General features: G+C 56.4%; 5 protein-coding genes and 1 long non-coding RNA gene across 24 annotated transcripts; 2 read left to right on the top strand and 4 right to left on the bottom strand.

The window, feature by feature from the left end:
• Positions 1-3,781: 3,781 nt before the first annotated feature.
• On the top strand, positions 3,782-13,110 carry RUNDC3A (RUN domain containing 3A). 5 transcript variants are annotated; one of them, XM_057537077.1, is made up of 11 exons: positions 3,782-4,115; positions 7,740-7,855; positions 8,245-8,381; positions 8,568-8,653; positions 9,480-9,569; positions 9,683-9,763; positions 9,942-10,107; positions 10,220-10,377; positions 11,146-11,283; positions 11,398-11,504; positions 12,528-13,110. In XM_057537077.1, exons 1-11 carry the CDS (start codon positions 4,009-4,011, stop codon positions 12,668-12,670), a joined length of 1,329 nt encoding a protein of 442 aa, XP_057393060.1. In that variant the 5' UTR covers positions 3,782-4,008; the 3' UTR covers positions 12,671-13,110. The 5 variants fall into 5 exon arrangements, with proteins under 5 accessions (XP_057393060.1, XP_057393061.1, XP_057393059.1 ...); XM_057537078.1 differs by having other exon boundaries at positions 3,783-4,115; positions 8,248-8,381; XM_057537076.1 differs by having other exon boundaries at positions 3,783-4,115; positions 8,233-8,381.
• A 655-nt stretch (positions 13,111-13,765) lies between these two features.
• SLC25A39 (solute carrier family 25 member 39) lies at positions 13,766-19,112 on the bottom strand. 13 transcript variants are annotated; one of them, XM_057536563.1, is made up of 13 exons: positions 17,998-18,134; positions 17,606-17,708; positions 17,021-17,120; positions 16,829-16,888; positions 16,645-16,731; positions 16,291-16,424; positions 15,885-15,952; positions 15,617-15,741; positions 15,265-15,438; positions 14,827-14,936; positions 14,532-14,613; positions 14,373-14,453; positions 13,766-14,283 (listed from the first exon to the last, which is right to left on the bottom strand). In XM_057536563.1, exons 3-13 carry the CDS (start codon positions 17,103-17,105, stop codon positions 14,168-14,170), a joined length of 1,122 nt encoding a protein of 373 aa, XP_057392546.1. In that variant the 5' UTR covers positions 17,106-17,120; positions 17,606-17,708; positions 17,998-18,134; the 3' UTR covers positions 13,766-14,167. The 13 variants fall into 13 exon arrangements, with proteins under 13 accessions (XP_057392546.1, XP_007180256.2, XP_007180259.2 ...); XM_007180194.3 differs by lacking the exons at positions 17,606-17,708; positions 17,998-18,134 and adding an exon at positions 18,961-19,112; XM_007180197.3 differs by lacking the exons at positions 17,606-17,708; positions 17,998-18,134 and adding an exon at positions 18,961-19,112 and having other exon boundaries at positions 16,291-16,400.
• Positions 19,113-21,880: 2,768 nt separating this feature from the next.
• On the bottom strand, positions 21,881-32,100 carry LOC130705962 (uncharacterized). Its single transcript, XR_009006367.1, has 3 exons — positions 31,991-32,100; positions 30,492-30,583; positions 21,881-23,219 (listed from the first exon to the last, which is right to left on the bottom strand). It is a non-coding gene; the product is annotated as an uncharacterized LOC130705962 (long non-coding RNA).
• A 151-nt stretch (positions 32,101-32,251) lies between these two features.
• On the top strand, positions 32,252-39,102 carry GRN (granulin precursor). Of its 2 annotated transcripts, none has more exons than XM_007180193.2 (13): positions 32,252-32,372; positions 35,034-35,178; positions 35,303-35,428; positions 35,546-35,630; positions 36,088-36,200; positions 36,298-36,433; positions 36,555-36,649; positions 36,891-37,014; positions 37,295-37,392; positions 37,485-37,730; positions 37,969-38,202; positions 38,304-38,534; positions 38,623-39,102. In XM_007180193.2, exons 2-13 carry the CDS (start codon positions 35,041-35,043, stop codon positions 38,758-38,760), a joined length of 1,764 nt encoding a protein of 587 aa, XP_007180255.2. In that variant the 5' UTR covers positions 32,252-32,372; positions 35,034-35,040; the 3' UTR covers positions 38,761-39,102. The 2 variants fall into 2 exon arrangements, with proteins under 2 accessions (XP_007180255.2, XP_028021777.2); XM_028165976.2 differs by having other exon boundaries at positions 32,266-32,372; positions 35,023-35,178.
• A 139-nt stretch (positions 39,103-39,241) lies between these two features.
• Positions 39,242-49,205, bottom strand: FAM171A2 (family with sequence similarity 171 member A2). Of its 2 annotated transcripts, none has more exons than XM_057537023.1 (8): positions 48,938-49,205; positions 45,359-45,586; positions 45,019-45,132; positions 42,537-42,695; positions 42,278-42,457; positions 42,061-42,177; positions 41,813-41,939; positions 39,242-41,212 (listed from the first exon to the last, which is right to left on the bottom strand). In XM_057537023.1, the coding sequence occupies exons 1-8, from the start codon at positions 49,053-49,055 to the stop codon at positions 39,739-39,741; spliced, it is 2,517 nt and encodes an 838-aa protein (XP_057393006.1). In that variant the 5' UTR covers positions 49,056-49,205; the 3' UTR covers positions 39,242-39,738. The 2 variants fall into 2 exon arrangements, with proteins under 2 accessions (XP_057393006.1, XP_057393007.1); XM_057537024.1 differs by having other exon boundaries at positions 39,243-41,212; positions 45,040-45,132.
• A 2,953-nt stretch (positions 49,206-52,158) lies between these two features.
• ITGA2B (integrin subunit alpha 2b) lies at positions 52,159-65,217 on the bottom strand. The gene is made up of 30 exons (XM_007180192.2): positions 65,030-65,217; positions 63,370-63,491; positions 63,183-63,280; positions 62,910-63,075; positions 62,576-62,625; positions 62,454-62,499; positions 62,232-62,360; positions 61,823-61,870; positions 61,629-61,672; positions 61,441-61,494; positions 61,246-61,298; positions 60,822-61,033; positions 58,353-58,535; positions 58,053-58,098; positions 57,849-57,953; positions 57,706-57,761; positions 57,461-57,612; positions 57,183-57,308; positions 56,760-56,827; positions 56,457-56,604; positions 55,831-55,923; positions 55,481-55,560; positions 55,088-55,168; positions 54,868-54,964; positions 54,616-54,768; positions 54,398-54,514; positions 53,794-53,907; positions 53,475-53,576; positions 53,140-53,256; positions 52,159-52,399 (listed from the first exon to the last, which is right to left on the bottom strand). Exons 1-30 carry the CDS (start codon positions 65,215-65,217, stop codon positions 52,343-52,345), a joined length of 3,105 nt encoding a protein of 1,034 aa, XP_007180254.2. The 3' UTR covers positions 52,159-52,342.
• Between the last annotated feature and the right edge of the window lie 727 nt (positions 65,218-65,944).

The following is a 65,944-nucleotide window of genomic DNA, read 5'->3' as shown; positions in this document are numbered from 1 at the left end:
GTATCAGCACCCGCACTTACCCCAGCAATGGAATCCTTGTTGCCATTTGGATGGTGAGTCAACCAATTCCAGAATCCCATTTGGGAGATCTGCTTCCTAGGACCACTTCAGATACCAACTGGGTTTTTTGGGGGGAGGGGCGGTCCCACTAGGAATAAAACCTCAGTTGAGGATTTGAAGGATTTGACATTTGAGGGTTTTTTTGTTTGTTTGGCCACGCCACGCAGCTTGTGGGATCTTTGTTCCCCAACCAGGATGGAACCCGTGCCCCCTGCAGTGGAAGCTCGGAGTCCTAACCACTGGACCGCCAGGAAATTCCCCATATCTGAAAAATGATGCAAGGAACTACCTGCAAGTGAATGGGAAGGTGACACAGAGAAGGGAAGGAGGCTAATAAAGGCTGTGCTATCAACCCAATTAAGAGTGTGGACAACTGGAACTTAGTCCTGCTGGGGACTCAGGGAGCCAGTAATAATGTGAGCCTCAGGACTATCCCACCTGACAGCTGAGAGAACTGGGGTATTTTTCCACCAATCCTCATCAGTTATTGCCTGAGGTTTGCTGAGGATGGGAGTGCCCAGCGTTTGAGTAGTGCAGGCTCCAGTGGCCAGACAGAGCCCTCAGGTAGAGTTGCAGTTTTTCTGGCAGTTGGAAGTTCCTTCAGTGTACCCAAGCGCATAGGGAATGTGGGAGGGATACTGACAGCATCTGCTACCCCAAGGGAGGAATCCGTTCACTAGATACAACAATGTTTCCGCTAAACTGATAGCAATCCAATTCTGAGGATTTAGATTCTTCAAGAATGAAGTGGTCACCTGACATGGTTAAAAAAACAACAACAGCCAACTCGGGTGCTGGCTAAGGGCAAAGTGAAAATGAAATGAGTGTTGGAAGAGGAGATTATAAATGTCAATTTCGACCAGTTACAAAAATAAGAATTGTAGATGCTATGGGTATTTGCTTGCTTGCTCGCTCGCTTTATATTATATACTCTGTATAGTATTATTTCCCCCTTCCTTCTTTTGCCTTAGTATCTTATAGAAGGGTTGTTGTTGGTAGTGAGCTTTATTATTTAGTCTTTAGGTTCCTCTAGAGGAAATGCGGCTGAACTCAGAAAGGTATTAACATCACCCAGAGATGGGTACTGTTTCTGCAGAGACTTTGCAATTCAACGTTGCAGGGGAGGGCGCTATAGCACCTTCACTTGTATCAAAGACAACTGCATCTTAATAGGCAAAGGCAGGAAGTTGCTATTGTTCAAATATGTATAGAAAAGATGTGTGTAGATGCTGAGCAGCAAAAGGTCCCCCCTTTTTCTGTGCCAGTTACTTATTTCTTGCTTTTCTGCTCCAAATCCATTCTTCATGTCTCTCTGCTCTCCGATGCTGAGGGGTCGGGAGGACTCTACAAACTTGTTTCCCAGACTCCACTACTAACTGGCTTTCTGTTAGTTCTACTAATAGAAAGCACTAGAGGGAGATGGAAGGCAGGGAAAGGAGAAGGGACGATATTCTCTTTGGGGGTTTTGTTTAGGGTCACCCTATCTTTGGCAGTTGGCTCCAGCCTTCAGCTTTTTTCTGCATTCTGAGAACCAGCTTTGTAGATGGCTCCTCTTTGTAGATGGCACCAATGGCAGCCCACTGGTGGCTCTGGCTGAGTCTGAGCCCCACCCGTGGGCTCCCACCTCTTCCCTTGAGTTCCCTTAGCCCTTGCTACTTTCTTTAGTTACAAGTTTCACTACTTCCATGTTGTCTCCATGTTCTCTTTCTCTTTTTGCTCTTTTGGTCTTCCCACTCCTGTGTAACCAAATCCCCTCTATTTCAAATACATCGTGTGGTTTCTATTTTTCTAACTAGGCCCTATCTGGTGCACAAAATACCCTCAATGGTAGAATAGATAAATTGTGATAGAGACATACATTGGAATAGTATACTGCGAAAATGACTCTCCCTAACATGATGTTGAAAGAAGCAAATTGCAGCTGAATTCATATAGTATGACTCCATGTCTACAAAGTTTAAACACCATTAAACTATATTTTTTATTGATGGATGTGTATGTGGTAAAACTATAAAGAAAAGCAAGAAAATGATTATCGCAAAAGTCTGGATAGTGGTTATCTCTTGCGGGGATGGATGAAGATGAGATCTGGGAGAAGCATACGGCAGGTCCTGGGGTGTTGATAATGTCCTATTTCTTGATCACTGAGGTTATGACATAGGTGTTTGCTTTGTAAATATTCTTCAAGCTGAACATATCTGTTGTAGGTGCTCTTTTGTGCATCTGATATATCTTGCAATTGAAAAACAAAAGAACGAACATCATGATCACCCCTGGCAATGGGTCTGGAGGCAGGAGGACAATAAGAGGGGCTTCTAGACGTGAGGCAAGAGGGAAAAGTCAGAGAGGAGGGACTGAAAAGACTAAGTCTGAGGTCCCAGAAGCCAAGAATTGAGGCTGACGCTGAGTGAGCAGGAGATCTGTGCTGGGAGTCAGGACCTTCTTCCCAGCCCCCAGGGAGGCAAACCAAGGTTGGAAATTTCTACAGGTCTTTCATCTCCTTCTCCTCTGTTTGTGCTAATGGAGGGTCCCTGCCTGCTGGTCATATTCAGATGTGGGTGCACATCTGAATCAATGTGTAGACATCGACCTGCCACTAGCGAGCAGAGTAAACCCAGTGAGTGGGCAGAGTTGGTGAATGGACATTCTTGAGGCCAGATGGAGAAAATGGGTGGACCCCTTGTAATTGACACAGAAAAGCTTTCTGAGGGAGCTGGGGATTTCAGTGGTTGAAAGAGAACAGGCTAAACAGAGGGATGGAGCAGGTGGGAGCAGTGATGTGAGGGAGCAAGGGGTGGCAGGGAAGCCGGACTATGCCCCCATTTCCCCACCTTTCCCTAAGAGATGCGACCAGCACTGTAAATCGACTATACTTAAAAAAAAAAAAAAAAAAAAAAGATGCAACCAGCTTTTCTGGCCTTGCAGGGAGGGTTGATGGCACCCTGCAGCAATTCTGGCAGCCAAGGGGTTAACCCCTCATGTCAGCTGCCTCTGGGGTGGTGTGAGGAGGTAGGACTCTGAGAAGAAGCAGTTACCTTGGCACCACTGTAGGCATCAGCTCTACTGCTGGGAACCGCCACAGAGCCCAGGCCCTTAGCTGCCAGTCTACTCTCCACTCATCGTCCCGAGTGGTCCCAGGCGCTGGGCTCCTACGGCTTATTCTGGATTCCCCTCCCCCACCCTAGTAACTGTGGACTCCGCCGGCTGGTGCAGACAAGTCAAGCCAGGGCGCAGACAGACAGATATGCAGTCTCTGACTGCTCCTTGGTCTCCCGGGTCGGCAGCGTAGGGCCACCTGCGCTCTCTGGACGCAGACCTAGCCTGGCCTCGCTGGGAATGCCGAGACTGAATGGGTGGGGGGGCGGGGCCGGGATGAGGGTAGAGGAGGTGAGGAGAAATGAGAAATCTGAGATAGACACCACTGATCACAAGTCAGAAACAAGGGAGTAGAGGCGTTGGAGCTCAGAGACGCTAGGCGTGGGTCCCGGGCTCTGAGCATGGGGGTGGAGAACAAGCCAGAAGCCCCCTTTCTTCCTTCCAATCGCTGCCTCTCCCTGGGACCCTCTCCGCCCTCCCTGAGGCCCCGGCCCTCTCCCCTCCCCCCAAAATCCTACGTCCTCTGCGGATTGGTCCCCGGCCTGCCGGGGGCGGGGCCCGAGGACCCTGACGTCACCTGCCAAGGGGGGCGGGCGGCTAGGGAAGGGGGGGGTGACTGGCCCCGGCTCAGCACCTCGGAGAGCTCCCTCCCCTGCCTTGTTTTGCTCCGGAATCGCCGCCGGGGGAGGGAGCCAGGGGCCCCGGCAACAGGCGCAGCGGCTGGAGGATGGCCGTGGAGGGGTCGAGGGGTCCCGGCGGACAGAGGGCCCAGCCGTGATCCGGCGGGGGGGCCGGGGCGCCGGGCGGGTTGGGGGGGCCAGCTAGAGGCGGCAGCAGTGGCTACACATCTGGATGGAAGCGAGCTTTGTCCAGACCACCATGGCTCTGGGGTTGTCCTCCAAGAAAGCGTCTTCCCGCAATGTGGCTGTGGAGCGTAGGAACTTGATCACCGTGTGCAGGTGGGCACCGCTGGCGGGCGGGGGTGGGGTGGTCAGGAAGAGGCGGCGGGGCGGGCTGCGGAGACCTGGACTGAGCGTGCCCGCGGGAGGAAGCACCGCAGCCGCGGAGAAAAGGGAGGGAGCACAAGGTTAAGAGGAGCGCGTCCGCTATCCTCAGGCCCAGGCCTGGAGGGGGTTTGGAGGTCTGGTCCCTACCCTTCTAGGCCAAGCCAGGCCTATGCCCAGCCTGGGGCCTGGGGGTGAGGGGTGTTTAATTGGCACTGCAGCTTCCTGTGAGAACCAGGAAGTGACATTGTGTGTGAGGGGGAGGGGTGGGGATGGCTGGCTCCCTTGCTGGGGGCGGGAGCTGGGTGGGCAGAGGAGAACTGATGGGATAGGGGGATGAACGCCCTCCAAGCGTACCCTCACTCCCACTCCTGTCAGCCTGGCCTCTCTGGGGTGGGGCTTTTCTGGGAGATTTTCCAATGCTCAAATCCTGGATCAGGGATGGTGCCCTCCTCCATCTCTGGGCAGTTGCAGCCTATGGCAGGGTCAACTGGGCATGTAGGCAAAGTCCCTGAATCCGTCCAGTGAAGGCACGGCACTGCCCCTGCCGTGGGAAGGACTGAGGGCCTGAGCACAGAAGCCTGGGTCTCCTGGGTTCAAGGGGAGGAGATTGGGAGGGCAGAGCCATTGGTTCCTGAGGGTGGGGCTGTCGCAGTGTTGGGAAGACCTGCCCACTTTCCTGGGGCCAGGAAGTGAAGCTTCCCACTTCCCAGCCCTGCAGTGATTCACCCCCCGCTGCCCTGCCGTGAAGCCAGGAATGGCCAGTCTCTCAGCCCCCACCTGCATTCATCTCTCCGTCTAGGATCCCCCTGCCAGCTGCCTTCTCCACCTGCAACCTCCCCTCTTCCCCATGCCGCCTCTGAGGGCAGGGTGCTCCCACTGCAGGGCTCAGCTGTCTTCCCTTGCCAGTCCCACCTGCCTGCACACTGGCCTTGGTCCTGCTCCTTCCCCCAGGAATCAGTGCCCACCTGATGCCCTGGCTTCCGTATCCTACAGCTCCTTCCAGGTTCCTGGGCACACACCCAACAGTACTGCGTCTGTCTCACACCATTATATCCCTAGTGCCTAGCATGGTGCTGTGCACATCTGACCTCTGTAAAAATGCCTGGAATGTTATACAAGGAATGAGTGCAGCAATGGCCCAGCCCAAATGCGGTCCCCTGCTTCCACGCTCACCCCCCAAACCCTGCCAGTGTGGTGTAAAACACAGATGGTCCTAGGTTCAAGCTCTTCATCAGTTATGAGCCGTACAACCCTTGAGGAAGTCTCGTAACCACTCTGGGCCCTGGCTGCCTCATCATCCCCATTGTAGATGTAATAGTCACACCAAGGAGTGTGCCTAGCCCTGTGCCTGGCACACGAAAATCGCCCCGTCCCAATGCCATCCTTCCAGTCCCTCTCCTCTTGCTTGATCGCCTAGGTTCCTCTTCCTTCTCTTGCCTGCCAGGACAGCTGGGCCTGTTGAGTGTGTGGGAAAGGGGGGAACTCCCCTTGGCCTAGGCTGCAGAAGCAGAGGTTCTGGTGGATTGAAAGTGCGCTTGGAGCTGGGATGTGAGGGATAGAGTTTTGGGGAGGATTGGGAGCATGACAAAGGCTCAGAAACCCCTCGGGCCCCTGCCGCCTCTTCATTGTCACGTGGTTCGCCTCCAGCTCCCAGAACAGTTCCCTTTAGCAGGCCGAGGGCTCCCATGGGCCCTGGCCGCCCTGTCTCCATGGTAACCTGCAGCAGCCCTGCACCTCTAAGCAGGGAACACACCATGGGGCTCCCTGGGGGGCAATGACCAGCTGCAGCACCCCTGAGGACAGATGGCAGATGGCTGCCATGCTGAAACCAGCCGCAGGCCCCCACTGAGGTCTGACCCAAATGACCAGAAGAAATCACGGGGGCGGGGCTGCATAACGAAGCCCAGATTAATGCCCTAAACACAGGCTCCTTCTGGCTATCCCATTAATGGCCCAGCTCCTCACCACCCCTACCCCATGGCCTGTACTCACCTTCTCTCAGTCTTTCCTGGGATCTGAACCAAAATTTGATGAGACAGGTACCATTGTTCTTGTTTGCACCTGGAGAAAATGGGCCTTGGAGAGATTAAATGACTTGTCCAAGGCCACCAGGTATCACACGGACACAAGATTTGGGTCCACCCAGGCTGCCTCACCCTAGGGCAACTCCAGCACTGACCTGGCTCTCATCTCAGGCCAGACCAACTCTAAGCCCATAGGGAAGGAGGAAGGTCCATGGGCTTGGTTGTGCCATTGCCCTGAGAGCCTCAGAGGCCAGGGCTTGAGGGCTGGAGCACAGAGGGCAGAGGAGGTAGGGGTTGGTCGGGGCCTCGGTGATCCTGACATCCATCAGGAGGCCACAGATGTAGCAGAAAGAGCAAGGCCTTTGGAACCAGACATACCTGTTGACTCCTCACAAGCTGTGTGACTTTGAACAGATCAGTCAATCTCTTGGACCCTCAGTTACCTTATCTGTCAAATGGGGCTAATAGTGATAATAAGAGGACCCAGGGCTGTTGTAGGGATGGATGAGATAACACACGCAGAGTATAGTGCTGGGCGCATCACAGGGCTTGATGAGCTTAGGGTAAAAAGGACAGTTCCAAGCAGCCCCCATATCCCTGGATACCTCACCCCTGCTATGCCACCCATAGGGGGGCCACGATGGGATGTTGGGAGCCATGTCTTCCTCCCTGTCCCAGCCCACTGCAGTGATGGCCGGTGGAGATTGCAGTCGTAGGGACTGCAGAGGGAGCTGAGTCTCCGGGCAGGATTGGAGGGAGGGACGGGGGCTGCTGTGCTCCAGCCTCTCAGCCCCATTGGCTTCCCTTGGCTTCCTTCCTCTCTGAGAAGCCAGGTGTCCGGGCCCCCAAACCCCCTTCCAGAGATCTGCTGCCAATGCCCCCTCCCATCCACTGAGTGTGTCAGACCCACACCCTGCACCTCCCCCGGCCCAGTTCTGCACCGCCTGGTTCTGGGCAGCTGGTGTGTGGGTGGCCAAGCTAGAAGGAGAAGGGGGAAGGGGGGCATCCGTGTGCTGGGAGCCCACCTGGCCACCCATGCATGCCCACGCTCCATGTGCTTGGTGCCAACTCACATGCCCTGGTACAGGTGACCCACACCCCACCCCAGAAGGGACTGGAGATTGTTCCAGCAATAGCAGAAGGGAGCTTGAGGCAGGGGCACAAAGCAGCTCCTAACTCCTATCCGACCCCTACCCTTTGGAATGCAACTCCAAAGGGTGGGCAAGGAGGAAGGGGCTCTGCGCTAGCCCGCTGGCTCTAGGTGCCTCATCTTTCTACCGATCGTTTCATCCCCTCTCATACCTTGTTCCTGAAGCTTTCTTTCTCTGCCTCTCACCTCTCCTGTCACCCACTTTGTCAATCAGTCTCCCACCTGCAACCCTACTCTCCCATGTCACAGCCCCTCTATGGGTCACTGTCTCCTGCCCTCTTTCCCTCTGCTTCCCCACCGCGTCCGTGCTCTTGGTGGCCTCTTCTCTGCCTTCCTTCTACCCCCATCACCTTGTCTTCTCACCTGACACCCTACTGCCCCTTCTCCCTCCCCCTCACCCAGGTTCTCTGTGAAAACGCTGCTGGAGAAGTACACGGCAGAGCCCATCGATGACTCAGCTGAGGAGTTCGTGAATTTTGCAGCCATCTTAGAGCAGATCCTCAGCCACCGCTTCAAAGGTGGGCCCAGGTTCCTGTCCCCCCACTGCCCAGCCCTCCCAACTCCCAGCCTTTGGCTTCCAGCTACCCCCCCTCTGATCTACTCTGTGGCTTTCTGAACTCCATCATTGACCCTGGCCCCAATTCTGGACCATGCGCAGAAGCTCAGGCACAGAGCTGGGAAGAGGGGAGGGGATCTTCTGGGCACAAGACAGTGGGTGTCCACAAGCCCCAGCCATGGGCGTGCCCTGTATATACATGCATGTGTGTGCATGTGAGTTTGGGGTAGGCACTACGCACGTGCATGGCTGCTTATACTTATGCATGTGTGTGCCCCATTACATGGACCCTCTCCAAACTCCCTGGTCTTGCTGAGCCCCCTCCCTGCCCTGGCTCAGCCTGTGCCCCAGCAGGTCCGGTGAGCTGGTTCAGCTCAGATGGGCAGCGGGGCTTCTGGGACTACATCCGCCTGGCCTGCAGCAAAGTGCCCAACAACTGCGTAAGCAGCATCGAGAACATGGAGAACATCAGCACTGCCCGAGCCAAGGTAAGTGGCCTGCAGTGAGCAGGGCCAGGGCAGCTGCTCCCTGCTCTGGATACAGGAGGGCTGCCTGTTCCTTGGTCCTAGCCCCTGCCCATGGGCACTGGGGAGAAAGGCCACAGGAGATCCAGAGCCAGTGGTGCACACTTGAGTCCCTTCGGGGCAGCAAGTAAAGGTGAGCGTGCTTTCCAGGGCCGGGCGTGGATCCGGGTGGCACTGATGGAGAAGCGCATGTCGGAATACATCACCACAGCCCTACGGGACACCCGGACCACCAGGTTAGACCCCCTCAGTCAGTGTGGACCACAAGTCCCAGTGTGTACATTCATTGCCTAAACACACTTGATCCTTCAGTTCCTGCTGTAACCTTCAGTACCTGGACTACAATTCCCAGTATGCACTGCTAGCTTCCGGCTCCCAGACTGTCCACCAGTCAGCTGGGCCTGCAGTCCCAGAACACACCTTTAGCACCACCACCATCTCTTCCAAGTCAAATTCATTATCTCCCATGACCCCCAGCACCGGTCTCATGCACAGCTCTGCTCTTAGACACAGCTCTGGACAAGCCTCAACTATGTATCATTTTACTTGTTGGCCTTCCATGGCCTACAACACAGAGCCCTACCTGCTCCCTAAACAATAGCAGCAGTCTGTACTTGCTACCCGTGGACTCCAGAGCCCCAGGGGTCAGAGCTTCAATCCCTGCACTGTGGGTTTTTAACTGCATTGTATCTCTAGCCTGTCCTCACATTTCAGGGTTCACATCAACATGTTTTTGAGCATCTACTGTATGCCAAGCACTGATTTAGGACTTGTTTCCTGATTTTTAAGGATCTGGGTGACCCAGTACTTGGTGGGGAAGGGGGAGTTCTGAGGATGGAGGTCTAGTCTCAGGGCACACACGTTCTAATAGGTGGGAGACACAGGCGCTATCCCCAGTGGGCCCCAGTCTGAGGGGGAGACAAGATCCACAGCTGAGGGGTGAGCAGGAAAAAGATACCTCCTTCCTCTAGGAAAGGTTGGTAATAAGCCAACAAGAGACGCCCTGAGGGGCGGGGCTCCCTGGGAGGATGCTACACCGCAGTCCCTCACCCCTCCCCGCAGACGTTTCTATGACTCGGGAGCCATCATGCTGCGGGAGGAAGCCACGGTCCTCACCGGGATGCTGATCGGGCTGAGCGCCATAGACTTCAGGTGGGGCCTGGGTGGCCGTGGCCATGGTGGGGGGTTGAGGTTGTTTCTCTGCGAAGGTCCGCACTCCCATCCCCTCATACCTGCCCCCAACCCTGTGGCTGCTCTGCCCCCAGCTTCTGCCTAAAGGGCGAAGTGCTGGACGGGAAGACCCCCGTAGTCATCGATTACACGCCCTACCTAAAGTTCACCCAGAGGTGAGCAGCCCGATTGCGGCGAGGGGTGCTGGGTGCGGACAGACGACGGCCCTGAGGGGCGGGGATGGCGGGAGACGGGCGGGCTGGGCGGCATCCTGGTTCCCCTGCCCAAGGGGGTGTGGCTGGGGCCGCGCGGGCGGGCAGGGCCGGCCGGTGCCCACTGCGCCCTCCTTCCAAGCTACGACTACCTGACGGACGAGGAGGAGCGGCACAGCGCCGAGAGCAGCACGAGCGAGGACAACTCGCCCGAGCACCCGTACCTGCCGCTCGTCACCGACGAGGACAGTTGGTACAGCAAGTGGCACAAGATGGAGCAGAAGTTCCGCATTGTCTACGCGCAGAAGGTGCGCGGTGCGCGGCGGGGGCGGAGCGGGGGTTGCTTAGAGCCCGGCAGAGGGCGGGCGGCCGCGGGGACCCTCTCCTCTCGCCGCCCGGGCTGAGCCGGCGCCCCCGCAGGGCTACCTGGAGGAGCTGGTGCGTCTGCGCGAGTCGCAGCTGAAGGACCTGGAGGCGGAGAACCGGCGGCTGCAGCTGCAGCTGGAGGAGGCGGCGGCGCAGAACCAGCGGGAGAAGCGGGAGCTGGAAGGCGTGATCCTGGAGCTGCAGGAGCAGCTGTGAGTGCCGCCGCGACCCTGACCCCGGTCCTCGGCCACCCCGACCACATCACCCCAGGGAACCCCCGCCATCGCCCCCATTGACTCTAACGCCACCTTTCCTGATACCAAGCACCAGCATCAAACCCCTGAGTCCGTCATCGCCACCCCGAGATCCACCCCCCTCCCCGCCGCCGCGACCTAACATCATTCTCGACATAAGGGCCCCCACCAACCGGCTCCCCACTTCACCCTCAACTACCTGACATAAGCTAGAATGGCCATTGAACAGTACTCCTGGGACCCCAACATTACAATTAAGGACCTCTAATTAATGTGACTCAACGACCTTCAACATGACTGCATTATTCCCTCTGTTCACCACTCCTCCCACCGTGACCCCTGACCTCACCCCTCCCCATCCCTCTAACGGTTCCCCTTGAAACATTTTCATCACCCTGTGACCTCCCAGCATGATTGTGGCACCCCATGACTCTTCATGGTTCCCACACTACTCTGCAGCCACCCGCCCATCACCCTGACTGACGCCCTGCAACATCTCATTATTCCCCTAACCCCCAGCACGAGTGCACTAATTCCTGTCACCGCCGTGGCCCCCCCAGTACCCTCCACTGACTCCCAGGATCTGCCCCACTGATCCTCAGCATTCATACCCATTTTTGCTACCCAGGTTTCAATCCTAACCCCTCCCCGCACCTCTTGCTGAGCCCCTCTTCCCCACTTCTGCTCCCTCTTCCAGCCAGGCCTGACTCCCCCTCCCCATCCCAGGACAGGTCTGATCCCCGGTGACCATGCTCCCCTGGCCCAGGGTTCCAAGGACCTCACCACACGCCTGGTCAACCAATGGCCGTCACTGGGAACACTCAATGGGTCTGAGGGCGCCAACAACCCTAAGCTCTACCGGAGGTAAGCCCCAGGCAGGCTTGGCTTGGCCTCAGTGCCGCTCCCTCCTCTACCAGGGAAGAGGGGCACTGGGGCCGTGGGCCTCTGCCCACACACCAGCTCTCTGCTTTGCCACAGACACAGTTTCATGAGCACGGAGCCGCTGTCGGCTGAAGCCAGTCTGAGCTCGGACTCCCAGCGCCTGGGAGAGGGCAAGCGGGACGAGGAGCCCTGGGGCCCCATTGGTGAGCCCCCCAATCCAGCACCCATCCCGGAAGGGCTGAGGCCAGGCCTTGGGGCTTGTAGTCAGGCCCTGGCCACTTCCCTCATTCATTCAACTCTTCCCGAGAGCCTAGCACAGCAACTGAGAGCTTGGTTTGGGGCATCAGGCAAATCCCAGCTGCGCCTCCTCTGATTGTGCGAGCTTGGTCACTGATTCCACCTTGCTGAGTCCTTCTCATCTGTAAAATGGGGATGTTGTTTAAAATGATCACCAGTGTTGGCATATGGTGAGGGCTCCATGGCTTTTGGCATCATGACATCCTCAAGAGCCCCGCAAATCCTCAGGGAGTTCTTCGCCTAACTAATTTGCTCTTATCTCATGCGCTCTGTGAACCAGTCGCCTGACCATTGTTTCCCCCTTTTCTTTGGCTGCCAGGAAGCTCAGAGCCAAATTAGTGGCTCCCTTCAAGAGAATGTCCAGGACTTCAACGCATGCATTTTGTGTTGCCCTCCCCCTCTGGCTTCACCTTGGTTTCCCACCCTAGTTTTCCCGGTGCCTGGACTACCTGTCTTTTCTTTCTAAAAACCACACTGTACTGGATGGCCCTAGATCTTCTTTGACACAAGGCAGGCTATGGATGTGGAACCCCACCACACTGTGTTTGTGATTGTACGTGTGTCTGTCTCCCCACCAGACTGTGAGCTCCGTGAGGGCAGGGACTGTGTCTCGTCCGTTCTCTGTATCCCCCGTGCTTGGAACGGAACAAGTGCTCACCGTGTGTTTAATAAATGGAGAAAGAGAGAGGATGAACCCTCGGGGGGAGACAGAGACATAAACTGACGATTACAATACAGTGTCCCCAGCTCCCTGCATGGAAAGGGGCAGGTTCTTACCAGGGTTTAACTGAAAAAGGCAAGCGCTCCAGAAATGAGGAAGGTCTCCGGATGGGTGACCTGAGGGCTGTCCCTTCACCGCCTGCACCTGTGCACACCCAACTCGCACACGCAGACCGGTTGGCCCCGCCTCACCCGCCCTCTCTCCCCAGGGAAGGACCCCACGCCCTCCATGCTGGGCCTCTGCGGCTCCCTGGCTTCCATCCCCAGCTGCAAGTCCCTGGCGAGCTTCAAATCCAACGAGTGCCTGGTGAGCGACAGTCCCGAGGGCAGCCCGGCACTGAGCCCCAGCTGAGGAGCGGCATGGGCGGTGCCAGCCCCACCTGCCGCCTTTCCTCACGGTCCCCCAATCCAGGCCACCCTCCAGAGAATGCTGCCCACTCAGCCAGGAGTCTCTCGGGAGACACCCTTTGCTTCTAGCCCGGTTCAGCTTCTTGCCCGTGGAGGCAGGAGCTGCCAAGGGAGGCAGCTTGGGCCAAGAGGCAGGGGCACCGGGGCCACAGGGAGCCCTCAGGAAGCTTATTCTTCTGGCGACCCCGCTGCCTGGCTAGCTCCCTACCGGACTCTCCTTTGCTCATCTCCCCGCCCTCCTCAGAAGCTGGTGGCCCAGCCTGGCACTGCCGCCTCCCATGCCTCTCCTGTCTGTCCCCGTGTACGCCCCAGAGTCACTCCTTCCTCAGCCCCCAGACTGGGGGGGGGGGCGGGGGTCAGCTATGAGGGTAGCAGGCAAATAAAAACCAGAGGACTGAGGGCAGCCTTGTCTGTGGGGGGACTGGGACAGGGCCCTGTTCTGAGGTTGGCAGAATGCGGCGGGGCTAGTGCTGGGCCCGTAACCAAGGTGATGCTAGACCAGATAAAATCAGGTGTGCCCCCTGGGAGCAGACTGTTCAGAGTAATTCAAGAGGTGGGTGGCTTCTGTATGAAGTGTTCTAAATATTAGGTCAGCCCAGGGAAGGACCAAAACATGTAAGGACCCCTTCAACCTGATACTCTTTGGTAACTCATTTACCCCAGGCAAAGAAGATGCTGGACATCCTGGGTGGCAGGATGGAGAAAGCAAGGCCTGGCAGGTCCCCGTTTCCCTTCCATCATCCTGAGCAATGCAGCTTCGGCCTAGAGATCCAGACCCTTCCATTAGCCCAAAGCCTGGCAGTGAAGCCACCCTCCCTCCTGGGTTGTCGCTTAAGTGTACCCTTGGGGAGAGGTCTCACCACTCTCTCAACTCTGGGTCCTTATCCCCACCTGCTCTCACTACACTGTGGGAGGGGTCCTCTACATGGGTGCCACCTGGGCAGCCAAAGCCAACATCAAGGTCCCTTCCAGGCCTCTTCTGTGCAAATCACTCACCAAATCCTGCTTCCCACCCACCCCAGAGACCCCCACAATCAGAGGCAATGGAAAGAAGTTTATCATCTTTAGACTCAAGGAATTAACAAGGGTGGGTGCAGACTATGCCGGGCACAAGGTTTTGCGGCTCCTGGGGGCAGGCCCAGCTACAGCAACCCACAGGGAAAGAAGTGAGGGAGAAGTTAGCAAATTTGGTCTTGAACTTGAAGGGAGGGCGTGATGATTCCTGGGGCTGGGGAATGGGGAGCAGCAGGAAGAAAGTGGTCTGAGAGAGGAGGGGTCGGCGTGGGCCCAGAGGGGCAGCCCCCTACCCCTGGGGCTCAGAGTGGGGAGGAAAGAGAAATGAGGCCCCTCCCCGCAGTGCTGAGGAAAAGGCACTTGGCTCAGTCTCCTCCTGCCCCACTCCCACCACGGATGAGGTCGGGTCCTCGTCCCCTCATTCCTTTCAAGGGCCCAGAAACTGTTCCTGGTTGAGCCTCTGGAAGAAGTTTTTGCCGAACTCATAAGTGCTGATCATGATGGCGCAGGACGGGGCGGCCTTGATGATCCTTGGGAGGAAGCCTGCGGTGGGAGGGGGAGGCTGGGGTCAGAGGTCAGGTCCCAGGGAGCCCCACCTCCACCAGGGCGTGGACACACACACAGACGCTCACCTGCAAAGAGGCCCCTGGTGCCCGACTCGGCCCGGATTCTCCGCAGCAGCAGCCAAGTGGAGTCCGCGTGCGGGGGCGTCACTGCAAACCAAGGCGAGGCCCTGTAAGACCCCGCTGGGACCCCGCCTGCCCTGCCCCGCACCAGCCGGGGCCCCTCACCTCTCACAGCCTCCACCGCTCCTAGCGCGACCTGGCGCTGAGTCTTCACCACATCGAAGGGTAGAGTCAGGATGGCCGCCACCTGGGGGGTGGGGAGAGGGCTGGTCTCCATTCCCAGGACCCCCATTCCTTGCATGCGGCCAGGGTCTGCCAGCCCCAGTTAGAGCTTCAGAAGGGGAGGGGGAGCGCACTCCTTGACAGGCAAGCAAGGACTCTTTTCCGGAGCGTCTGCAACGACCCTCAGGTCACCCCAAGGACACCTCTACTGGCCACATTCTCAGCCTGGTCAACTCACCGTCCCTGAGATGCCGCCAGCCACAAAGCTGATGCCCACGGAGGTCTGGTCCTTTGGCCTGAGCCCACTCAGCCAGCTCTTCACCAACTCATAGTTGAACCAGTATAGAGCTTGGGGGCACAGGGGTTCACTCATTAGAGACGGGAAGGGCAGTGGGATAGGCCACGAACCTCCCACCTTTCACAGACCTACATCACAACCACTCCCTCCCAGCTACGAAGTCTGCCTGCCACGTGCCAGTTCCCATAAAAGGCCCTCTGCAAGAAGTATCTTGTGAAAACCTGGGTGAATATCCCGCCTGCTGGGGCCCACTTCACAGATGAGATGTTCTTGGCTCAGAGAGTTTACGTGACTTTAAAGTCAGTAGTAGCAAAGCTGGGACTTGCCCGTAGACCCCTTGGGCTCCCTTACCCCAATCCCTGCACCCCTGGTGCCTACCTGAGAAGGGCACATCCCGAAGGGCAGTGGGACCCCAGCCCAGCCACAGTGAGCGCCAGCCGCCTTGAGCCACAGCTGCTCGGACGCAGGTGCCCAGCTCCCGGTATGACAAATGCCGAGCCTGCAGCTTTGTCCGCACCAGCTCCAGGGGACTGATCACGCTCACGGTGCCCACTGCAGGGACCAGGGAGGAGGGGTCAGTTTACAGGTCCCAGAGGCAGCCTGCCCAGAGTCTGGGGGCCTTGAACGTCCCCCCCACCCCTAGGCTGGCAGAGGTTGGAGCTGGGAGTCCAGACTGGGCTCCGGCACAGGTGGGGTCAAAGGGAGGTGGAAAGCCCAGGGCTGTGCTCACGGCGGGCCAGTGCACCAGCCACCATGGGTGCGTAGAGATCAGAGGTCAGGGCTTGACCACACAGGAAGGCCTTGAGTTGGTCGTAGGCGGTGAAGTAGATGGCAGTGGCCGGCACAGTCATCACCCTAGGGGTGTGAACAGGTTAGCCAAGACTCCCCAGAGTTCCCAAACCTCCCAAGCTTCCCCTGCCCCACCCAGCCAGCCAACAGGGGAGTAAGGGGTCAGTGGGGTATCGGGCGAAAGCAATACGCAGAACTGGGGTACTCACAGGGTGGCTGGGAGGCCGCTCCACAGGGTCCTCGTGCCCTCATGTCTCACAATCTTCACAAAGGCATCCTGGCCAAGCAGACACCAGCCCAGGAGGAGGGAGGATGAACATGAACAAGGCTTGTGGCGGGGCTGGCCCAGGCTGGGCCCTAGCCTGATGCCCTCGCTCCTACCCAGTAGCCCCTCAGGCCTCTACACATGGTATTCCCTATTTGGCTCCAAACAGACTCCTATTCACCCTTCAAAATCTTGTGATGGCCCCACCTCCTCAGGAAAGCCCTTCCTAAACTGAACTGGCCACCCCTATGTGCTTTGCGCTACCCGTTCTTTCTTAGGTCTGCTGCCTGACCAATCTGAATCCCTCAGGAATGCCAACAGACCCAGCTAAGGGCACAGCTGCTCCTCACCACGGTGCCAGTGAAGCGACTGGGGTCCTGAAACCAGGTGGCACAGCGGGCACCATTTGGGCACAGGTACAGGGGCTCTAGGACACCATTGCAGTACAGGAGGCATTTCCCTGTGGATTGGAGAGAGGAGGGCACTGGGGAAGGGGAGGGGCATTAGCATGACAGAGCCCTGGAATCTCACAGGGAGGTGGTGAGCTCCCATCCCTGGAGGGCCAGCAGAGCCTGGGGTCCCTGGGTGGACGTTCTTGTGTAGGACAGAGGGCTAGCTAATATGATCTAGAAGCGTGTGCTAGTCCGTGGCTGTGAGGCCGTGTGCCCTGGAGAGACTGGGACATCCCTCCCCAGGACACTTACAGGTTCCCCGTGGCATGGGGCACTCACATCTGGCGTAGGAGAGGCTCCAGAGTCTGGAGGAAGACATCAGCTCTAAAATACAAGGCACTACCTCAAGTCACAAATGTTCCCCACCTGCCCCAGGGACCTCATCTCTGGGGATCCCTGGCACCACTCCCTATTGGCTCCAGGGTCAGACACTCACCACTGGCCACCGAGGGGCGCTGAGACTGCAAGCGTACCTTCACCACGTCCAGGGGGGTCACTGGGGGAGGAGGGCAGGTCTGAAAGCTCCTTTCAGGACCCCGCCCCGACCCCTCATCCAGAGCCAAGTCATTTCTAATCTCTGGTCTGCCCCAGTCCCCAGCTGCCCCCACCCCACCATCCCAAGTCTTACTGAAGAGGGAGGTGACCACGGCCCCAGTGCCAGATGCCACCATCTGTTGGAGGAGGCTAATGCCTCCAGGGTCCTGGTCAGCCATCTTGTAGCTTCAGTTCTGAAAAACAAACGTCAGTCAATTGGAGCACAAAACCGGAGTCAGGGGTAGGGAGAGAAAGAATGCAGGGGCTCTTGGGGACACTAGCTGGACCCTCACCCCACTCACTCACTATGAGTTTCGCATAACCACTTTTTATAGCAGTTATTGTCAACTCCACCTTGCCAAAGGGGAAAGAGACTCAGAGAGATGAAGTGACCTGCCCAAGGTCACCGTGGGAGTAGTTAGGAAGGAAACTGGGAGAGTCATCCATCAGTTAATGGGCTGTAATGACCCACCGCCATTCCTCACCCTCGCCACACGGAGTTACTGTGCACCTCTTCAGTGCAGGTGCCCGGGTTGGCCTGGGGGCCCAAAGATCAAAACGCCTGAGCCGCCCCCCTACGCCCCCAACTCCAGCAACCAGCCCCAAGGCGGGCGCATGCGAGCCTCGAGTCACCGGACGTGGAGAGGTGGAGCCCGGCAGGGAGGGAAAGGTAACAAACCTGAGGGCGGCGATGGGTCCGTCCACTTTCTGGGACTGCAGGCGGGGGTGCCCGGCCCTCCCCCGCACCTGTCCTCCCGAGGCCGGAGGGCCCAGCCCCGAACCTGGATGGGAAGGACAATCCCTCTGCTCCCTCTCCCTCAAAATCTCTTTCTCGGGGGGGCCGGTCGAGAGTACGGGAAGTAGGGATGGGGAGACAAGATCGCTCTTCGCCCCTCGGCGACACTCTCTGTCCTGGTCCCGCGCGCAAGGGGCGCCCGGTGGGGCCGACTAGGTCGGCCAGCGACTCCCGGCCCCCAGCCAGGCCCGGCTCAGGCTCCCCGGGACCCCCAGAGACCCGACTCCCGCCTCCGCCCCCCGCCGGACCCACGGCCCAGGTCCAGCCCCGCCCACCTGGCTCTAGGCCGGTGCTCGCGCGGCGCGGCGCCCGGGGCCGAGCGGGCCCATATCGGCTCCGCGGCCGGGGCCGGCTCCGCGCGCGCTCGCTAGGCACCAAGGCCGACTCGGAAACTGGACGAGCCCGTCCCGCCCCTGGACGGCGCCGCGAGGCCCCGCCCCCCCCACGGGCCGACCGGCTGCCTGCCCGGAGTGAGGCCGGCCCGCCCACTCGCGGCCTCCTCCGGGTCCCGCGCTAACCAGGCCCCGCGCCAAGGTCGCAAGTCTCCACGCCGCGCTTGACCTGGCGGCAGCACCGTCTTTGACAGCGTATTGTCGCCAACACCACCCCACCAGCATCCCGGCCAAGCGCTGCTCCCGCAAACTTTCTAGACGAACGTGGGTAAAGCACTCTCCCCATTTTCCTTATTTGTTTGGCGGCGGGGGTTTGAATCAGTTCTTCCAAGGCCACGGGGGGCGATGAAATAGTGCTGGCAAACATTAACCCATCGGGCTGTTTGCTGAGGTTTTACAACTTCACGGTGACTGTATCAAACAGGGTCGTCCCTATTTAACAGACAATCCATCGAGACTGCAACTGCAAATCCACTTGACAAAACTGAGGGGTACCCTGCGGGTGTGGGTAGTGAAGTTGACGAGTAAGTAACCCGGGCCAGGCAGGCTGGACAGAGAGGAAAGGCTGGCCCGGGAGCCGGGAGACGTGGGTTCAACCGGGTTTAACCTGGGCTTCGTCCCACCTCCCTGTGACCCTGGGCAAGTTACAACACCGCTCTGGGTCTCGGATTCCTCCTTCGCACAGGAATAGGATTGAGTAGGGGAGAAGGGGACTGACATTTCTGTGTTGGTTACTCTCACGAAACCTATTTTTTCTACGTCTCAGAACTTCTAGAAGTAGATCATTATTAACCCCGTTTTACAGAAGGCGAAACTGAAGCTTAAAGTTAAGAACTGGACAATTACCTCCCCCGCACCACATTGCCTCCCCGGGTGACAGGTGGGCGTTAATCCTGGACGTCTCTGATACCTCTTCTCAGGAGCCGCATTTCTGTCCCGGGCCAGCCCCGCACCCGAGACGCCATCAGCTGCCTCGCTTTTAAAACTTGAGAAAAAGGAACAGCGGCTGCGAGCCTGCGCCTTTAAGAAGGGTAGGCCGTGACTTTGACGTCACCAGCTCTTCCGCCCCTCACCCCCAGAATGGTCGCCTCCGGGCCTGGAGTCGCCCAGCCAGCCGGTGCACGCCGGGTTAGCACGTGGGTTCCAAGGGGCCAACCGTATGCTTTCCCTGAGAAAAGATTTTGCGGCTCTCCACCGCTAGGAAGCCCGAAATGGGGGGCGGGGAGTGACCCGTGAAGTGCTGCTGATCTAAAGGGCCCTGAGAGAAGGCGCCCTTTACATGCCCTTCCCATACCAAGTGAATTATGAAATGACACAAAATAATTTTATAAACTGACAGGGCGAGAACCCAGCCCCTATTAGGGTCCTTTACTCCCTCAAAGTTATGACTTACACAGTTTCACAGCCATCAGCCAAGAGATAACTCCCCCCCCCATTTTACAGAGGAGGAAACTGAGGTCCTTGTGTGTAATGACTCCTGGTGTGGAGTAGAATCCAGACTTGTCCTACGCACTCTCCCATTTTTCACATGAGAAAATGGGGACCCCAGAGGTCAAGTTGCACCAAGATCACACAAATGAAAGAGCTATAATTCAAACCCCCTCCTACCTGAGTCCAGAGGATCTCCCATCCCATCCAATTCTCAACCAGGGCTCTCTGCTCCCTGCAAATGTTTACTCAGGCCTCAGGCCCCAAGAACTCTTAAGATACAGCGTGGTGGGGCTGCACCACTTACCTGCCTCCAGATCAGAGCACTGGGAGGGCGGGACCTGGTTCCAATATGGGCTGCCTGCTGCAGCAGCTGTGGGACCTCCTAGCAAGTATCTAGAGTCCTTTAAGCCTTCGTTTCACCCATTTATAAATGAGCTGATGCGGATCAAAATACCCCTGCCTCATGGGAATTTGAGGATGTAATGAGTTAATAGCTCTAAAGTGCTTAGAGCCCTGTCTGGCACTTGGCAAGCAGTCGGTGACCATTACTATTATTATTGATTGCCCCCCCGCCCCACTCCAGGACCTGTGGCACAGAAAGTTCTGGAAAGGGTCTTTAGAGCAACCAGGATTCTGGTCCCACCTCTGCCTCTAAATGCAGGCACAGATAGTCATAACTCCTTACACGCCTTCTTCCCCAGAGCAAAGTAGCACAGCCAGGAATCAAACATGGTGACCTCTGAGCCTCAGTTTCCTTCACAGTAGATTGAGGGGCTTGCACTCCATTTCTGGTTTTCTTCTTGCAATAGGATGCCTTTGGGATTTGTCACTACACCTCAGTTTCCTCAGCTGAAAATAAGGATGAGTTACCCATCCTGCTAATTTACAGACTCTTAGCTAAAGTCATGTCTGTGAAAAGCTGAGTCGACAAACAGTTCTGTAGTCCCACCCAGAGCTGAGTAGATCTCACTCCCTGCCATCCCCTACATGTAAATGCTTCGAGGCTGAGAAAACCTTGGTATAACCAAAGGCCAGCATGCTGGCAACAGTCTGGGCAGAAGGGAGAAGTTATCCACCACTGGAGCTGGTGGAGGTGTCGTCCAAGGACGATCATAGCGACTGCAGGGTGGATCCAGAGCCTTGAGATGCCCATGAACCTGTGGGGCTCTGGCTAGACTGGTCTGACCTGAGAAGCAAGCCTAGAGGCCTGAGGAGGCGGCAGCCACTGTCCTGGTTGTCTCAGCCGCGGTTCACGCTGACCACGCACCCAGTGGTCCTTCTAGAGGCAGCATGTGGCCATCACCGGCCTCCTTGTCAGATGGAAAAACAGAAACTCCTTTAAACTGTAAAAGGGGAGGAAATAGTACCAGCCCCAGGGATTATCTCAGGGACTGATGGACAAGTCCTTGCCTGGCAAGCGAGGTAAACAGAAGATAGTTTATTGTAAGGCTGAATTCTTCCAGGACAAGCCCCAGCTTGCACTCCCAGGGCCTAGGAAGACATTTATGGGGCTGAAGTAAGGCTCAGGTCCCTCCCGTGGACTCTACTAGCACCTCTGAGTTCAGGGCCTGAACCGTTCCCACCTAGAGGTGCCTTCCTGGAGGCAAGGCCCCAGGCTGCAGGACCACTGAACCGGAGAAGAGAAATCCAAACTCTAGGGCTCAAGTTAAATGCCAAGTCAGATCTTTGATTGGGCCCTGGGGGCAGGGAGGGGTGGGGAAGTTATAGAGGACTTTATTGTGACAACTGGAGAAAACTGAATAAGTCCTGTATAGTTGATATTACTTTATCAACATTAAATTTCTTGAGTGTGATAACCATACAGTGGTTTTGTAGAACGTCCTTGTTCTTAGGAAATGCACACCGAGTGTTTAGTGGCAAATGTCTGCAACTGTCTCAAATGGTTCAGCAAAAATAGAGATAAAGCCAATGTAGCAAAATGTGAACAACTGTAGATCAAAGTGAAGGGTATATGGTGCTCATTGTACCATTCTTGCAATTTTTCTGAAGTTTTAAAAGGTTTTAAAATAAAAAGTTGGTGGGGAAAGGGATTTCTCCCTCTGAAATACATATATATTATGTATAGAATCAGAAAGCAACAAAGCTGGGGATTCCCTGGTGGTCCAGTGGTTAGGAATCGGGGCTTTCACTTCGGTGGCCTGGATTCAGTCCCTGGTCGGGGAACTAAGATCCGGCAAGCCATGCATGAGAAAACAAAACAAAAACAAAAAACACAACAACAAAGCTATCTTTTTTTTTAAAGTATTTATTTATTTAGGCTTCAGCCTGGTCTTAGTTGCGGCAGGCAGGCCTGCATGCGGGATCTAGTTCCCCTACCAAGGATCGAACCTGGGCTCCCTGCATTGGGAGCACGAAGTCTTACCCACTGGACCACCAGGGAGGTCCCTGTATTATTTTTTTTGAAGGTTAAAAAAAAGAAATAAATGTAATAGCTAGAATCAGCCCACCCAGGGAAAGGCCTCTCTTGTCTCCCCCCAGCCCCTGCCTAGCTTGAGAAGATGAACTGGGAAGTTTCTGGACACCCAAGTCTTCATTGGGAGCACCCTGGGTGCGGTCTGAGGAGGTGGCCTCCAGAGGTGAAGGGTCCTGGCTAAGACTGCAGAACTGCCTTCCCCCCAACCCCCAGCCGGATGCCTGGAACTCTTACTCTGCTGGGGAGTGTGGATTAATCTACCCCCGAGGAAGGCAGTTTTGGGCCATAGCTATCAAAATTCCAAATGCCCAACCCTGTGACTCAGCCAGGCCACTTGTAAGCATTCCTCCCTGATTGGCTTGCTCATGTGCGAAATGACTCGCCCTTACCGTAGCCCTGTAACAGCAGAATGCCATGCAAAGGGACTGCCTGACAATATCCCTATGTAACAAATACCACCTTGAAAGGGATGCTGACTTCCACCTCCGAGTGTAAAACAACCTCAAAGGTAAGTGTTAAATTAAACAGCGGGGCGATGGGGAATATGCCGGGCAGTTGTTCTCGATCTGAGCTCTACCGCCCCCTAGGGGAAATTTGGGGAATTTATGAGGCCATTTGTGATTGTCACAAGATCAGAGCCCCTGGCATTTGACAGAAGTCAGGGCAGGGATGCTCAATGTCCTATAAAGTGTAGGACAGTCTGACATTAACAGGGATTTATCCCCGTACACCTCACGGCTTTCCTCTGTCTTTCTGGACAACCACATACAGTCGTCCCTTGGTATTCACGGGGGATCGGTTCCAGGAGCCCCTGCAGATACCAAAATCCAGGGATGCTCAAGTCCCTTATATAAAATGGCCTAGTACAGTGAATACAGTCGGCCCTCTGTATCCGCGGGTTCCACATCTGCGGATTCGAGAAATCTGTTGATGATTATCCGACCTCGAAGCCAGCTCTATTTCACCCATATCTTTCTAAATGGTTTTATATTGATAATCTATAGAATTTCCCAGGAATAAAACTACCATGCAGTCTTCAGGAAGATGTGGCTTTGTCTCCGTTAGAACTTTACCAAGGATCATTCACCATTCAGAACATCTCATCCTGTTGGCCACCTGGCTGGTGTGAGCTGAGTTACTAACAAAATACTCCAGCGCAGAGCCTCCATTTCCGGTTCTCCGTCGCCAGTGATTCATGGGCATCTGCAAGCTTCTGTTCTCTCGTGGAGTCAAGCCTGAGCTTTTGCACACAGAAATACATATTATTTCATTCTAAATTACTTTCTTTTATTTTTCCTCTCTATTACAGTTTGAATTTAATACAGATTTTTTTTAAACGTGCATAGGAAATTACACTCTGAATTTCACTTCTGAAAATGTATTGAAGGAGAGTTACAAACTATATTACCAAACGAAGACTTTGGATCTGATTCTGTTGCGAACCTCATGAGCTCACCAAGCACCAGTGGTCGCATGTAGTGTCATTGCCTTCTGGGGCTGCAGGTTCTGCTTCTCAGCGTGCCCGAGGCTGCCTGGAGCATGTCAGCCTCCAGAAAAGCGTGGCCATGCCAGGGCTGAGCCTGTGTCTCAGTGACGCAAACTGAGGAGGAGTCATCCCAGCTGGGCCTGGAACAAAGGTCTGACCTGTGTTCGTCTCTCTCTCTCTCTCTTTTTGATTTACTGAGTGTTTCCCTCTCTTTTTCTCTTTTTAAAAATGTTTCAGGGGGCTTCCCTGGTGGCGCAGTGGTTGAGAATCCGCCTGCCAATGCAGGGGACACGGGTTCGAGCCCTGGTCTGGGAAGATCCCACATGCCGCGGAGCAGCTGGGCCCGTGAGCCACAACTACTGAGCCTGCGCGTCTGGAGCCTGTGCTCCGCAACAAGAGAGGCCGCGGTAGTGAGAGGCCCGCGCACCGCGATGAAGAGTGGCCCCCGTTTGCCACAACTAGAGAAAGCCCTCACACAGAAACGAGGACCCAACACAGCCAAAAATAAATAAATAAATTAATTAATTAATTAAAACAAACAAAAAACAATTTTAAAAAAATGTTTCAGTGTTGTATGCCAAATACCGTTGTAGGTACTGGGATATAGCAGGGAACAAGCCACACTGGGTCCCTGCTCACACTTTTTAGTGCAGGAGACAAACACACAAACAAGTAAATAAACAAGACAATTGCAGACAGGAAGGACATGAGGTTTAGTGCCTGTGAAGGCACTAAAACAGGTCACGTGATGGAGAGGGCCTAAGACGGCCTAGAACAAGGGAGAAGTGGGGGGTCAGGAAACATTGATGGAGATTAACCCATAGTGAAGGCCAAGGGAGGGCCAAGCTGGCTGGGATGAAGGAAAGTGCTCAGATGAGAGCTGGGCACTCACACTGAAAGAAAAACTTGCATTGAAAAGAACAACTATGATGGTTATGAACACAGGCTCTGGACCAGACCTGTATTCAATTTCTGGCTTCTCCCCTTTCCAACTACACAACCCCAGGAAAGTTGCTTAACCTCTGAGTCTTCCTTCTTTCATTGTAAGATGGAGATGGTAACTGTACCTACCTCACAAGGCTGTGTTAAAGATGAAAGGAGAGCTTAGTGCAGAACCTGGCACAATGTGAGTCTCAATAAACATTAGCCAGACCTACTTTTTAAAAACATGGAAATCAAGTATACCAGCAACCATCCTAACATAAGAAATTGAATTAAAGTCCCCTGATGTGCATTTGAGTACAGATTTCTCTGCTAACTTGTTGGGGGAATTTGTCTCTTTTCTGCGCCTTGTTTTCATCATTTTTGAAATGGAAAGAATAATACTCTTGGCCCTACTTCCCTTCCGGCACTGCTGAGAGGTTTAAGATGACAGATGAGGCGTGTGAAAGGGGTTTGTGACCCGGAAAGTGTGCCCCGGGTTGAGGGGGGAGGAGTTCCGTCCTCCTGTCCCGCCCTCCATGTAGCTGCTTCCTCTCTCTGTTCCTCCTTGGGCTCCTGGAGATGACCCTGACCTGACCTCTCTGAATTTTCTGGGGAAGGCAGTTTCCTCACCTAAGCCCTGGCCCAGTGCTTCAGAGACAGGTCATCAGATTAACAAGAGGAACCTCTTTGATGTCCTAAAAAGAATTCCTTCCATTTTATGTGCCACTTTACAAGATCTCTTTACATCCATCATCCCATTTGAACCTCTCATGACTGTGTAAGAGGGCATGTGGGGGTTATTGTGGACCCATTTTACAGATGAGGAAACAATCTCAAAGAAGTTAAGTGACCTGTCCAAGTGGCTAGAAGCGGGTGTCTCCTGACCCCTAGGGGGCCTGCCTGGAGAGGGGACAGGAGAGCTCAGGGCTGGAAGGGCTGGGAGGGAGGACAGGCTGCGCTGGCGTCTGCATCCAGTGGAGCCTGGCGATGTGGGCAAAAGCTCCGAGGTCTGATCAATTTGGACTCAGATACTGACACCACCGCTTAGTAGCCGGATGACCCTGGACAAGACCCTTAGTGTCTCATACATCTGCGAGGTGGAGCTAACACTCTGCAGTGTCGTTAGAAGGACTCAGTGATGTGGAACAGAGGAGGCCGGCAAAACATGGTCCTGATTCCTCTCCTCTCCACTCCCTGCCCTGCCCCCAAGTTCATTAACATTCCAGCCCTAACAGTCAACGAGTCAACAGTGCCCACAGCCCAAGCTGTCCTTCCATTTCCGTGACCCAACCTGTCCACTTGCTGCCCTTGACAACGGCTAGGCTCCAACTCCTGGAGTCCACAGGCAATGCAGCAACCACTGAGGGGCACAGCTGCCCCCAGGGCATTCTCAAGTTCAGAAAAAGGCACAGGATGGGGAAAGTTTCTCCCTGTACCCACAGGGAGGTATGACACTGGCCAGACCACCATCGGGGCCCAGCCCCTCCCAAGCCTTCCAGGGGAGGGACAGGGTGTCCTTAGATGTGGTGCAGGGCCAGCACCCTGAAGGAGCTTCAGAAGGGTTTGGAGGATCTGAGCCCCTGTCTTGGGTTTGGCTGGATGTTTTCTTTTTCATTTGAGTGGCGTCAGATTTTACATCATTGATTTTGTAAATTTTAATAAGAAAATGAATTTTAGTCCTGAATAAATGTAGTTTAGTTGTCAAAATTCTCTCGATCGTAGGAGTAGAGGAGAAGGAGGTGACAGCTTATGAGGATCGACTATGAGCTTGGTACTTCTTTTTTTCTTGGCCGTGTGTGGCGTGTGGAATCTTAGCTCCCCGACCAGGGATCGAACCCGCGCTCCCTGCATTGGAAGTGTGGAGTCCTAACTACTGGACCGCCAGGGAAGTCCCCTGAGCTTGGTACTTTACATACGTGTGCAAGCACATTCCATCCTCCTGAAACCTTGGCAGGTAATTATAATACAGTTCCTCTATTTCACAGGTGAGGGCATTTAGGTCAAAAAAATAAGCCAGGGGCTTCCCTGGTGGCGCAGTGGTTAAGAATCCGCCTGCCAATGCAGGGGACATGGGTTCAAGCCCTGGTCTGGGAAGATCCCACATGCCACAGAGGAACTAAGCCCGGGCGCCACAACTACTGAGCCTGCGCTCTAGAGCCCGTGAGCCACAACTACTGAGCCCGTGTGCCACAACTATTGAAGCCTGTGTGCCTAGAGCCCGTGCTCCACAACAAGAGAAGCCACAGCAGTGAGAAGCCCGCCCACTGCAACAGAGTAGCCCCCGCTCGCCACAACTAGAGAAAGCCCGCGCCCAGCAACAAAGACCCGACTCAGCCGAAAATAAATAAATTAATTAATTAATAAATTAAAAAAAAAAAAAAAAAGCCAAAGTCACCCAGCTAGGAAGAGGCCGAGCTGGAATTTGAGATCAACAGGCAAAGATGAGGTCCCACTGCCCAGATGCCAGCCCACTGCCCAGGTTTCCAGGAAAGAGCTGGGTCCTGTCCTCCAGCACCTGCCACCTGCCTGTCCCAGAGGCCAATCGGGCTTCCTGGAGACGCGCTGGGGTCAGTCCTTGCCTCTACCAGGAAGTTCTTCTCTGGATCACCCCACTGCTCTCAGAACATAAGAAACTGAAAGTTTGACCTGGGAATGTGCCTTCCTCTCCCACAGAAGGCAGATGCTGACTCCACATCTGGATGGGAGAAGAGAATTCAACCCAGCTCACCCTACCCTGCATCTCCCTGCCCCGACCCCATCCCTGAGGGGTTGAGTCTTCCTCTGCCCCCTCTGCCCTGGTCTGGCTGAGGGATTCTGTTGGTTTCAGTCTGATGGGGTGCCCTTCTCAGGAGTCTGAAATGGACCAGGTGCAAACAGACCCTCCTGGACAGAGTTCTGGACCCTGGGCCAGAAGGATGCCATGGGGTGCAGCCACGTGGGGGGTCCAGGTGGATTTCCGGGAAGAGAGATACATGGGCCACGGCTCCGAGAGGAGAGGGTGAGGTGGGCTGAGGGGTGGGTGGGCTGAGGGGTGGGTGGGCAGTCTCCCAGGCTAAGGTATGTGTGAGGGGGAGCTGGGGAGGGCCCAAGGGGAGGAATCACCACAACCAACGGTGGCAGCTTCGTTAATTGAGCACATACTTGGCTTAGGCCCTGAGCTGAGGGCTCTGCAGGCATTATTTCATTCCCGAGGGAAGCGCCTTATTGTCCTTGTCCTCAACGTAAACACCAGGACGCTGAGGCAGAGAGGTTAAGTCAAGTCACACAGCTTGTAAGAGGGAAGGGGACCAGAGACGAGCTTCCTCGCTGAGCGCTAGGTTCCCCGTTGCATAGAAAGGGGGTTCAGCGAGATGAGGGGCTCTCAGACCTGCACATCAGGATCCCTGAAGCTCCCTCCATTACAGGGCAAAGCCAAGTAATCCACTTCCCCTACCTGCCTTCCCCCTTCTCCCCTCTCTTCCCTCCCGCTGAACCCCTACCCTGCATCCTGCACCCCACAGTTGGATTTAAAGATACCATCCAGCATCAGTCTACCTGCACCCGGGGCCAGGTGGAGTCACCACAGCTCAGTGCAGACTCTGAATCTCCCAGGAGACAGAGAGCAGGGCAGTGCTCACCCACTGCCCAGATGAACACACTGAGGCCAAAGGCGAATTAAGAATTCACATACAAGCACACAAGGGAAAGTCACAGAAGAAACGGTTAAAGGGTTTGAAAGTGGAAGCCTGGTGTAGGAAAAGAGAGAGGATAAGAGTGCTGCTTTGTGTTGGGACTTCCCTGGCGGTCCAGTGGTTAGGACTCCGAGCTTCCACTGCAGGGGGCACGAATTCCATCCCTGGTCAGGGAACTAAGATCCCACATGCCATGCAGCACAGCCAAAAAAAAAAAAAAGAGAGTGCTGCTTTGTGTTATAACTTGACTAAAATTTATTTGCATGGTATACTTTGTTAAAAATAGTAATTGATTAAAAAACAAGGGAAGTGGCCTGCCCACTGGCACTGGGCAAGTTCACGGCCTATGCTAGGTCAGGAATCCAGGTCTGGTGGCTCTGTTGCCAAATATCCCGCCACAGCCTCTGGCCTGGGCACTGGCCTGCTCCTGCCTCCCCTCCCCCACACCTACCCAGACAGGCTGGAGGGCCGAGCAGAGCCCCACAGACACCAGTCAGGTGCCCGATGAGGAGGGCAGGCGCCTGAGCAACTGGGGCAACAATTACTCACCCTAAGGTGACTCAGGCAGGATGGGGAAGGAAGGAGTAGGTGTGTATGAGGCAGGGGCTGTTTCTGTGCCCTCACTCCAACCTTAGTGTTCAGGCCTGCCAGAGTTAGGAAATAAAAATATAAGATGCCCAGTTAAATTTGAATTTCAGATACACAAGGAATAATTTTTTTTTTTCTTTTTGGCCACACTGCACAGCTTGAGGGATCTCAGTTCCCCAACCAGGGATTGAACCCGGGCCCCAGCAGTGAAAGCCCGGATCCTAACCACTAGGTCACCAGGGAACTCCCAGGGATTAATTTTTAAGTGTAAGTATGTGTCAAATATTGCATGGGACATAATTATGCTTAAAAAATTTGTCTTTATTTGAAATTCAAATTTAACTGGGCAGCTGATGTTTTATCAGGCAATTCAAGACCTTGGGGGGAAAGGCCCCTGGCCCTGAGGCAGCTGTGACTCTTCTATGAGAGCAGAACTGGAAGTCTGAATGAAGAAAACCCTGAAGGGGTGATGGGAAGAACTGGGGAGAGGCTGAAAGAAGCAGAAAGAGGGAGAGAGAGGGAAGCTGTCCAACCCTGACCTGGAGGAACCTCTTAGCCAGAGCCAGACTCCGGGGTTCTCTTCGTGTCAGGGCTCTCAGTGGAATCTTCTATCACTGTGGTGCCTCAGTCCAGGGTAGTGCTGGCATCCGAGGTGGGACCACAGCAGGAATTGTCACAGACCAGGAAGAACATATTTCTAACTTCTTAAGCAAGTGTGGGCTGCGGGAAGGCAGAAGCCACAAAGGAAAAGATCGATTGCTAGATTTCAGATGACATAACAACACAACTTCTGACCACAAAAGATACCATAAACAAAGATAAAAGACAAATGACAGATTGGGAGGAAATATCTGCAACGTATATAATATCCAGACTATATAAAGAGCTCCCGCAGTTCAAGAAGAAAAAGAAACATGGGAGAAAAATGAACAAGGGATAATGTGATGGTTAGTTTTTTTTATCATTGAACTATAGTTGATGTACTATATCAACTATACAATATCATGTAAGTTACAGGTGTACAATGTAGTGATTAACAGTTTTTAAAGGTTATACTTCACTTACAGTTATTATAAAATATTGGCTATATTTCCTGTGTTGTACAATATATTCTTTAGCTTATTTTATATATAATAGTCTGTACCTCTTAATCCCCTATATTGCCCCTCCCCCATTCCTCTCTCCACTCATAACCACTAGTTTGTTCTCTATATCTGTGAGTTTGTTGTGTGATGATTAGTTTTATGTGTCAACTTGGCAGGTGTTTTTGGATGAGATTAACACCTAAATCACTGAATTTTGGCTAAAGCAAATTGCCCTCCATAATGCAGGTGGGCCTCATCCAATCAGTTGAAGGCCTGAATTGAACAAAAAGACTGGCCTCTCCAGGCAAGAGGAAATTCTTAGCAACTGTCTTTGGACTTTCATCTGCACCATCAGCTCTCCTGAATCTCCAGCCTGCTGGCTCACACTGCAGATTTTGGACTTACTAGCTTCCATAGTCATGTGAGCCAATTCTTTTTAATAAATCTTTTTCTATATACACATCAACTGCTTCTGTTTCTTTGGAGAACCCTGACTAATACAGATAAGAGCAGGCATTTCACAGAAGAAATACATATGCAGAATAAACATACACAAAAATGCTCAGCTTCCCTAGAGATCAAGGAAATGCAGATAAAACCACCATGAAATATCTTCCGTCGTTAGAATGGCAAAAATTTTTTGAACTGGCATATCCAATGTTAGTGAGTATATGGGAAATAAGCTCCCCCAAATACTGAGCCTGGGAGTGTAAATTGGAAAAATGTTAAGGCAATTTGGTATTAACATTTCAACATACCTTTTACCCAGCAATGTTACTTTCAGGAATTTAACCCCCATATGTGCACTCAGAGACATGTTGAGAAATAGTCGTTGCCTGATTATTCGTAACTGCAAAAATTGGAAACACATAAAAGTCCATTAAATGAGATTGGTTAAGGGAATTCCCTGGTGGTCCAGTGGTTAGGACTCTGAGCTTCCATTGCAGGGGGCACGGGTTTGATCGCTGGTAGGGAAACTAAGATTCCACAAGCCGCACAGCGTGGCCAAAAAAAAAAGAGACTGGTTAAGTAAACATGTAACACCTATAGGGTGGAATACTTGGCAACTGTCAAAAAGAAACTGATAAATCAAGACAGCCCATATTCATGAATAGGAAGACAATATTGTTAAGAGGGTAATACACCCCAAATATAGATTCAGTGCATTCTCTATCAAAACCTCAGCTGTCTTTGCAGAAACTGATCCTAAAATTCACATAGAAATTCAGGGGACCTAGAATAGCCAAAACAACCTTGAAAAAGAAATTAGAGGACTCCCACTTCCTCTATTTCAAAATTTGCTAAAAAGCTATAGTAATTAAGACAGTGTGATACTGGCCTTAAGAATGGACACATATATCAGTGGAATAGAATTGAGAGTCCAGAGTCCAGTCCTCACATTTACAGTCAATTGATTCTATCAAAATCTTCTCTACCCAGACTCCCACCACCCCTGAGTTTGGCTATTTGTCTCCAACCCTAGCCTCACCCCCAGCTCAAGCTCTTTGCTTAACCTGCAGTGCTCCCCAGCCACTCGGCACAACCAAACACTGCCCTTCCTCCAAGACCCGGCACCAGGCTTCCTCTGGGCCTCTCGTCTCTCCTGGTGCATCTCCCATCACTCATCTCTGCCGGGGAAAGGCCCCTTGGCACTGAGCAGTCTAGCTCCTGCCGCTGGTGAATCTGTTCCGTGTGGTATATTTTCTTTCCCCACCGGCATGTCAATTCCTGAAAGGTAGGGCCGATCGAAACTAGGAAGCCACTTGTGCTATGCCAGCCCAGCCTGGTGCCACACACCCAGCAGCTCCTCAAGTCCACTCCATTGAACCTGGCACTCAATCCCTGCCCAAGGCTGCCTTTCCCATCTGGTTTCCTAATGCTCTTCCCATTACCCCCTATCTAGCCACTTCTCCAACCCCTCCCCACTTGCCAGTTAAAATCCTCCCAGACTCAGCTCAAAAAAGTGCCCCCAAGGTGGAATTAAACCTCTTTTTCCCTGCCTAGAGTCAACCTACTACGTCTTCCCTACACACACCTAGAGCACCTGGCCCCCGATTCTCCAACCCCACCCTACCCCCTGCTGTGAGCCCCTTGAGGAAGGGGCCTGAGGGCTGTTTACCCTTGCCCTCACTACTCCTTCACTCCCCTTTGGGGCCCGGCTGCCCAGCATTAAATCTGAGTTGGTTGGCTAGAATAGAAACAGGATGCACAAATGTTCCATATCCAAGAGACATCCTGTAAATGCTCTTGTACGCACCCTCTAAGGGACAGCTCTTGGCTCTCAATGTCCCCTGACAGGAGCTGGCCCATCTCGGGATGGGGCTGCAGGAGGCGGCGAGGCGGGCACCAGCAGGCAGGCTTAGCAGGCGACGGCATCACATGATTCCCTAATCACATGATCCCTAGAAATGGGGGGGTTGGGGCGAGAGAGGAAGGGAGGGAGGAGAGTGAATTGAGTAGGAAAAGGAGCACAGCCTCCCAGGTTGGCCCCGCCTTCACGTCGACGAGTAGCCAATGGGAGAGCGACATCCCGGACATCTGGCCAATGGAAACAGAGGTGGGTGGGCCAACGCGCTGAGGGGGCCAAGTTGGTGAGCTGCCCCGTCGCTGCTCCCCAGGGATCGCCGACCCCGACGCAGGTAAGGAGGGTGGCTGCGTAGACCTCTCGCTTGCTCCTTCCCAGGGGCCCAGCCAGGGGGAGGTGGGGGCTTCAGGCTCGTCTGTAGTTTCATCAGGGAGACAAGAAAAGACTCCCTTAGAGAAACTCCGATGCACTGGAAGGGGTTTTATGGGTGGTGGGAATAAGCAGTAACTGCAGTGACCCCCATGAGAAGGGGTTTTCTCCCTCTCCAGCACCCCTGGGGCCTGCAGCCCCTTCCCCCAAAGCAGAGACTACTCCGTTCTGGAGCCGACTCCGCCCCCGTCGGCAGGTGCTGGTGGTGGTGCTGGTGGGTAGTCCCCGCGGCGGCCGGGAGCCGGCGAAGCGCCCGCCCATGGTCCCCGAGCTCGGAGGGCTGGGAACGGGGCTTGAGACCCTGGCCTCCTCAAAGACAGTAGGGACTTGGGAGTGGTGACTGAACCCCTGGGTTGTGTCTGGCTCTCTCTCATTTCCTCTCGCGGGGGTGTGGGACGAGCTAACTTCCGCCTCCCCCTGCCACTTTTTCCTGCTCTCTCGCTGCTGGGTTGGCTCACCTTTTGGGAATCTCTCTCTCCTGGCACTCGGAGTTGGGGGCTGCCCCCTAGTGGAAGATGACGGAGCTGGGGGCTTGAAGAGGCTCCTGTCCCTCTCTGCGGTGGCAGTGTGGGGTGGGGAGGAGGAGAGAGGCCACCACTTGGAACCCTGCTGAGAGGACTTGGGTCCCCTCCTCCCCCATCCCTGGTCCTGAGTGTGTTTGTGCGCGTGCATGCACGTATATTCGGTAGAAGCATACACTCTACTCCCGAACCTCAGGATACGCAGGAAGGAGGATATATGTAAATGAATCACTAGGGCGCTGAGTAGTCTGAGATGTGTGCAGACAGGCACTCCTTCTGGCCAGGGCAGTGGGACAAGCCTGTGGAGGGTTGAGGTTGGACTCCTAAGAAGCAGGTGCGGCCAGCTGTAGATGCCTTGCAGGGTGGGGGGCTGTGGGCATCGGTGTAGAGAGTGAAAGGGGCCGCGATCCAGGACCAGTCTTCTTCAGCCTTACCTGGCCAGAAGATGGTCTCCTGGGGATGGTCTCTGAGCTGGAGAGGGGGCACTGAGGAAAACCAGGTGAGGGAGAGAGGATGTGAGTGACTGGGTGTGTGCGATTCCCTGCCATCCAAAGTGTGCAGTGTCCACACACAGACTAATGGGGAACTGAGGCCCAAAGGCAGGGAGCAACTTTTGGGGCTCTCATAGTCAGCGGTGGCAGTTCCAGGACTAGGACCCATGTGCAGTATCCAGGCAGCCCCGTACTCCGTGTTTCTGTCCTGGCCTGGTCCACCTGTCCAGGAAGCGCTTCTGTCCCTCTTCTCAGCTTGGACCCCAGGCCTCTATCCTCCTGGGGTTTGGGGGCCCATTCCCAGGCACTATCCATGGTCCACTTGAGAAATGAACCCAGGTCCAGTATAGCCTGGAGCCAGCAAAGCCTGTCATCTCTATGTCTTGATATATGACGGGGTGGGGGGGGGCGTTACTTCACATCTCTGAGCCTCAGTTTCCTCCTTTGAAAAGTAAACGTAATAATTTCTACTTTGGACAGTTGTTGCAAAGAAGAAAGAAAATAATGTAGAATGTTGTCCCTGGCTCCTAAGAGGCTCAACAAACATGACTGTTTTGGCCCCTCTAGGCAGAGTAACATCTCCTGGGCCCACCCCATTGAGCTAGCAGGGCTGGCTGAGCTTGGGGGAAGACTTGTTTAGGAAGTGAAAGGCTGCTCCCTTCCAGAAACCGAGGCTTACTTCCCTCTGATGATGCAGATCGGCAGCCCGGTGGACACACATGGTCTCCCCACAAGCAGCTGGGTTTCGGCTCCAGGGCAGGGAGAGGAGGGGGGAAGGGAGGGGGGTATGTTTGGGGATTCTGAAAGGGCCTGGTGGTATTGGGGGGCCCTTAGAACACAGGTGTCCCAAAGGTTGACTCAGCCTGTGTATCCCCTTTCTTGGGTGGGGAGGTGACAGCCAGTGGGCAGGTGGTAGCTGGCCTCTGGGGAAGGCAGCCCAGACTCCACTGGCACCGTACTTCCTTTTTTCACAACTTTCTCAACCCCGTGGTTGCCAGTGTCATCAAGTGTCCTTCCCTCCCCCTCCCCCACCAACAGGCCTTGGCAGGGTGCAGGTGTGAGCACAGCATCGGGCATCTAGAGGGGCTGGCTCGGGAAGTGGAACCCTGGCTTTTCTTCAAGGGGAGACTCCCTCCTTGCACCCCATCCCTGTCCTCTCATGGCTACTGATGCCTTCCCCACCCCTCGGAGGTGGCCCATGTCCCCACAGATCAGACCCACAAAACCCACAAATCTTCCTGACTCTCACATACCCATATCTCTATACACTCAGCCGCAGAGACTCAGGTGTTAGGCCACATGTGGGGACACAGATTCACACACGTGCTCATGCCAGCATTCATGCTCATGAGTGTACACGTGCTGGTGCATGTGTGACACCCACACAGGACACACATAGGAAACTGAATCTCAGGCCCTGCATCCTTCTTTCTGTCTGGACAGGGTGTGTCTGGGGAGGCTCAGCTAGGCCTGGGGCAGGGGGAGTGACTGGGCCCAGAATCGAGGGTGGCCTGGGCTTCAGCTAGTTGCCAAATGCCTCTAGGGATTTTGCAGGTGGACCATGTGGACCCTGGTGAGCTGGGTGGCCTTAGTGACAGGGCTGGTGGCTGGAACACAGTGCCCAGATGGTCAGCTCTGCCCTGTGGCCTGCTGCCTGGACCTGAGAGGAGCTACCTACAGCTGCTGCAATCCCGTTCCGGTGAGTGCCCTTCGGCCCAGGCAAGAGCTAGCAGCCTGGGATTTCCCAAAGGTTCATCTCGGATTGGCCAGAGGAGGGGGCCGGGCTTGGGTCCTTCGGTTTATCCCCTCCTCTCGCTTCCCAGGACAAGTGGCCCACGGTGCTGAGCCGGCATCTGGGCACACCGTGCCAGACTGATGCCCATTGTTCTCCTGGCTACTCCTGCATCCTCACTATCTCGGGGACCTCCAGCTGCTGCCCGTTCCCAGAGGTGAGGGTGCCATTAGGTCGATGGAGGGCTCGGGTCTGCGTTTACACTTGTCCTGCACTCTCCTCCCACCCTCAGGGAAATGGGCCTAGCCAACGAAGGCGTCTCTGTGTCCCACAGGCCGTGTCGTGCGGGGATGGCCACCACTGCTGCCCCCAGGGCTTCCACTGCAGTGCTGACGGGCGGTCCTGCTTCCAAAGATCAGGTGAGCCAGATGGGCAGCACGTAGAGCCTGGAGCACCCAGGAGTGCAGCCAGCTGGGTGACCTTGATTCCTGCCCTCGTGTCCTCATTCATGTGACATCTGTACTAAGCAGCCCCCCTGCTCTGGAGAGAGGGGCAGCACTGGGGCGAGGAGGGGTCAGGAGAGAATGCAAGACTCCAGGCCCAGGGCCAAGCATTGTGTGGGTGGGGAGAGGCCAAGCTGGACTGGTTCAAGGCCTACCCAGTCAGTGGCTGTCTCTGCCCTGTGCCATATTGCTGGGGCAAGGACTGGCTTGGGGGAGAGTGGGTTAGGAAAGCCTGGGGGAGCCCTGAGCCCTAGTGCCAGCCCCCGAATCCTCCTGTAGCTGGGCCTGCAGGCCCTGGTGCCAGCAGCTCCTTGAGTGGTGGGAGGAATGACCTTCACTGAGTGGGTGGAATCCTGGGTCATCCCATCCACAGATACCAAGCCCTTGGGTGCCATCCAGTGCCCCGACAGACAGTTCGAATGCCCCAACTCCTCCACATGCTGCACTATGCCTGATGGCTCGTGGGGATGCTGCCCCATGCCCCAGGTACAAGTTTGGGAAGATGGGGGGGAGGGAGGAGGGCAGTGGGGGCAGAGGAAGGGCTGGAAGGAGGAAGGACATAGTCAGGGCCATCTCTTCTCAGGCTTCTTGCTGTGAAGACAAGGTGCACTGCTGCCCTCGTGGCACCTCCTGTGACCTGGCTCATGGCCTCTGCCTCACAGCCACAGGCACCCACCCCCTGGCAAAGAAGATCCCTGCCCAAAAGACTAAAAGGCCAGGTAAGGAGGTGGGAGAGTGTCGGGGTGTGAGCTGGGAGTGAGGAGAGGCCTCATCTAACTCCTAGCTGGGGAGACATTCCCCTCCACCCTGGCTACCCCTCACCTTTCTCTCTCCTTCCAGTGGTCTTGTGCCCAGATGCACAGTCCCAGTGCCCTGATGGTTCTACCTGCTGCAAGCTGCCCAGTGGAAAGTACGGCTGCTGCCCGATGCCCAGTGTGAGTGAGGGGCTGTAGCCAGTTGGGCTGTGCGTCCACAGCCATCTGGCCTGGACACCTACCTACCAGGCAGGGACTCCAGGGGGTGGGGCTGGCTGGCTGGCGGCTGGCTGGGAGCCTGGCTGCTCAGGACTCATGCCACCCCCTAGTGGGGGATTGGGGCAGTGCCAGCTGTCAGCCTGGCTGCTCCCTGAGCTCCAGGGAGACTGGAAATCCCAAAGACCACTTCGCCCTCACCCAGGCCATCTGCTGCTCCGACCACCTGCACTGCTGCCCCCAGGACACTGTGTGTGACCTGATCCAGAGTAAGTGCCTCTCCAAGGAGAATGCTACGGACCTCCTCACCAAGCTGCCCGCACACACAGGTACCGGGGTGTGGGGGGGGGCACAGATGCTGCCATTCCACCTGCACCATGAGGAGTGAGCAGATATGGGGCTGGGGGCTGATGGCCGCACGGAGGGGCCAGGGCAGGGACAGCCCCCTTTCGTCCACATTGGGCCTCGCCTTAGGATCACTGCCAGGGGTGGCCTGAGCGGTACCCTCCATCCTCCACATCCGGTTCTAGCTGTGGAACTGACAAAGGGAGGGCACCCCCGAGGGTTCCCAGCACCACGGCTGACCCATCCTCCTTGCCTGCCTCACAGTGCAGGAGGTGAAGTGTGACATGGAGGTGAGCTGCCCCGACGACTACACCTGCTGCCGCCTGCTGTCCGGGGCCTGGGGCTGCTGCCCTTTTGCCCAGGTACCGAGGAGCAGTGAGTGGCCTGGGCTGAGCAGAGGGTGGCAGCCAGCTAGGCCCTCCCAGGCCCACCGTCCCCTCTCCCTCCGCCCTAGGCTGTGTGCTGTGAGGACCACGTGCACTGCTGCCCGGCCGGGTTTAGGTGTGACACAGAGAAGGGTACCTGTGAACAGGGGGCCCGCCGGGTGCCCTGGATGAGGAAGGCCCCAGCCCACGTCAGCCTGCCGGACCCCCGAGCCGTGGAGAATGATATCCCCTGTGATAACGTCACCAGCTGTCCCTCCTCCAATACCTGTTGTCGACTCACGTCTGGGGAGTGGGGCTGCTGTCCTATCCCAGAGGTGCATGGAAAGGGGGAGAGTATTGGGGGGAGGGACGGTGTCTTGGCCTGAGCACGTGGCCAGGCTCCTGTTGCCTTGCTCTTTTGCCCTCTGCCCGGCCCACGGGTGGCACCAGCTCAGTCAGAGTCATTCCCAGCTGGAGAAGCTGTGAGCAGGAGAGGCGGAGTGGAGGCAGCCGGGGCTCAGGGCTCTGTCCCGTAGTAGCTTCCTAGACCACCCTTTTCTGCCACCTCCCCAGGCTGTCTGCTGCTCAGACCACCAGCACTGCTGCCCCCAGGGCTACACGTGTGTGGCCGGGGGGCACTGTAGGAGGGGGAACGAGGTGGTGACCGGACTGGACAAGGTGCCTGCCCGCCAGGCTTCCCTGTCCCACTCCAGAGACATGGGCTGTGACCAGCACACCAGCTGCCCGGTGGGGCAGACCTGCTGCCCGAGCCTGAGCAGGGGCTGGGCCTGCTGCCAGTTGCCACACGTGAGTGCCCACATGCCTGCTTCCGGACAGGACAGGGGAGTCCAGTCCCGGGTGGGGGGACATTAGGTGATCGAGAATGTAATGCCCCTTTGTCCCCCCAGGCCGTGTGCTGTGAGGACCGCCAGCACTGCTGCCCGGCTGGGTACACCTGCAACGTGAAGGCCCGATCCTGCGAGAAGGAGGCGGACTCTGCCCGCCCCGCTGCCCACCTGGACCGCGGCCGGCACGTGGGTGTGGGGAACGTGGACTGTGGTGAGGGGCACTTCTGCCACGATAACCAAACCTGCTGCCGAGACAGCCGAGGGGGCTGGGCCTGCTGTCCCTACCGCCAGGTCAGTGCCACCCCCCGCCCTGGGGCTGGGTGTGGGCCTGGGCCGGGTCGTGCCACGCGCAACTCTCGCCCCCCCTTCCACTATCCAGGGCACGTGTTGCGCGGACAGGCGTCACTGCTGTCCCTCTGGCTTCCGCTGTGGAACCAAGGGCACCAAGTGTTTGCTCCGGGAAGCCCTGCGCTGGGACGCTCCTCAGAGGGACCCGGCCCCGAGGCAGCTGCTGTGAGGAGGGACTGAGGACTGAAGACACTCCCCGGCCCTCGGGACCCTGCTCAGAGGGTGCCCACTGCTCAGGCCTCCCCAGCACCTCTCCACCGCCACAGTCTCCCAGACCCCCATTTCTGAGTACCCCTGTCACCCTGGGAGGCGGGGCCTCAGTCTAAGGCCCTCCCTACCCCAACGAGGGCTGTGGCAAAAGCCACATTTCCAGCTGCCATCCCCTACCCCCCGTTCCGTGGACCCTGTGGCCAGGTGCTGTTCCCTATCCACAGGTGTGCGTGCGTGCGTGTGTGTGTGTGTGTGTGTGTGTGTGTGTGTGTGCTGCAATAAAGTTTGTACACTTTCTTAACTGTCTGATTTGGCCACCCTGCCTGCCCTCCCCAGGGGGCCCCGGAGCCAGGGCCCCCATCCAGTGTCCACATTCCCCCCACCTCACAGAAAGACACACAGAAGTTTATCTCACCAGTTTTATATTTGCTGTTGCCCACAGCGATCCCATCACATTATCCCCTAGTCCCCAGAGCCGCCCCAGCCTCCAGCCCTGTGACATCGTAGCCCAGAGGTGGGCTAGTCGGCAAGCAGCACCCCCTCCCCTCCCAGGGGTCCACTAGAACGCCCCTCCCTTCCCAGCCCTCACACTAGCAGCTGAGGCCCAGGTGCCCCTCCTGCTTTACCACGATAGAGCTTTCTATGTACAGCCACGTTTATACAGGCACTGCTTCCCCCCCACCCAGCCCTCCTCCCCAGCACCTCCCATCGGGGGTCTGGACCCCTTCCACCTCCCTCTCGGAGGCAGACACGGGTCTCTCCCGAGACATTACCCAGCACATACCACCGGACAGCTCCACAGGCCCCCGGGCATCTTTCCAGGCCTGGGCTGGGGGCTAAGGGCGAGGGCCCCCGCGGCCCCCCGGAGCACGCACCCTGGGGGCGGGCCCGAGCGGAGGGGGCGGGGGCCGGCCCGGAGGCGGTGCCAGGCCGGGTGCTACTTGACGTTGAACACCATGAGCGGCCGCTCCTCCCGCCGCTGCCATGGGCTCTTCTTGTCGCCTGCCTCGTCGCCCACTTCCGCCCCCAGCTCGTCCTCCGGGCTGGTGAGCGAGTCGCGCCGCAGCTCGCTGGCGCTGCTGCGGGAACTGTCCCCGCGGCTGCGGCCCCGCCCCCGGGGTACTGTGGCCGCGCGGCCCTCGGGCGCCGCCACTTCGTCCAGCAGCGGTGTCAGCGAGTTGTCCTCTGGGGAGCAGAGGCCCGTGCGGCTCTCGCTGCTGCTCGGCTCCGTGTCCTCGCTGAGCGCCAGGCGCGGGGGCGCGGGCGGCGGCGGCGGCGGCGGCGGCGGGGCGGCAGCAGGGGTGCGCTCCCGCTCCTCCCGCAGGGGCCGCCGGCGCGGCGGCCGCGCCTCGTGCACGTCGACGCCCGAGTCCAGGCTGGCATCGGTGCTGCGGCCGCCGCCGCCCGCCTGCAGGTCGATGTAGGAGTGGCGCACTTGCGAGTTGGAGCGCCCGTCGAGGGACACGAACCAGGCGCGCGGGTGAGGCTTCACGCCCAGTTCGAGCAGCTTCTTCTCGGTCAGCGCCTGCAGCTCCCCGTTGAGCTGCGCCATGGTCGACTCGTTGAACAGCACCGGGATGGTGACCGAGCCGCTGACCGGTGCCGAGCGCCCACTCCCCCAGCCCTCGCCGCTGCCACCCCCACCGCCCTCGCCCCCCGCGCCCGAGTGGCCTGGCATCAGCGGGCGCTGGGGGTCGGGCTGGGGAAAAGGGCGCGCCGGGCCGGGGGCCGCGCCCTCGGGCGGGGCCGGCTCGTCGCCCACCCCCGTTGCGCCCGCCTCGCCGCCGAGGCGCACGTAGTGCGCGGGGATCACCAGGGTGGGCATGACGTTGCGGTAGACGCTGTCCTTAAGGTGGTCGATGGAGCCGCAGAAGATGAGCTGCCCCGCCTGGCTGAGCGACGGCGGCCGCGCCAGCTGGTCCACCGACTGAGACAGCAGGAAGTCGGGGGTCTTGCTCTCGGCCGCCCCCTTGTGGCCCAGGTAGTGCTCGAAGGGCGGTGGCGGCGAGGGCGGCTCCTGCAGGAAGGCCGCGGTCCCCGGGGGCCCCCGCCGGTACTCCTCCAGGCCTGGCTCCAGCGCGCCGGGACCCTCGACGGAGCGGGCGCCCTTGAGCGTGGCGCCCTCGCCCCCGCGGGCACCCGCAGGCTCGGCGGCTGGGCGGCCGGCGGAGCGCGGCTTGGCACGGAAGAAGTCGTCCCGGGAGGCGGCCAAGTCACGGGAGCTGGAGAAGGCCGAGTGGAGGGGGCCTGGAGGCGGGGCCTCGGGGTCCCCCGACGGGGCTGGCTCCAGGGGTCCCCCACAGATGAGGTGCAGCTGGGACATAGAGGTGGCCTGGTCTCGTTTGTTACCGTCACAGGGCCCGGCGAGCTGCAGCTTGCGGTGCTGTTGCCTCGGCTTCAGGCAGCGCCTCCTGGAGACGGGGCAGAGCGGGACCGTCAGGAAAGGGTGGAGGCCAGAGCAGCTCCCTAAACCCGCAGTTGGAAGATGGGGGATGGATATAGTTGGAGGGGTGGGGACAGTGCCTGGGACTCAGGAGAGAGGTTGGGGAGCCCAGATGGGTCCTGGGAGAGGTTTGCAGAAAGAGCTTGAGAGTCTGTGGGGGGAGCAGCCAGCAGCTGTGCCCATTTGGGCCTCCCTCGGCGTAAACTGCACTCCTTGGGACGTAGCAGGTGCAGTGAGAGCCGGGGAGGAGCACCTAAGCCAACCAGGGGCAGGTGTGGCCTGAGGACCCCTGAAAGTGAGGGCTGGGTGGTAGGAGCAGCTACAGAGTGTCCCTGGAGGGGCCTGGCCTGCAGCTCCTGCCTCTTCTCCCCCCCAGTCTTTTGGTCTTTGCATGTGCATATGCAGTGCTTTCCTGTCAGCGCCTGGAGAATGGAAGTTGTGTTTTATGCATCTTTGGTACCTCGAGCACCCAGCACAAGACCAGGCATGGAGCTGGCCTCAGTCAGTGCCTGGGATGAGAGGAGGCTGGGGGATTGGGAAGCAGTCGGAGGGGATGCGGGGCACTCACCGGCAGTAGTAGATGAGCAGACACAGCAGAATGAGCACCAGCAGGGCCAGGGCTGCCAGGATGGTGAGCAGGAAGATGGTGTGGTAGGTGCCGATGTCCTGGATGCCCGATGTGATGGTGACCAGCCCTGTGCGGGGCAAGAGCTTAGCATTCCCAGGTGTGGATGTCCCTCCTGCCGTTCAGAAGGAGTCCACTCTCCCAGCCTCCCTTTCTACCATCCCCAGTCCCTGCTGTCTCCCCACTCTCACCAGCCGTGGGGGAGGCCATGGCAGCCGCCCAGTACCCCAGCTGAGGGGAGATGAAGGTCCAGTAGAGCTGCCGGCCTTCCTTCCGGATCACACCAGTGCCGTTGCGTACCCACAGCCCTGGGAGAGGCAAGGGTTTCATCAAACTCAGTGTCCCCCCAACTTAAGTCCCACTTTCTTTCCCCAAACTCTAGCACCTGCACCCCCTTGAGGTACTCACCACTCTTGGGGTCAAACCTCCAGGCCGGAATGCTGGTGCCCACGGTGAGGGCACGAGGCTCTGAGGGCACAGGCAGGGACAGGTGAATGGGGCCTGAGAGCGGCACCTCTGTCCCATTACCTGCCAGCAGGTGCACGCTCACAGCAGCCACGGGCATCAGCTCCAGCCAGGAGCCATTGCCTGCAGGAAGGGGACACAAGGGATGAGGGCTAAATCCTGGTGGGGGGAACATCCCTTCCTTGGCTGGCACCCAGCATACCTGAGCTGGAGGCCTCCGTGCCCAGGAAGGCAGGGAAAGCCCACATTTCATGCTGGGTGCTGGCAGGTGTGAGCGAGGCCCAGAGCTGGCTGTAGGTAGAGCTGACAGGTAGGCGGGCAGCCCGGCGCTGGAACTGCACCCAGGGCTGGGAGTGGGCACCTGGATGGAAAGAGGAGCTGCAGTGGCCTGGCCGGGGACAAGGGTCCCCAGGGACCAGAGCAGAAAGCAAGTATCTAAAGAGAATGGGAGCCAATGGGTCAGGCCACTTGGGAAGGCCAGGAAGGGTGGTGACTTGGGGAGAGAACTGGGCAGGCTTAGAATGATAACCTAGAAGGGACATGGACCTGTAATCTTCTGGTCCTGGCTGTGTGACCCCCGAGCAAGTTACTTGCTCTCTCGGAAACACTCTTTCCATATTAATTTATAAAATGACGAGGTTCAGGTCCTCAAACAATTATTATTGCCTACTGTGTGGCAGGCACTGTGTTAGGTGCTGAGGATACAAAGAGGAATAAAATGCAATTTACAATTCCCTGCCTTCAAGTTCACAGTCTAGTGCGTCACTGTTCATTACAGTACCCATTAGAAGTTCCTGCTGTGGATGGAAATGTTCTGTGTCCTGCTGCCTGTAACAGTACCCACTAGACACACAGGGCTGTTAAGCACTTGACACGTAGCTAGTGCGACTGGGGAACTGCATTTATTTTTAATTCTAAAAAGTTTAATGAATTTTTAATTTATTCAAATGTAAATAGCCACATGTGGCTACTGCATTTGACAACTTAGGGTGTGTGTGTGTGTATGTCTATCTGTCTGTCTGGCTTGGAGCAGAGGGGATGTATAAACAGTATTCCAATATAATATGGTAATAGCTAACATTTATTAAGCTTTAAGATATGCTGGCACTGTTCTAAGCAGGTTACTTATATTAACCCCTGAAATTAGCACAACAGCCCCTGAGGTAGGTGCCTTTATTATCAGCCCCATTTTATAGATGCAGAAATGGAGGCGGGAGAAGTTCAGTAACTTGCCCAAAGTCACTGGAGCCTGATTGAAGCCCAGGCAGTCTGGTGCCAGGGCCCCTCCTCTCACCCACCGTTCCATCCTTCCTTGCTGGTAAAATAGTAGGGTGCAAGGGGAGCCTGGCCTGCCCAGCTTGGGAACGCCCTGTGGAGCCCTGCAGTGTGAGTAAGACTCAGCCAGGAAAGAAAGTGGAAAGGGACTTCCAGGAGGACTGACAGGAGAAAGGCCCAGGGACACGAGGCGGCTTGCTGGTCGGGGCACTGCAGGTGACTGCGCCAGGCCCTGGAGGGCGCTGCCAGCTTTGTGAAAGAGTCTAGGCTTTCTACCAAAAGCAGTGCGAGCTGTGGGAGGGCTTAAGCTAGGGTTCTTTTGGCATTTTAGAAACCTCCAAAGACATCTTAGAAGCCTCTGGTTCAGGATCAGAGAGAGGGAGAGGAGCAAACCAGAAAAGTAATTGGGGACAAGGGCTCAAGATAAGAATATAAATTGGGGAGGCGAGGCTTTCCCTCCAGAACCCACGGTGGCTCCCTAGTACTAGCCAGATGGAATTTACCCTCTGCCTGGCTTCGTCAACCAGTCTACACCACGCCCCCATCCTGCATAGCCAGACCAGAGCATCCCCTGCACCCTCACGGTCCCCTTCTGCCCCTGCCTCTTGATTCCTCTCCAGCGAAGGTGCCTCTGCTCCCCCTTCAACTCCCAAGCCCCCGCGTCCCACAGCTCCCTTCGCCAAATCCTCTCACCCTGCTATCCCACGTGAGGGTCCTCTCAGTATTGAAAGCAGCTGCCCTCCACTCCCCTGCCCTGCCTGATCTGTAATTATCTCAGCGTTTGCAATGCTCTGTCTGTCTTCCTACTCGTCGGGGAACTCCTCCATGTGGGGAGCTGGTCTGCTCTTCCTTACCATTAGTCCCCAGCACTGGAGACAATGCCTGCCACAGCACAGGTGCTGCAGGAAGTATTGGTTGGGTGAGACCGAAAGCCTGGTGGGTGGACAAGGGCCACTGTGGGATTGCTCCAGGCCTTGCACTTGATAGGTGTTCTATGCCTGTGGAATGACCCTGGCTTCTGACATAGCCAGGCACCCAGTAGGTGCACGAGAAATACGTGTGGATCCACTGAAGATAAGGTGGCAGGAAATGGGAATTCTAATGGTAGGAGTAGAGGGAGAATAGAAACCACGAGAAGCCCCAGTAACAATAAACATTTATTGACCACCTTCTATGAAGTTTTTCACATGCTTGATGATATTTAACCCTTACCTAAATTTGACGATGTAGATACTATCAGTTGTTCACATCTTACAGATGAACAAACTAAGGCTCAGAGAGGTTAAGTGATTTGCCCAAGGGCCCCCAGCTAACATGTGGCAGGCGAAGTTCTCTATACCCAGTCAGGGAGAGGGAAGAGGAGCTGGTGTGGGCAGAGGGGTGGGGGAGTGGAGAGCGGGGAGTCTTACCAGGAGAGCGGGGAGTCTTACCAGGAGAGCCCAAAAGGATGTGCACCAGGTCCTCATAGAGGATGAGGGTGGCTGGCCGCTCGGGCAGCAGGTAGAGGCTGACTGACGCGTACACTGCAGGAGGGATGGCCTGTCAGCTCCAGAGAAAGCCCCCCCTCCCCTAGGCTGGCACTCCCACCATCTGAATCCCAGTGACTTCATCCTCCCTCAGCCCCCTCTGCATACCCCAGCCCAGGCAGCAGCTGCTGGAAAGCCTGCCCTCTCCGCCCCCAAGACTATTTTGGGAAGGGGCTGATGGGGTCAGCTGCTCCCCACCCCCTCCAGCTGCCCCTGCACTCACAGGGCAGCTTGTCAACACGCCAGGGCACAGAGTTGGTGAGGAAGCCAGGGCGGGCAGCAGTGACCAGCACCCAGGTGCCCAAGCGGTAGCTGAGGGGCAGTGTGGCCACGCCCTCCGAGTCCGTGGTGCTGGCGGCCAGCAGCATCCGGTTCCCAAATACATCCACTGAGGCCCGGGCCAAGGGCACAAGCTCCCCGCTCACGTACACCTGCACCTTGATCAGAATCTCTGTGGGCAAGATGGGGTGAGGGGAGTGAGGAGGAGGGAGGGGGCATGAGAGAACTGGGGGGAGCCTCGAGATCAGAGGAGGGGGCTGTGGGTTGGGCGTGGCTTTGGGGCCCAGGCTAGACAAGGTATTATAAGAGCCAGCATTTATAGAGACCTCATTTAAACCTCACATCAGCCTGTGAGGTACGTGGTACTATTAGCATATTTCATCAAGTCTGACACATGCACATTTTGACATTTTAACACTTCTGGACTCAGGCTACACCTATGATCGATAATGTCATAATCATAATTGGCAGCATTTTTTTCCTCTTTTACTGGCACATGAAATAAATAATGGTGTATCTTACAGTCAGTGATGTATTAGACTCGATGTCTTAGCCCATTTTATAGATATGGAAACTGAGGCTCAAAGAGTTTAGATACTTGCACTACAGTAAAGTGGGAGATCTGGGATCCAAACCTGGGAGTCTGTCTCTAGACCCAAAGTCTTAACCACTGGACCCTATGGGGCTGGTGTCAGGGAGAGGAGAGGGAAGGAGGGCTGAGAAAGGATGAATAACCGGAGAACCAGGGATTTGCAAGTGGAGAGGAGAGCGGTCAGGGTTCAGCCATTTGGAAGGTAGGAAGGGGGGTTGGGTCAGAGTTTGGGTTCTCAAGAAAAAACTGAGAAGGGGACACCAGCAGGTTGGCCATTCCCATCATTCATCCTCTGCCCAGAATCCTTTGCACAAGCCTGTTTCCCTTCAGATTTAGGGACTCACCCAACCCCTAAGGCCAAACAAGTACCTCCTGACCCCTCCCCCTCACATGGACTGCCAGCCCCCTCCCAGCTGGTCAGCTACAGTCAGTCACCATGGCAACGCCCTCATTCCTCCCAGGAGATGGGCAGGGAGCTGGGGCCCTGGCAAGGGGAAGGAGATCTGGGGGGGCCGACCCAGGCCCTAGGGTAACCAGTGCGGAGGAGGCTGGGAAGGGAAGTCCAAGTCTTTCTTTCCAGCCACCCCTACCCCTGGCCTCAAGATGGTCTGGCCAGGATGGCCTGCAGGTGTCCCGAGCTCAGATGGGATGACAGGGGAGGGACCAGAACTTGAGTTGTTCTCATGGATTCTGCAGGCAGCCTCTCTGATCCACAGCACCATCTACCTCTTCCCACTCAGCACAGCCCCTCCTCAAGAACGTGACTCACCCCTACCTTGCTGCCAATAATGGGAGTGGGTGTCATGCCTGGAAAGGTACAGAGGCCTCAGTGTGGGGCCCAGGAGGGAGGTGGGGAGTGGGCTGGGTGCTAGACACAAACCTAGGAGAGGCCAGGTACAGAAGGAAGACCCCGGAGCTGAGGGCAGCAGGGCATGTGGAGGTCACGGGGCCTCACGGGTGGAGCCTGACATTCAACAGCGACAGGTGTCTTGTCTCAGGCTTTCAACCAACCCCAGGGCCAGCACCACGCCTGCCCTTGGCATCCCATCCAGCTGTTCGCCTGAGCCCACCTCCCTCTCGCTTCCCAGGCCAGAGCCCAACTGGGCGGGTGGCTGCACACACTCGAACCTTTCCTGCTTTCTGGTTCTCCGGGGAACTGGCAGCCTCCCCGCACCGCCCCCCCCCCACCTCCCGGCCACCCAGCAGGAATTTTGAGAAGCTAGAGGGGCCTGCCGACTCCCCACTCCTACCCCAGGCTAGGAGCAACTGGATAGAGCAGCTGGGAAGAGGGGACCCAGGAGTCTGGAATATGGTCATTTGAACGAATGCCTTGGGTTCAAGGGCCAGAGCATTAGAAAAGGGGAAGGGGCTTAGGGAATAACACAGGGGTGGGCAGGTAAGGCCTGAGGAGGCATCAGTGCCAAGCTGGGGAGGGGGTGGGCAGGTGCCCTTCTCCCTTCCCCTTTCCCCTCAACTTGGGCCCCCAGCTAGTGGCCTATGAGAACCCCCTCTCCTGGATCTATTCCAGCCAATTCCCTGGGCCACCTCCCCTGAGGTGCAGGTCTTGAGGGAGAGGTTTCCTGAAAAAACAGGGCCCCTTCCTACCCATCAAAGCCTCCTCTCCTGCAGAGAGCAGGGAAGACTGAAGCCGAGGAGATCCTTCCCCATTCCTCAAAGCCTGACATTCCATACAGGATCCGCCTGTCCAGGCTTCAGCCCTGCCTCATTCCAGGAGGAAATCCGACCCCCTCCCTTCATCCGGACCCCACTTCCCTCATCCAACCCCCCCCCCCTTGCTTTTCCTGTCAGCTCCTTGGTGGAAAGGCGAAGAGTGGAGAGCACCATTTCAGGCAGGGATGGGGCTAAGAGGCAGGAGTGGGGAGAACAGGGGCTGGGGTGTGTGGCCAGGGGCAGGGAGGCGGGCGCGGGCTGGAGTGGGTGGAGGCCCCTGAGAACCCAGGCATCGGTAGGGACTCACGGTCCAGCTCTCCCACCTCTCCCGCTGCAGGAGCCGGCCCCGCTCCCACCTCACACACCCACCTGGGCCCGTGAGGCGCTGGGAGGGTCTCCTCCCCTGCGATGGAGAGGTGAGATGAGGAGGGGGTGACCTGGGTGGGGGGGGGCTGGGGACAGGCGTGGCTGGAGGCCTGCTGGCCGGGGACCCAGGCACCTGCCCTCCCAGCCGGCACTGTCCACGGCCAGTTAGCCAGCTCAGCATAGCTCCGCCACCACAGCCCTGCCATGCGCCTTGAGCTGGGAATCACAACGTACCTCTTTTTCCAGACAGCCCCCCGACTGCAGCCCCTCCTCCGTCATGGGCCCATCAGCGTTTCTTTGGTGCACCCCAAATTCTGAACCTGGGGGGCCGTCTGGGGGCTGTCAGACTCCGGGGCGAAGAACCCCATTCGAGCAGCCAATCCGCCCACCACCTCACCCACTCCCCCTCTCCCCTCCCCCCTTCAAACCCAGCTCTAGGCGCCCAGCCCCCGTCCGGGCCCAGGGTGGCAGCCGCTGCCTGGGCCCCCACCCAGCCGGGTCGGGAGCGAGGAACCCGCTGGGGGCTGCAGAGCGGGCGCCCGCCCCAGCCCGCCCCTGGGCGGGTGTGTTCGATAGACAATGGCTCAGGCAGCAGCGCCTCGCGGACCAGGAGGGAGAAAAACAAGGCGGGAGGGGGCGACGGCGCGGAGCCTGGGGACCCCCGCCCTCCCCATTGTGCCTCCCCGAGACCCCCGCCCGGCGGTCTCCCTCTCCCTCCCTCCTCTCGCCCGTAAGCGAGGACCCCAGGTCGCCTAGCTCCCCCCACCCAAATCCAGGGAATAGAACACCCCCCAATTCACGAGAGCCGCGAAGAGGGGGCTGGCGGGCGGGGGCCCGATCGCGGGGGTGGGGGGCGCAGGCCCGCGATCACTGCCCCTCCCGGCCGACACTCACCCTGCGGGCTGGGGGACTCCGGCGGCGACTTGCCGGGAGCTCGGGAGGCGCCGCCGAGCAGCAGCCCCAGCAGCGGCAGCAGCCGCGCGAGGACGCTGGGGCCACTCGGCGGCGGCATCGCGGGGCTCGGCCCGGCCCTAACGGCCCATGGCTCCCGCCCGGCCCCGCTCGGCCGGCCCCGCTCAGCCCCAGCTCTGCGCCGCGCCGCGCAGCTCGGGCTCCCGCTCGGGCTCCAGCTCTGGCTGCGGCGGCCGCTCAGTGCGATTGTCTCCGCCAGGAGCCGCCGCCAGCGCCCCCTGCAGGCGGCGCCCCACCACGCGGGCCTCCGGGCGCCGCCCCCTCGCGGCCCACAGCCCACCCCGCAGCCCCCGCCGCGCGCCCAGATCCCCAGCTGCTAGGGAGTGTAGCGAATAGGGTCCAATCACAGGGGTTCTCAGAGTTCCTGAGCCCCGGAAATTTGTTGCAGAATTTTGAGAGGGAGAATGACTGTTGCTTACAACACAAAGAGTTGGTCTTAAGTGTCTCCCCAAACTGTAAGAACTGCCCAGTTCTCTCCGCACAAACACCTGCTCAGTGTTGGGGAGGTAGGGCTCAGCCCCCTTGGGAATCACCCAGTCTGGGTTCTCGTCTAGCTTCTGCCTCTTCTTGAGCCATAAGCTAGTTACTTAACCTTCTGCTCCACAGCCTTCCTTTAAAATGAGAGTTGTAATAATCTCTACCTCGTGGGGTTGCTGTACCAATTAAAAGAGATAATGACGTAAAGGGTCTAGCATGTGCTTGACTGGAGCAAGGGCACAATAAATGGTGCTATTGTTGGCCCAGCGTGAGGTGGGGGCTCACCACCACCCAGGTAATAGTAGATCCATTGCTGGGCAAACATAATGCTTAGAACCCCACGTTTGAATCCCACACTGGAACCCTGCCCGGGCCCCAGCCAAGCGCTCTCTTTCCAGTTTCTGGTTGTCCTCATCATTCAACTTCTGGGTGGTCAAACCCTCATCTAATCTGGTTATCCCTCTCCTGGTTCTCTCTGGCTTGTCACCTCTTTCTCACAATATGGTGCCCTGTATGGGACTGGATACTTAGGGCATGGAACTCCGTCCCCCAGAGGTCAGGCTTTTCTCCTGGTTAGGTCCTGGTTGGGTCTCCTGACATAAGGACACATTGTTATGAGCTTGTGAACCACCTGTTTTTCTTTCTTTCCTTCTTTCTTTCTCTTTCTTTTTCCTTCTTTCTTCCTTTCCTTCCTCCCTCCCTCCCTCCTTCTTTCCTTCCTTCCTTCCTTCCTCTCTCTCATTTTTCTCTCCCTCCCTCTTTTTCTCCCTCCCTCCCTTCCTTCCCCTCTCTCTCATTCCCTCTCCCTCCTTTTCTCTTTCTTTCTTTCTCATAAATTTCCATCTATTCAGATTTCCCAGTCTTATGCAACCAATTTTTTCACAACCTCAACGCAGGATTTAACACTCATTCCTGGTGAATTTCATCTTGTTGGTTTCAACCCAACTTTACAATCTGTCAAGGCTGCCTTGAATCTGCTTCATCACCCATTGTATTGGAGCTGCCTCTCAGCCCGGAGCCATCTGCAGGGTGAAGAGCAGCTTCGCTGCCTCCATTCAAGAGACTCATGACAACAACAGGCAGCCGAAGGATGGAGCTTTGGGACACCCTCATAGAGATCTCCTTCAGCTTTATCAAAATTGTTCAGTTTTAAATCTGAGTCTCTATCGTCCAGCTCACATTTCTGTCTTGTTTATAAGGACAAATGCCAAATGCTTTGCTGGATCAAGATAAATTGTCTGGGGCCATCCAATTACAATGGCGGAGGGGAGAGGGAGTTTGGCTGGTGTTCAAGGATCACAGCTTCATCTTTTCCTAAATGGTCACAGTCACACAACTAGAAACCTGTTCTGGAACTTGCCATGCATGGATGTCAAATTGTTCTCTTCTTTTCAGAATTTACCTTTTACCCCTTTGGGTAAAATCAAATACCAGCAGCTCTTGTGAGGTAAGTCTGTAAATCAGTGGCTTCCCCCAACACTTAGCATCAAGTCCAAAGTCTTCCCCATGGCCACAGCCACAAGGTGCTGCCTCCCTGCCCCCACCCCTGACCTCATCTGGACCCCTGGTCTGCCTCCAGCCCAGGGGCCTCCTTTCTTTTACTTGAATACATCAAGCCTGCTCCCACTTCAGGCCTCTTCATTGGCTGCTCTTTCTGTCTAGAACACTTTATTCCCTCCAGCTGCCTGCCTCATTCATTCATCTCTCTGCTCACCTCATTAGAGAGGTCTTCCCTGACTACTCTCCCTAAAATGTCAGCCCTCTCCCAACACCTACTTAATTCGATCACTATCTCCTTATCTTTATTGCAACTTCCAGCATTGACTGCCACTGACCATACATTAATTTGTTTATTCTTTACTCCTGGTTGAATGTAAGTTCCATGAGCTCGGGACTTTGTTTTGTCCACTGCTCCACCCCAGCACTGGAACAGTACCAGGTCCATGGTGCTCAATAAATATTGAACTCATGAACCAACAAACCTCTCAGGACTCCAAGAGGACATCCCACCTCTATCTGCTGACTCCAGCCTCTGCGGTGGGACAGTTGTCTTCCACTCCTAGCCCTCCTGTGAGCTCCCCACCTGTGCCCTTGTTCTTAACTGAAGACCCTTCCCCTTGGCGGGGAAGAAGGAACAGCAAACAGCAGGGTGGCCAGAGAGCAATGCCTGCTCTTCTGTCCCTGTCGTGACTCTGCCTTCGTCAGACTGAGGGCTGACTCAGTCTCCTTCTGCCCCTCCTCACTCTGAACACAGCTTTAAGCACCTTCTTTTATGAGTGGGGACAGTGTGTTATTTCTCCAAATCTCAGATCATCTTGAGGTTTGATTCCCTCAAAATCATGGAAAAAATATTGTTTAAAGCCACCCACCAGGGACGCAGCCTGCCTTCTCGATGCTCCCAACCCCCATCCCACCCAGTCACCCTCAGACACCCCATCCCCCTCCAGTCTCACTTGGAGGCTCTGCCACCCTTTCTCCCTTGTTCCACCCCCACTCTCTACTCCCCGACACTCCCCAAAGACAGTAATTTGCACCCTTTACCCTGGCAGAGACCCTCTCTGCTCACACGTCTGCCAGCCCTAGATTCCCCATCCCAACGTCACCTCAGGCCCCCTCTCCTCCTCTGACCCCAAGAGGAGGCATCATGCTGGGGGTTGGGACTCAACCTCTTTATTAGGCAGCAGGAAAGGGGGTGACCTGGCTCTGACGGGTGGGGAAGGACATCAGGAGCCCTCCATGGAACAGCTCCTACCCATGGGTGACCAGAGCTGGGGGTCACTCGCTGGAGAAGAAGGGACAGAGCAGGCATCACCCCCAGCCTTCCTGCTAGGACAGAGATGCATGGGCTCATCACTCCTCTTCATCATCTTCTTCTAAGGGTGGCCGATTCCGCTTGAAGAAGCCAACCTGGGGGTGCACAGGGGCCGGGGACAGGGTGTAAAGGTGATCTTTAGGCCCCAGAGCAGCAGTGGAGGATGTATGCTGGAAACCAGCCAGTCACGAGGTCCTCGTCCTGGACCAGCACAGAACACAAACCCCACTATACGATCAAATGGAGGCCTTTCCCCATTTAGAGATAATGCATGTAACAAAATTTTTAAAAAATATTTTGTTTTTTCTTCCCTGAATTTTAAAGTACTGATGATTATGTCTCTATATGACTCAAGTGTGTGATGGTATATATTTGATTATTATAAGTCTAACGTGTGGTTTTCCCTAAAAGCACTATGGCTTTCCAGGGTTTGGACACATGAGTTTGAGAACGGCTCACATGTTGTCCAGGCGCAGAGGAGGGAGTGACCCAGCAGGGCCTCACAAGGAGCAGGCAGTGGGGTCTGGATCAGACCTGGGTCTCCCACCTCAGTCGGGGTGGGGAGGACAGAGCAGGGAGGAGGTGAACCCTGTCCTTCTCGGTGGCCAATGGATTCCTGAAGGCAGGGCTCATTCCCTGGGACTCCTGCTCTCAGGGGGAATGGGTCTAAAGGCCTTAGAATTTCAAGTGCCACCTCTCCCAGGGATCTGTGCCCTGGAAGAGGTCCTCTAGAGGGTGACATTCTAATAGTGGAGCTGGAGATCAGATGGACCCTGGGTCACCTACTTGGGCCACCATCTCCCTCTGCCTCCCCCACCCTGCCTTCCCGCCTCACCTTCCACATGGCCAGGACCAGGAACGTGAGCAGCAGCAGGCCACCCAGCACGCCTACCAGCACCCACCAGATTGGAATGTCTCTCTCCTCCAGGACCCGAAGCAGCTGTGTCTGCACCTGAGGGGAGACCCGCGGGTCTCCTCAGTCACCGACCGGGACGCTGACCTTCCCAAAGACTCAAACTTGCAGGGCTGGTGACCCCCAGCGAAGCCACCTACTTGTCCCACCCCGCAGACCCAGGGAGGCCCCGCCCCGATCCTGCCGGGCAGGGACACAGGGGAAGGCCAATGGGAGACCCGCGGGACCCCTTTCTGCCACCATCCTTCCACACTCACCAGAGCTTCCCCGCTGGGCAGGCTGAGGGCGGGCACGGCATAGGGAAGGGAGGAGACGTTGAACCAAGCGTGCGACTGCAGCACAAACTGATCCAGGGGCCTCTGGATGGGGTGGCGGTGAAAGCCATTTACACGAGGCCTATTGGTGGTGGGAGTACCGGCCCCAGACTCCCCTCTGGGGAGATCTGCCCCCAGCCTAACCCCGTCCCCTCCAAAGTAAACTCTGCCCTCACTCCCTCCCGCCCCCGAAGCCCCGCCCTCCCCCAACACGCTCAGTCCCCGCCTCCAGAGGGCCCCGCCCGCCCGCATCCTGGCCCACCTGGCGGAGGCTGGGCAGCGACAGGAAGGCCAGCACAGTGACCATGACCCGCTGCCCGCGCGCCATCTCCTGCAGCTCACACTGCACCACAGTACAGGGCGCCGAATCGCAGCTCTGAGGGGATGTGTCATTGGTCCCCAGCCCCTCCTGACCCATCACCCTCTCACCGTAGGACCCAAGACAGAGGGGGCTGGGGGGTCAGGGAGCTCAGGCCGGGCCTCCTCCTCGGGAAGGGACTCAGATTCAAGCTTGGGACGTTATCTCTGAATGAGATTGCTCACACAGTCCCGGAGATGCAGGGAGAGGGAGGAAAGAAGTGGGTCAATCACACAGGGTTCAATACCCAGCCTTTTTGTAAACCTGCTTTGGCATTTATTCATTTTCTTTAATGTACTGGAAACCTAAAAATATGCAAGTGCCCCCCACCCTGCCCCAGACACAAGACCAGCACAATCCTTCCTATTCACTCGGAGGACTCTGTGGGACCATGGTGGCCCACACGAGGCCTACATCACACCCCCCGCCCCTCTCCCTCCCTGCCTCCCATCCCCTCTGCCCCTGGGCCCCAGGGAGGCCCCAGCTGGAGACCACAGAGACTGCTCACCACAAAAACTGGACCTTGAAGCCTCGAGGGCTGCTCCTGCTCTGGCAGGAGAGCCTGTCTGCGGTCCCGCTTGTGATGGGCCGGGGAAGGGCTGGAGGTGGGCAGCCCCCAATCCAGCTGGGGAGGCAAAGAGGCCATCAGGTCCGACACTCTGCCCACCTCCCAGCCCTCCTAGAGGGGCCCTGTTTGATGGGCTGGGGATTCACCCAGGCTCTCACCTTGAGGGGGTTGGGAGACGGTTGTGGGGAGCACTGAAGGCCTCCCCGGGGCTGTATATCCAGGATGTAGAGCAGGTCGGAGGGCTGGGACTGGCCGGGGAGGTGGAGGTTGAGGCGGAGGCCATTTACAGCACCAGGACCATTGTTGTGGAGCTGGCGGGGTGGTGGCGGCAGGATGTTAGGAGGCTCAGCACCTAGACCAGCCCCTGGGGCCCTCCCACTCTAGCCTGAGGCGCGGAGGCTCCTCCCTACCTCATAGGTGTGCTCCACTTTGGGGCCCCAGCTGTCCGAGCTGTTCTCCCTCTTGCCTTCTTCTGCTGCCACCACCAGGGAGGCTGGAAAGGAGTTCCTGCAGGGGCCCGACACTCCCCGAGTGAGCTTGATCCCCTGACTTGCCCGTGGGGGCTTGCCCAGGACCCCGGAACCTTAGGGCTGTGCCTACTAACTCCCTTTTCCATCCCTGGCCTCTCACCCTCTCAGCTCCACATGGGCCTCTGCCCGAACTGGCACATCCAGCATCACCATCTCACTGTTTGGATTCTGGCTGTTCTTGCTGTAAGGGAGGGGGATGAGGAGAAACAGATCAGGGACACTAGACCAGTGAACATGAGGACTCTCTGGGACTGGGCCAGAATTTCAGAGGCCTCAGGAAGAGCTAACTCCACAAACAGCATGCCACACTAAAGTTAGACCTAGAAAAGAACTTCCTCTAGGGCTCCAGAACTCAGAAACAAGTCTCTGAGGAAGAAAGGGAAGAGGGAAGTCTAAAGAGCAGACATCCCAGAAGACCCTTATGTTTGGAGGGTGTCTGAGGGTCTCTGTGTGGAGATCAGTTAGGGGAACGGAGTGCTTCCCAGTCTAGTACCTCCTGATCTGCAGCCGGAAGGACACGTGCTCCCCAGCCTCTTCCAGGTTCCCCACACTCACCAACATCGTGATTCCTATCTGAGACATGGGGAGAGCCAAAGTCACTGCCCAAATGCCCATTCTGAATGTGGCCTGTGGTCCTCATCCTCCAAGGTCACCATTATTACCTCCATTTTGTTCAAAAGCCCACTCAGAAAGGGTGTCACTCACCCAAGAACACACAGCTAGGGAGTGGGAGGACCAGGATTCTAGCCTGGAGCCATCTGACTCCAAACCCAGCCCCTAAAACCCAGCTGCCTATGAACCCCTGGGGGAGGAGACCCAGCACCCAGGACTGGGCGGCCTCACCTGGGCGTTCCTCTTCATGGGGTTGCCCAGCTCACACAGTACCACCTTGGTCTCATTCTCCCTCTTCTGGTTACAGATGATCCTCTCAAAGCCCTTCAGAGAGGCAGTCCCGAGAAAGAAGATGGTTACAGAGCATCCCATATATATTTAAGCTCCCTTGGAAACTCAGGGAGGGGAGGATGCCAGGGTGGGAGTTCAAGGACTGTCACATTCCACTTTATGTATTACTGCAGCACCTTATTCTTTTTAATGATTTTTTTTTTTTGGAAACAAAACCCACAAAACATTACATGGAGTATAACCCCATTATTATAAACTACGTCAATAAAATAAATAAATAAATAAAGTGTTGATGCTGAGAAAAAAGACTGGAAGGAAATTCACCAAATGTTAACAGAGGTTCCTGTTAACATTTATTTCCTGAGCCATTTTTGGTTTGGGTTTTATAATCGAGTTCTTGAATTTTTTGCCATTAGCAAATGTTCCTCTTCCGAATTAAAAAGAAAAAAAAAATCACAGCTTTTAAAGGAAGGCATAAGAGAAGTGGGAGCTCTCAGGTGGGAGATGAGAATCAAGGCTCCTGCACCTTCCAGGTCCCCGACAGTCCCCCGGGGTGGGGGCCTCACCTCGATGTTGCTGAGGGCCCGCATGTAGTGTGCGCCTGGAGGCAGGTGCACAGCCAGCTCGGCCTCGTAGGCTCCCTCACCCTCATTGGCCGCTTCCATCTGCAGCTCCAGCACGTTATCGGCTCCAATGAGGAGCGGGGAGCCTGTCCTGTGGGGAGAAAGGAGTAAAGCCGAGGAGGCCGGGTCCAAGCCCAGGGTCTGGGAGGAGGAGGGGGGCTGAGGACAGTATCAGGAGCCAGGTGGGGAGCGGGTGTCATCGGGGTAGACAGGGCCAGGGTCGGGTAGAGCGGGCGGTCTCCTCACACGCTGGCAGTGAGCTGGAGCTGTGGCACGCACAGGTCGTCTTCCCCACAGTCCAGAATGATGCGGGTCTAGAGGGGGCACATCAGGGCTTAGGGAATTAGAAGGTCTGAGAAGGAAAAGGAGGTTGGAGATGACATCAGAGCTTTGGGGTTTGCATCAGGGTTTGGGATGATGTCAGGGCTTTGATAATGACATCATGGGTTTATATCAGAGTTTAGAGGTGACATCGACATTTGGGGTTTACATGAGGGTTTAGGGGATATTGAGATTTGGGGGTTTTCATCAGGGTTGAGAGTAACATCAGAGATTAGAGGTGACACCTAGGTTTGGGGGTTCGCAGTATGATTTGGACACTAACCCTAACCCTGACTTTCTGGGTGGAGGGGTCCTCCACCTCCCTTGCCCGCACCTGCCCACCCCTACCTGTTCCTGGATGTGGGTGTCTCCATGCAACATGAGAGCAGGGGCTAGTCCATCCTTCTCAGGCTGCAGGGACACATTGAAGCTGAGCACGATGGGGCTCAGCTTGTCCCGGAAGTCGGCCTCATCCTAGTGAGGGGGCAAGAGTCAGGCCGTCTTGCTACCATGTACCCTACTACGTGTGTCCCACTGACCACCCCGTGCAGCACCCAGCCCAATGCCCCAGGGCTGGATGAACAGGCTCTGCACACCCAGCCCTGCCCGTTCCCAGCCGGGCATACCCGGAGGAAGGCCTTGGTGGTGTGGCAGGTGGGGCCGTGCCTCCCGCTCAGATCCAAGCCCAGGATGGTGCCCGCCTGTTGAGAGGCCAGCAGTAGCACCCGCCGGCCCTGGCGGGGCTTCTGCCGGTCCAGCTGCAGCTCAGCATTTAGGCCTGGCCGGGCAAGCAGGAAGTGTCAGGGTCTCCCCGGCCAGCCTCCAGGGGAGCCCAGGCTCACCTCCCTCCTGTCCCCATGGTGCCACTCACGCAGCTTCTTGGGAACGTTGTGTCCAGTGGCTCCCACACACATCTGGATGTTAAAGCTGCAAAGATGTGAATGGGGCTCAGGGGCTAGGGTCCCCGCACTGAGGTCCCAGATCCTGCCTGGCCCATGCCCTCTGTCTCCTCACCAGCTCACTGGCGTCTCGGTCTGGGGCAGGACACAATTCTTCACAGCAGGATTCAGCGAATCTTGCACCAGCAGCTGGACAGTGGCCATCACCACTGGCTGAGCCCTGGTGGGATGCAGGAAGCTTGCCTTGTGGCCCCTCCTGGCCTAGTCTCCTCTGGTGGTGTGGGTCCTCCCCCTCCCCGCCCCTGGAGTCAGTGCTCACCTGTACACAACAACCTTGTTGGCCCCGTAAGCTCCCACCAGCAGGTCTATAGACATTGTGGGAAGGAGGGGAGGTGTCAGAATTGTTAACTAGAGGGGGTATGGCGTCCTCACTTCATCTTCCCAGAACTTCCCCACACTACCACCCCCATAGAAGGTTTGCTCTGCCCCCCCAGCCCCACAGACAGGTCAGAGCTCTCAGTGGGGCACCAGGTCAGGTTCAAGCACTTGGCTGTGTCTCAGCATCTCCAGCTAATGCCCAAGGGCCCTTCCTGTCTAGCTGGAGGCAGTCCAGGGGCACCTGGGTATCCATTGTCATCGATGTCTGTGGCACCTCGAAGGGAGAAGCCAAAGCCAGAGCCTGTGGGGAAGGGGCTGTCCAGGACCTGGGAAGGGTGTGAGTTAAGTCCCTCACTCTGACCCAGGAACACCAACACTTGGCCTCGACCGCTGGGACCCCCATAGGGGGCGGCCACAGCAACATCTGGAAGGAGCAACAGAAAGGGGGTGGCTGTTTGTTATCCAGTCTCTCCAGATGGCCCTGTAAAACTTTCCTGAGCTCCTTCTCTGGGCAGACTCCAGGGGACCAGGAGAGGAAGGCAGAGGTCTGGGTCAAGGAGAGAGCTGCCCCGCCCTCCAGGAGTTTACAATTGGGTAGGAGGGAGACCCATCAAGTCTGATTATTGTAAAAACAATAACAGCCCTCACTATCTATTGAGGAAAATATAATAACACGATTTCACTTAATCCTGAAAATCAGGCATTATTAGTCCCATTTTAGATGAGAAAATAGAGTCCCAGAAGATTAAGTGACCAAGACCTATTAAATATTTGCCCCTTCTTCACCTGGAGGTCTTCACCCCACTCCACTCCCACCATGCAAATCCAGAGTCATACCATGGGCTCGTCATCACTAATAACTTTTAAGATCACTCTTGAAAATTTAATAATCATCATAATCTTATTAATCTGTAAGAATTCTTTGCATGTGATAGCAATTAAAATCTTTGATATATATGCTATAATTGCCTTTCCTTTGTCTTCTGACTTTATGCTATGTTTTCTGTGCAGTTGTTTTCTTTTAAAAATCTTTATTGATTTTTCTGATCGAGGTACACAGAATTCATCCAAATAGACCACTCAGACCAGTCTTGTCCTCAGGCCCTGGGCCTCCACTGTCTCCTGATCTTTGGCTTCCTCATCTCTTCACTTATTTTCTGGTCATTCAATCACCCTCACCGTATCCTCAGCCGTCCTGCCCCATTGCCAGTCCTGGGCAAGCCTGGCCAGACCCCACCATATGGAGCACCATGAATTCCTGACCTCCAGCCTTCACTAGGGACCTTGATGCTGCCCAGCAGTCCCTCGGCGTTTTCTGCTCAGCACCTACTTCAAACCTTCTCCATTCAGTCAAGCTCCCAGCCCCCCACTTCATTCACAAAGAGAAGCAGCCCAACTGTTGTTATAACTCCACACCCACTTTTTCCTCCTCTCCCCATTTGACCCTGGAATAGGTGTCCCTCCTACACCTGCCACTGGGCTGAGCATCCCACCCCTGCATCCCTCAGGCATTGCAGGGACCCTCCTCCAGCTCACTGCACGCCCCCATTTCCCCATAAGATCATTTTCCTCCACATTCAACCTACTCCATATTCTTTGAAATTAAAATAACCTTCCCTTGACCCTCATCTCCTTTCAGTAATCACCTTTCTCTTTTTCCATTCACAAACTGGTTGAAAGAGTGGTCTACCCTGGCTGCCCTCAGTTCTTCCCCTCCATTCACACCTTGCCTCCTGGCATTCTGGCTTTGGTCCCTACCCAGCCCTGAATCGGTTCTTGTCACTGTCACCAAAGACCTCCTTCTTGTTAAAGCCCATGAATACTTTCTTCTCCAGCCCCATCTAATTGTACCTTTCAGCAGCATCTGGAGCCACTGACCCAGCTTCCTCCTGCTTAAAGCACTCTTCCTTTGAGTTCTGGGCTATCAGATCTCCTGGTTTCCCTCCTACCTCTCTGAACATTCCTCTGTCTCCTTTCCAGACTCACTTTCTCTGGGAGTCCCCTAAATGCTCTTGCTCCCCAGGGCTCTGTCCTGGGCCTCTTCACACTTCGCTAGCTCCCAGGACCTCACTGACTCTCCCCAGTCCCCTATCTCCCACTCAGACCTCTCCGCTGGAAGTGGGGGAAGCCACACCCAGCTGTTCTCTAGATATGTCTGCCTAATGCTCCCAAGCCCTTCAAGATCAAACAAGTCCAGGGAATTCCCTGGTAGTCCAGTGGTTAGGACCCGATGCTCTCACTGCCAGAGGCCCGGGTTCGATCCCTGGTCAGGGAACTAAGATCCTGCAAGCCACACGGCACAGCAAAAAAAAAAAAAAAAAAGAAAGAAAGAAAGAAAGAAAATCAAACAAGTCCAGAGCTGAATTGCTGATCTCACCCCAGACCTGTTGCATGGCTTGCATTCCAGGCAGTGAAGGGCACCACCACCCAACTCCTCTCTCTCTTAGCCCCACATACAGTCACCCATCAAGTCCTAATAATCTAAGTAATAAATATCTTGAAATCACCTTCGTCTCTAACTCCTCTGCCAAAGCCCACATCCAGGCAGTCACCACCTCTTGCCTGGACTAATGCAAACAAATCCCAATTAGTCTTCTTTAACTCTCTCCTGCTCAGAGCCCTTCCTGGCTCCTGCTGCCCTCGGGTCGAATCCATGATCATTGTGGCTGTAAACCCCTGTGTAGCAAGTGGGGCTCCTCTCATCCCTTACCGTTGTAGCCATCCCGGTTGAGGTCGCCCAGAGGCGCGATGGCTGAGCCAAATCGCCCATAGAGCTGCGTGCCGGTCAGCAGGAGGCTGGGGGCGCCCAGCGCGTGGGGGCCTCGAGTCTGCAGGAACAAGTACACGCGCCCCACCTCGGCCAGCTTGCGGTCAGCACGGCTCTCCATGTACAGTGGCGCGCCCACCAAGAGGTCATGCCTCCTGCGGGCCCGACGGGCGGTTACGTGGCGGGGGCGGGGTGGGGGGTAGGGGGACGCTGCGGTCCAGAGCCAAATCTCGCCCACCCTCGCCCTCCCGCTCCCCTCGGTGGTCACGTGGGAGTGAGCGCTAGGAAAGGAGGAGACCGAGGGCAGTCAACGCCTCTGATAATTTGGAACCCAACTGGGTAGGGGTGGGGGCGCCCAGCTTCTCACCCGTCCCTGTTGACGTCAGTGACCGCCACTGAGTGCCCGAAATACGAAGCCATCTGCAGGAAGCCCGGCCGCACCTTACTTTCTGTCCCCGGACTCGGTACCCTCTCTTGGACTTTGCCCCCACCATGTCCCGCGGAATATTCTACGGTCTCAATCCCCCAGCCTTGGCCACCCCCAAGGGGACCCGACGCCCACCTGCTCTCCGTGCAGCCGGTGCAGCGTCTGGTGGTACGAGCCCAAAATTTCCACCTGCGCGGACAACGCACAGGAGCGCGTTATTGTCGCCCCCGCCGCAGAAGGGCAGGAGGTTTAGGTGGGGATATCAGGCTGAAGAGTGAAGTCAGTGGCTTCGGGACACTGAGTGGTGGGCAGAGGGCACTCACCGCTCCCAGGGTCCAGCTCCAGGTAGGGGCACCGAAGACAAACTCTGGGGAGAGCCGGGCCCAGCGAGTGAGGTCCTTGGAATCTCTACCCGCCTCCCGCCCGCCATTCCTCATCCCAGGGAGATTTCGGTGCGGGTCTTAGAGGTGCTCCTTTCCGGGCTTCCCCAACTCCCGCCCCTAAGTGAATTTCTTGCCTGTAGTGTTTGGATTCCCGTCGAAGTCGCCTACAGCCACCGAGTACCCTGAAGACACAGCGCGAATTAGCCTTTCCGGGAGGGTGAAGCAGGGAGGGGGCCCGAGAGAGAGGAGACTCAGAGACCACCCGGTCTAAATCCTGCATTGTGTAGACGGGAAAATCGAGGCCACCGAGACCTGCCCTAGGCCGTGAAGCGAATCCAGGGCGGGAAGTCGAGGTGGAGTGTATGGGAGCTGGGCGGTCTGCAGAGGGTGGGGAAGGGGAGCTGCGGGAGCAGAGGATGGGGGCGCCTTAGCGCTGGAGCTGGCCAGCCAGGGTTGGAGAGGGGGAGTTCCCACAGGGGCAGGACCTGACCGGCGGTGACACTTAGAGTGCTGGGAAGCCTCGAAGGGCGGTGCCAGGGTTACCCCGGTAGCCGTCGAAGTACTCTGGGTGGCTGTAGTCGAAGGTGAGCTGCTGGGTGGGCACGTGCCACAAGAGGGTGCCCGGGCGGTAACTCGAGATGATATCGGCGATTGGAGCCCGCGCCAGGAGACCTAGGGAGCGAGGGACAGCTGGTGTGGGGCCCCAGACGCCTGGGGTCTACCCAGGCCGAGAGAAGGGAGGGAGGTGTACGGATGGGCACGTACCTAGGAAATAGTAGCCGCCAGGGGCCCCAAGCACCAACTCCCCAGCCTGAAAAGGAAGCCCTGGAGGTGAGAGGGGGTCCTGTTTGGGAGCCGCCCCCACGCCGTTTACGATCCCTACTCGCCTGAGTGACCACGGAACTGAAGCCGGCTTCACAGTAGCGCTTGTCTCCGCCTAGAGGAGGCAAGAAGGAAGGGTCTGTGAAGAAGCAGGCCCTGGGGCCTGGGCGGGGCCTGGAGGTGGAGTCATATGGGGGCGGGGCCACGGGGTAATACTGTGGCGTGGCCTTGAAGCGGCTCCCGGGCCGGGGGCGTGCGGGGTGGAGCCAGGAGCTGGGTCACTGGGCGATGCCAGGCTGAAAGCAGGGTTTGGGGGAGCTGGAGGGAGGGAAGGATCAGATTAAGGGCGGGGCTAAACCGCCGCGAGTGGGCGGAGCCAAAACGGATTACTGAGCTCACTGAAGTAATTTTTCTCGTAAACCCGGCTCATGATGTTGGCCCGGCAGGGTGAGTACTCCGCGCGGCCGCCGTTCTGCAGCTGAGCCACGAAGCAGCCACCTACGGGCGTTTTCTCAGCCTCCTCGGCCTTTTCCAGGACGTTCCAGTGCTGCCAGGGGGCGCAGGCCTGAAGCAGGGCCACAGGATAGTGGGGAAGGGGCGGGACTCGGGTTCCCCGCCTCCACGTGTCCCCGCCCTCTGTCTGCTCCCTGAGCCCAGTCCCGTAGCGCCCACCACAACGATGTCGCTCCAACTAACGACCGACGCCCCTAGTCCTTGACGGGCCTTGAAGGTTTGGAAGGTTTGGGTGCCTACGCTTCGCGTCTCATCATCTGGAGGGCACAAGAAGGGGTGGGGTGCTGAAGCCCAGCTGTCCGCTCTCCCTGTAGCCCCTCCCTTTCCCTCCTTGTGCGAGACTCACTGAGGTCGAAGGGCAGCGAGGTACACTGGTCGCCCTCGGCCTTCCAGGGGCACAGGAAAACGCCGCCTGTCTCCTCCTGGCTGAGGCCCAGGGTCCGTGGGGCGCCCACCACGATAGACACGCTGCATAAGAAAGCTGGGTGAGCGCTGCGCGGATTCCAGCATACCCCATTCCCCAGTGCCCGCGCTGGGAGCACTACCCGGGAGGGCAGTGTGCCTTGGGGTAGGTCCCTGGGTCATCTTTCCTCAGTGAAACCTCACAGACCGCAGAGGCCAGTCTTTTCATTTTATGGTCAGTGAAACTGACTTCCAGCGAGGGAAATCATATGCCCACAGCAACCCGCGGAATTAAGGGTAAAGCTGAGACTATAACCATTTGGTTCGATTTGAACACCAGGGTTTTGATATCCTTGCCTTTAGAGACCTCCTAAACTCTGTACACATCTGCATTCCCCAACACCTGCCGCCAAAAGCCATGGGTTTACATGCACCCTAATATGTCTGTCTGAACTGTTATCAGATCCCTTTCTGAGGGTGAGTTTTAACGGTGAAGAATTAAGCTAGTGGTCACCTCTAAAGTGGGTGGGGGGGTGCTGACACCTCTGAGGACTCTAGCAGATCTAGGTTCAAATCACAGCTGTACCGTGTATAAAAGGTGGACAGTACCAACCAATAAATGCTGTCAGAAGTAAATGAAATAAACGTAAGAGGAACATTCAGCACAGTGCCACCCAAATAATATATGAGTGCTCCAAAAAATGCTATAATTTTTTTTTTTTTTAGTGTGCAGAATGTTTATTAAGTAATGCCCATGAGACAAATATCTGTGGAAAGGAGGGGAAAGAAGCACGAGTGGGCAAAGGAGGGAGCCGAGCTGAGATTCAGGCCCAATAACAGCCATGGGCTAATGCCCTGGGAACTCTGGAGCTAGAAGGACCCTTCAAAACTGTCTGGAGTTGAGGTGAGAGAGCCGGACCCTTAACCTTTCCCCTCTCTCCACACTCCTCATCGATCAGTCATTGTTCCTAGGCCACATTTGGAAGTGGGGGAGCTTTGGGGGAGGTGGCTCTCTTCAGCAGAGGAAATTTCCCAAGGGGCTGATACTTGAAGGCCATCTGCCATTGCCACTCCCTGAAGCCCTGAAGCACTCACTTCAATAAGTAGCTAGCTCAGGGTAGTTCCTATCAAGAGGAAGAGCCAGGACTCTAATCTTAGCTGTCTGATTTTGCAGCCTGATCCATCCCAACCATGAATGCCCTATTGCTTCTTTTCAAATATCTATAATTTTTATGGGGATGAGGGGGTTGGAATAGAAAAACAAGGTGGGGGGGGGGTGGATAGACAATTTCATAGTTCTGCAGGTCAGTTTAAGACATGTGCTCCTCTGTATTTCAAAAGGATGAGGGTGGAGTGGGTCATAAAACTGACCCTTGGGGAAAAAAATAAAGCATCAACTTTTGTCTTCCCTTTGTCCTTGCTCTGCCCAGCTCCCCAGTGCTGCCTCTCGTTGACACCTTCACCTGAGCTAGTCCCTCCCCAGTATTCCTAACAGGAACTCAGCCCAAATAGACCCTAGAAATCACTTTGCTCAACCTCTATCACAAATGGGGAAGTCAAGACCCAGAGAAGCAGTGATGGTGGGGGAGTCCCCCAGGGCTCACCTCCCATGGCTGTCCTTGTAGAAGTCCAATGAAAACCCAAAGTAGCTGCCATTGGGGCCTGTGTAGAAGGTGAGTCGCACTGGGTCCAGGTTCAAGGCCCAGGTTGGAGGTGCAGCACCGGGTCCCAAGAGCAGCTGCACCCACTCCAGAAGCCAGAGGGCATGAAGTGGACACAAAGCTCTGGCCATCTTCCTTCTCCCACAACCTCCTAGGCAGGAATGGGTTAGCTCCTTCCTCTTCCTTTCAGTTCCACCACAGGAAGTCTTTTCTTATCAAACTGAAACCCACTTGCTGAGTAGTAGGCAGAGTAAAGGGCTCTAGGTCCTGGACCCATATGGTTTCTAGGATTGCCAGGAAGGGGGTGAGGCCACTCTGGGGGGTGGATGCTTATGGCTGAAAGTCGACTCCTCCCTTTTCTTGAGAGTATTTTATCATCAAGTCCTGTTGGTTCTGCCTTTCAACTATGTCTCTTGAATCTTCACCCCATTTCCACTACCACCATGCTAGTCTAAGCCACCATTGCTTCCTGCTTGGGATAGTGCAATCATGAACCAGCTGGTCTGTACACCTCCACTCTAGCCCACAGTTCTATAGCTCCTCCTCCCCCCACACAGCTGCCTGCACTGCCGAGGCACATTGTGACTTGGTCAGAGGTGGGGGAAGGAGTGAGGAAGCTCCTGCCCCCTGATAAGACCTGAGGCTGCTGTATCCTTTTGGATAAGGCACTTATCCACTTCCTCCTTCTAGGGCCTTCGGCAGCTTCACTCAGCCATATTGGTACAGCGGCTTCCTCACTCATCCTCCATCTGGGGCCAAGTCTTAATGTGGCCACAGCAATGCAGCCAGTGCTGGGGGAGGGGTGGCAAATGGATCTTGGCTGAAGGGGAAAGGAGATGGGGATAAAGTGGAGTCATT

This window comes from Balaenoptera acutorostrata, chromosome 20, assembly GCF_949987535.1.
Source record: "Balaenoptera acutorostrata chromosome 20, mBalAcu1.1, whole genome shotgun sequence".
NCBI classification, from domain to species: Eukaryota; Metazoa; Chordata; class Mammalia; order Artiodactyla; family Balaenopteridae; genus Balaenoptera; species Balaenoptera acutorostrata.
The sequence above is the reverse complement of the archived record's forward strand: the minus strand, read 5'-3'. Positions and strand labels throughout refer to the sequence as shown.

Bases quoted from the DNA above. Each gene is read 5' to 3' on its own strand.
- RUNDC3A (XM_057537076.1), top strand. From the start codon at position 4,009: ATGGAAGCGAGCTTTGTCCAGACCACCATGGCTCTGGGGTTGTCCTCC. The intron at 4,116-7,739 runs GTGGGCACCGCT...CCCCTCACCCAG, and splicing joins AACTTGATCACCGTGTGCAG to GTTCTCTGTGAAAACGCTGC. The intron at 10,108-10,219 runs GTGCGCGGTGCG...GCGCCCCCGCAG, and splicing joins GCATTGTCTACGCGCAGAAG to GGCTACCTGGAGGAGCTGGT.
- SLC25A39 (XM_007180194.3), bottom strand. From the start codon at position 17,105: ATGGCTGACCAGGACCCTGGAGGCATTAGCCTCCTCCAACAGATGGTG. The intron at 15,439-15,616 runs GTGAGCACAGCC...TGGTCCCTGCAG, and splicing joins GGCTGGTGCACTGGCCCGCC to TGGGCACCGTGAGCGTGATC. The intron at 14,284-14,372 runs GTGAGCGTCTGT...CTCCCACCGCAG, and splicing joins CACCAGGGGCCTCTTTGCAG to GCTTCCTCCCAAGGATCATC.
- GRN (XM_007180193.2), top strand. From the start codon at position 35,041: ATGTGGACCCTGGTGAGCTGGGTGGCCTTAGTGACAGGGCTGGTGGCT. The intron at 38,203-38,303 runs GTGAGTGCCCAC...TTGTCCCCCCAG, and splicing joins CCTGCTGCCAGTTGCCACAC to GCCGTGTGCTGTGAGGACCG. The intron at 38,535-38,622 runs GTCAGTGCCACC...TCCACTATCCAG, and splicing joins CCTGCTGTCCCTACCGCCAG to GGCACGTGTTGCGCGGACAG.
- FAM171A2 (XM_057537023.1), bottom strand. From the start codon at position 49,055: ATGCCGCCGCCGAGTGGCCCCAGCGTCCTCGCGCGGCTGCTGCCGCTG. The intron at 45,587-48,937 runs GTGAGTGTCGGC...TCTTGCCCACAG, and splicing joins GGAGTCCCCCAGCCCGCAGG to AGATTCTGATCAAGGTGCAG. The intron at 42,178-42,277 runs GTGAGTACCTCA...TGCCTCTCCCAG, and splicing joins GAGGTTTGACCCCAAGAGTG to GGCTGTGGGTACGCAACGGC.
- ITGA2B (XM_007180192.2), bottom strand. From the start codon at position 65,217: ATGGCCAGAGCTTTGTGTCCACTTCATGCCCTCTGGCTTCTGGAGTGG. The intron at 62,500-62,575 runs GCGAGTAGGGAT...CTTCCTTTTCAG, and splicing joins TCAGTTCCGTGGTCACTCAG to GCTGGGGAGTTGGTGCTTGG. The intron at 61,299-61,440 runs GTGGGCGTCGGG...GGCTTCCTGCAG, and splicing joins ACCGGCTGCACGGAGAGCAG to ATGGCTTCGTATTTCGGGCA.